A 63,539-nucleotide genomic window follows, 5' to 3' on the forward strand; every position below is an offset into this window, starting at 1 on the left:
CCAGGAGGCTTGGTCGCCTGTTGGTAAAATTGAGACTACAGAGCCCTGTTATGCCGGAGTCTGTGGAGAGGATCTCTATCAAGCCAACTCATCTTCTTGCCTTCATTACAGCCTTATAACCTCCATCTTAGCCGCACTAGCCTACTCACTACCACACTTTATTGCCAGGCAATAAATGTAGTGTTAATACATTTTGTAATTATACCTTGAAATTACATAGTTATTTAAAGAGATGACAATTTTTAACTGGTTTGATTTAATGTAGTTAACGCAGATCACTGATAACCACGGGAAAAATGGCAAAAGAAGAATGTCGAATTATGTCGTTTAACCATGTCACATGCCTACCAAATTTTAGACTATGTTTGCAAATAATAAAATAAACATTATTTCATTTTTGCCTTTTTCACTTCAACCTCTATATTTTCTTGAGATTGTTCATGCTTCGAACAATAATATCTAATTTCACTCCTGTGAATTCAAGGTTTTAATTCACAGTCATTTTAAAAGTATGTGTGTATGTAAGAAAAAATATTATATTTTCGATAAATACGATAAAATATTCATAATATTGTCAAGATTTTATGAAAGTGAGCTGAGTGTTGTATCCATTCCTTTCCACCTTCTGATTTGGAAAAGTTTTCAAATTTCAGTTAATGCGACGAATGACGTCATAGTTTATTTATTCACGATCACTACTTATCATCCTGTTAAATCGTAGTAATTTTAAAAGTATGTTGCACATCTTACTTCAAAGTAAATTTCGCTGACACAGGAAAGATTTTTCTGGATTTTAAATTTAATATTATAAGTCTTATCGGCCCCACTGAATGAAGTATTGATCAAGACAAAGTTTTCAGGCTCACACGCGATGCCCTTCACACTTTGACATTACTGAAAATTAAAATTACGTTCCTGACTTATTAATTTAACTGAATTCTTTACGATAACAAATTAAAAGCATAACCTTGGCTTTCTCTTAATATTGAAGCACTTTTACTACAGTGGGAAAATTTTTGCAATATAACGCGTAAAGTCTACGGTGATTGCAACGAATATTTATTTAGTTCTCAACATTTGGGCTCATTTTAGACGGTATAGCTAAGACATCTGATACTGTTCCTCTTATACCCGTTATGCATAATTTCGTAATTTCGCAATCAATAACAAACGCGATCTCTGTATCTTAGCTGCAAACTGAATTATTTCTCTTGTGAAACAAAAACGTAGAATGTTATCATAAAACCTCCCTTATCTTTCAGCCATTATTTCTCTTGTGAAACAACTACGTAGAATGTTATCATAAAACCCGTGGTTGACCGAAACACAAGATATAGCACGCGACGATGCAGTCATCAGTATATGTTATTAGAATAGCAGGTTATTACAATAGCTGATTATTACAATAGCCGATTATTACAATAGCTGGTTATTACAATAGCTGTTATTGCAATAGCAGGTTATTACATTAGCAGGTTATTACAGTAGCAGGTTATTTCAACAGCCTGGTAATTAGGAAACCTTTAAGATTAAATATTTGCAAAACCTGTCAGGCATGAGAAAAACAAGCATCGCGGCCAAGCTACAAATAAATAAATATTGCAATGTTAAGACCTCGGTTCCTGACTCGGTCCTGCTAAAAGCTACCTGCTTTTTAAACGAGGCGTGCCTTTTTGTATTGCTGGAATGAGGATCGAATGGCCTGCATTTCTAATGTTTTCAAATTATTGAGTTCAAATTCAAATACCAAAATAACGTGAAATGCCTGTTGCTGATTGAGTGAGTGTGTCGGAATGTTTCACTGTCTAAAAGTTAACGTTTCAAGCCACGCACTACCAAATTCTTTGGTTGATACGGTTTACAATATTAAAATGATAGTTCATTTACAATTTACATCCTCGAAATGTATTTTTTTATCAGATATTTGAATTACATGTGGAAACTCGTATTTCTGGACCCATTTCACGGCGCAATCGAAAAGAACATTGATACTTTCTTTGCGACGCTTTTTCGTTAATGAGGCATGCGTTTCATAGATCATGCATCAATGATGGAATAAAATACTATTTGTCTCTCATTTTTATTTATATAAAGTGAACATCAATGAAGTTTCGATTAAATATCGAATTAAATTTGAATGTTATTAATTACTCTACGGCTATAATCAAAATGACGAATTTTCAATCGAATGTTTTGTTAACTTCCACGACACGAACGAAGTTTGATACAAAGATTTTTACACGTGATTGATTGTTCACTAATATTGTATACTATTTTAGTATATATTATACTATTATATTATACATTATGTTGTTACATATTATTATATGTTTTTATTATAGATCATAGCCGCTCACCATTTACAGTATAAAAAAGACTTGAGTAAGAATGGGGCGATCCGGTATGCCTTCTAGTATATTGAATCAAAGACCATGAATGTTTGGCCTGTCGTCGTTATGAACGATAATTCATTATCTAGAGTGTAGTGAAAATTCAGCCGTGACGATTTCGAAGAAACGTTCCCATGGTCGAACTAGTAGTATATATATAGTTCAACCATGAACGTTACATTGTATGTACAAAAATTGTACATTGTTTGTGCAATTTGCTAATGAGAAATTGTTATTGTATGCGATGTGCTGCGCGCACTTCACAAAATAATGTGCACCCGCTACAAATTATGCTTACATGATTTTTAAAATTAATTCATATTGGAAAAAAGCTTGATTAATAAAATTTTAATATTAATAAAATAGTAATGACAAAAAAACCGTGCAATTTGACTGTTGCGCGATCAGTGTTTATAAAAGCTCTTATAGGCTCACCCGGCGTTCAAATTAGCCGCTCTTTGAGATCTCTTCAGCTTCCTTGCACGCCACTATTGCGACCGCATCATGAAAACTGAGATTTAATTGTCAACCTCCTGGAAAAAGCTTTTTGAGTTTACTTGAGCTTCCTTAACGGTTTCGCCCACTCGGATGCAATCATTAACTTACCGTAAACCCTTTTGATTTGAAAAAAATTCTGAATAACAATATGATTTCACTAATAATCTAAAGTATGCTTAAAACATTTACTAAACATTAACATGATCTAGTACATAAACATGCACTAAATAAGTGGCCACGAGCTTTTATGTTGACGAAGGTACGTCCAAGCGAAGCATCTGACGAGGGCACAATTTGGTCGCCTGGCGGGCTAAGATGCCCAGTGCCCATGCCATTCAAAATGTATTCCCCCAAATATCTCTAAGACAATTATACCCGCGGCGACTATAATATGACTAAGATGATAAATTGAAAACAAATATAATAATCATGACAAAATGATAAATTGAATGAGTAGCAATCGTCCTTTGAACCACTTTCTGCATTTTCAGCGTCAATAACGTAACTGCTTTTTTCATTCTCTGCTTTATTATTAATGAATAAAGTCATTGCAATACTCACGTTACTCATTTGTTACAATGGAGAGTATATGAGACTTAAAGACAATATTGACTACAAAAATGTCGACTACTTTTTTACATTACATATTTAATTGACCTGGTAAATAATGGAATTATATTTGATCACTCTTTGACGTGTGCAAATAAAGAATCTAGAGTTTATACGATCATTGAATCAACGTTAAATTTGCCTTACTTGATTTGCTAAATGCTAAATCTGCCAAATTGCCTTCGTGTACAATACAGGCCTCGTGATAACAGTTATTAAAAATTTTACTGGACTTTGAAGAACACTTTGATGCCTTTATAATTTTTTCCAGTCTAATGGAAGTCAGCCAACATTCACACAATGCAGTTCTGACTACATCAATCTTGCTGCTACAAGATCGATGCAAAGTCTCATCGACATTGTTTGATCTTCTTTGTTGCCCTGAGCGTGTAATTAGAGCGCCGTATATATGCCAGTGTGGGCTTCACACGAGAATATTTCTTGTGTTTTTTGTTGCCCTGAGCGTGTGATTAGATCGAGCAGCCGTATAAATACCTGTGAGAGCTTCGCATGAGAACATTTCTCGCGTTCTTTGTTGCCCTGAGAGTTTGTTTAGAACGCCGTATATATTCCAGTGTGGGCTTCCCATTTATAATGGGAAGCCCCAAATTCATTGAATATATTGCAACACTAAATGTATTCCAACACTAATTTTCGGAAAGACTTTGAACTGAGAAATAAAGACGAAACAAGGAGGTGAACAATCTTATATATTACAAACGGAAAGAGCGGTTATCATCTTTCATTATACAAAAATTTGAAAATTCGTAGGTCGGAAGTGAATGAACTGGAAGAAAAACTTTAAATCTTGGATCGGTCTCTGCATGATGGAGCACCGTACATATACTTTAATTTCATTTCTAAGTCATAATACAATATCGCTGATTTTTTTTACGCAATTGCGTGAATGCATGAACTGTGTTTTAACCTCAAATTGCATATAACAATAATTGTACATTTTGTGTAGGGCTGTTACAGGTCATATCTCAAGTATCTTGTATAGGCTGATTTGTACAACTGCCAGCAAATTATATCATTCAGAAGATCCCCTTGAATTACTCATAATGAAGTTAACAATCAAACCGCAACTGTGCCTGTTCTTCGTCACGTGGACTAATGCAACAGACGAGCTATTTAGTTCAGTAACCCCATCAACTTTAAAGCCTATCGCAGAATTTATATTATCTCTGTCGCAAAGCATGGACAAAACTGATGTGTACCTCAACATAAAACTCGGATTGGGTGAGCATTTTTGCAAAAAAAAATAATTTTCATTGATTTCTGAAAATTATTCTTATTTCAACAAAAGTATGTCCGATATTGAATATAATTGGTCATGTTAGGTATCAGCAAAGTAAATTCGGAAAATTTCTTACATAAAATGTGAAAAATGTTTATGAATGTTTATGTAATGTTAAAGAGCGTGTTAAGTTTGTTTGTTCAACTCCGTGCACTTGCTACAATATTAGGAGTTATGTAACAGCAAGCAAGTACTTGTTTCAAGTTTCCTCATTCCAGATGAAGCTGAGCAGCGTAAAATCTTCCAACGGATACGATTGTTTTCACTTCAGTATGGCAAAAGTTTAATTAACTTATACGAAAGCTTTCCGAGCATCAAAGACCCATGTATCAACTCAATCGCATGCGGAACAACTGACTCGAATGGGCAAGTCCGTTACTCAGCTGGCAATGGGTTTGCTAACAACTCGAAACACTTTAACGTATCGGGCCAAGAATTTGAAAACATTTCTCATGAAGTTCCCTTCAACTCGACTTCGGTATCTTGGAGCGCAGAGTTGGTGCGATACCGAACTCTGCGGTGGCAATACGGCGTCAACCGCTGCCACCACAGCCTGCCTGCCACCCCTTCAATGCGAAGTCCAGGCTGCAACACGCAGCGATGGCCCATGCAGGTGTTGATATTTCCAGGGTTTAATAATATAATAAAAAGCTTGTGTTAAATCAGTATTTCTAACGGATTCATCATTGGGAAGCAAGCTTTACCTATATAACTCATATAGGTCATAGACGTCATCTGTTTTTATCCTCTCGTGTCTTTTTAGCCACTTGTAAAGTGGCCTCGAAGTTCGATCTGAACGAGACGCCACGACAATCTCTTCGTGGAATAATAATAATAATAATAATAACTTGATCATCAATATCATCCTGTTCATAAGTTATCGTATTTAGAAATTGAGTTTTGAATCCTAAGGTGTTCCTAAGCAACTCACTATGGTTGGGATGGAGCATGTGGGAGGCAGAGGCGCAGTACCAGGCAGACTGGGGGGCGGTGCCCCAAGTGGTCGTCGCCCTGGACGCTGAAGGCGGCAGAGTGTCGGGATACACCCCCGGCAGCTCCTCCGTTATATTCCTTGCTCACTTCAGAACTGTACGCGGTGCAATATAATATAGCGTGAAACGTATCAATATAATACAGTGTAATGTTTACCCATTATGTTCTTGTTCATAACTTTTCACTGAACCCATGGATATTAGCAGAGATAAATGAATCATTGGATATATCCGTCCACTGAACCCCATTGCGTATTTCATTGCATGAATAGGAATCAGTATATATTTTAGTGTACTGAACCTTATTGCGTAATTCATTCCAGTTAAAGGAATCGGGAGAAATTGAAGTACTTTAAAGCAAAGTAAATATATATAAATAATAATATTAAAATATTTCATGTTAGGAGGAAGACACGGCCGAGCTAACGCAGGTGTACAAGTTCCGGGACTCTGAAGGGCACGTCGAGCAGGCGGTGGGTCGCTGGTCTCAGATTACTGGAGAACGTTGAAGCTTCATATATACTTACAGGCAAACGAATTAACGACCGAAGAAGAGTCCGGTAAGCTTGGCTGCGCTCAGGAATACAGGTAAGGATAAGTAGGTCTTATTTCACTGATTTTCTTAACTCAACTGAATTTGGTTGCACTCTTAACTTCGTTGTCATCTTTATTCACCCGATCTTTGAACGACGACTGGCAGTGATCTCTTCATAGTCAGTCTCCGTTGGAATTATCTTAGTGCTGAAGATTATGACAGCATCTCCTTATATACTCTAAACGCGCAAATTCTAATTTACATACAAGGCCTTACAAATATTTTAAAGCCGTACTCGGTCTCAACTTCTTTCATTGCCAGACAACCACATTTTGCACGAATATCAAGCCTCGGCGTGACCACGAAATCTTGTTCTCACTCTATGTTGTTCCTAGAATTATTGTGGTCCAGTCCATATCTTGCCTTAAATTGATCAACATTTCTATATATGTGACAGCTTCTAACTTCTCAAATAGTTTATGTTCAGTGTATTATAAATAATTGACGGATTTATTATACACGATTTATTAATTTTCGGTCTCTATAAAACTTGACCGTCAAATGCAACAATTGCATTTTTAGAGGAATTTGGGACATGGAAATATTGAATAAAATCATTTTATGAACAAATGCTACAATGAGTTTATCTGCTTTCAGACACCAAACAGGAGATAAACAATATTGCGGCCTTGGGTTGGACATTGTGGAATTGGTGGCAACAGATCTGAATTTTACGTAAGCTTCATAATTTTCAGTCTTAACAACTTGATTCATAATTCTATAACTCTGCTAGTAAGTGATTAAAAAATTCTCAATATATATCCTCAGTCAAATCGTGTGTATGCAATAACTTTGAAACTTGGCCCAAATTCAGGAACTATATAAACCAAAAAGTAAACATTGCGTATGCTGTCGTAAGAAATCCAACAACCTAAAATTTCTGTTCCAGCATCTAGAACAATAAAATTCAGCTTCAGCTCCTAGAGTCTTTAATAATTGAACCCAAAAGCTTAAAATATTGCGTATGACGCAGGTATAGGCTTCACGTGAGTAGTGACGTCACATACGGTGCAGGTTACGATGACAAATGCCAAGGTTTGGTGGGGCAGCTATGTAAACGGGTGAGTATTAAAACTTCAAGTTGAATCGTTGAACATTAGGCGAACTAAATTTATATATTAACTTTAAGTTAAACAAAATCTAGTTAATTACAGAAAATGAGTCACCAAATCATGGGTGTAACAAAATGTTTTTGAATGACCAGCTGGCTAAAACTTCTTCTCCTCTTTAGGTTATACGCAAATTTTAAAAAATTTTTGATCGAAATAAACTTTGCAAATTTCCCACTAGGAGGCTGACGCTGTGCTGAACCCTCTGGTTTACTCTTCGGGCAACCGGAAAGATATTTTAGACGGCACATACCCTCTGTTCCTGCAGCGCATGGCTTTGGTTTACGATGGTTCCAAGGACTGGATAACTTATCGGTAAATTAACTTCATCGAGAAGCATAATCTTCAATAATTACATCATCACATTATATTAACTTTTTGTTTTAAATTAATTTATGCATCATCGCAGACCAATAATTGGAATACTTTATCATTTCGTAGCATTAAGAAAAGACGTTTGAATTCCTCAAAGGTGTCCGACTTTATCATTTCGTAGCATTAAAAAAAATATAACTCAGTACTCACTGCAGTGAGTGACAGAGAGCGCATTTTCACGTCGACGAAAACGTGAAGTCACGGACGGACAGACAGACGGATAGACATGACGAGCACAATAGTGCATTTTTTCCATAAATAAGAAAATGCGCTTAAACGTTTGACTTCCTCAAAGTTGGACGACGTACGTGGACGGGTTCGAGGGGCAGGTGTGGGCGGTTGTGCTCGCTCTAACGGTAGTCTCAGCTGCCATCGGCGTGGCAGCGTCCATGGCACTGTCCGGTGGCCGTGGCCGCGATGGCCACTATGGCACGGCCAGTGACAGCCTCATGCTGCACATTACTGCGCTCCTGCAGCAAGGTTAAAAATCCATCTACGTAATTTAGATGAAAATCTTTTAGGTATAACTATATCACTGAATGTCAGTTCTGAAAAAAATCTACTCAGGCCAGTTTTTAGATGACCTGTGAATTAGTCACGAAAAGTACAAGAATAAGCGACAGGCCAAACCAGGCTCCGATGCAGATATAGTATATTATATTATAAGAACGCTTACGATGATATAAACCAATCATATATACATGCTCCTTTTGATTGAATGTTAAAAAAATGTTTGCAATCGGAGTACTATAAATATTTTCAATTTAAAAAGAATTTTTGCTTATTAATTCTGCAGGATTTTTGACGAGCCCTTCTTCGACCAGCTTGCGAATGGTCTTCCTAAATTGGTATTTGTTTGCGCTGTTAATTGTTACCTGTTATAATGCGGGACTGACTTCATTCCTCACCGCAACCCGAGACATCAAACCTTTTACGAACCTAAAGGAGGCTGTGGTCAACGGCTGGGACATAATTGCTTTCAAAAGCTCAAGTTTCCAAGCAATTTTACTGGTGAGTATTAATTAATTAATTTTACTGTTAAACCATTCGGATTTCATCAGCTTACCTGACAGTGGTTGGCGAGACCTCATTTTTTCGTTTGAAGTTTCCATTCGTGCGTGGAATTTCCTGCAAATTATTTTAGCCAAGTATTTACATTATATGGTCGGTATCACCATTCGTTAATTGTTGAGAAACAGTATTTTCAAGCTCTTCAATTACTTATTCCACTGGGCTATTGCAGTTTTGTGATGATTTTCTCATTATTTATAGGGGATGAATGAGACATGGGCAGCTGACTTCAAGGCCAGAATCAAAAGCAACCCTGACTACATTCTGGCTGCATCCATGGATGATGGATTCAGGGTGAGCATCTCAGGAGTACACGAATATTTAATTGGATTCTATTTCTTCAACTGCACTGAGGAAATATAAGCAAAATTGTCTAAATAGTGACACACTGTTTTTACTGATGCGCCCCTTTTCCGGGTAAAATTACGTATGAATGGCCCTTACCAGGGCGAGAAGTGAATCGGTATCGGGACAAAGTATCACCCATTTCTCTGCGTGTGTCCATTACAAGATGTTAAAATGGCCCCTTAAAGTTTCATAATTTGTTATGCGCCTACAGGTTAAATTCACGTGCACGAATTAATGTTATAAGTTGTATAGGCCTACACGAGGGTATACTTCATCAACATCAACTAGAAGTCTCGAATGGTAGACTCAATAAAGACAGTGAAAATTTTGCAATAGCTGCCGCCTTATACCAATGAATATTTATTAGATCATTTATTTAATAAATATCATTTATTTAAAATAAATTTATGCTGTTTGTACTATAATTTATTATAGTTTATCTTTTCAGAAGGTCGAAACTTCTCAAACCACTTTCTTCGAGTTCTCAGACAACCTGAAATATACGGCATCGTTCAGAGGAACGTGTCGCTATCATTTCATTGATGTCGGGAGGTCGCCCGTCCAGTTATACTTTATGGTCGAGCGGAATCTGCCCTTCAAACGAGCGATCTACAAATCGTAAGTGAAGATCACACACTAATATTAATTAATATGTGTCAATATTGGACAAATGGTGACACACTTTCCTACCCACAGCACAGTCAGAGAACGTACTCTCTCCCAAAGATACGCGATTTATATTGTCACTATTTGAACGAAATCTACTAATTTCTCTAAGTGCAAAATAAGCATTTTAGTAATGAAATCATGTTTTAATGATAGTACTGTATTTATTTGGAATTTTGGTTGTCAACTAATGAAGTGGACTGCAACAGAATACATTTCACTATGTTAACAGAATACATTTCTTTTTATCAACTATTAACTAATTATTCCTTACGAATACGCTACTTTGTTTACCATTAAACTCTCAAACTTATGTTCCTATTCAAGTTTTTATTATAAACTCTTAACAACGAATAACTACATTAATTTTTACGCCAAATCACCTGATAGTCTTTGTTCAATATAGAATTTTCAAGCAGATCTCGTAAATATTGATTTCCCGTTTTTAAAAAAGTTGGAGGCCCATCTTGTATTAAGGTTGCTTCGATATTTCTGTAAGACTCTAAAGAATTTAAATTGCCCAGAATGAATGACAGATTGAACTATATATGCAAAAGAAAAATATTAAATAAATAAAACGTGTAATGTGAAACATGATGTACTTTCAGCTGCAGTTCTTCATTTTGTTCAGGATTATGCATGTCTGCAGCAGGGAATATTTGTTTATCGTTGATTTTAATTAATAGACATGAAATAGACATGAAATAGACATGAGAAATAGACATGAAACCATTCCCTGTTTTTAATTAATAAATTCAATTCTTTTTTTTTTTGTTGGAATGGTGAGTGTGGGAGGCCTTAAAAAAATAAAAAAAAATTAAAAAAAAAAATTTAATAGAATAGGTGTTAGAAAAATAATAATAATTGTTCGACGGCTTCTCTTTGCTTTTCACTAGTAAAAGTTACTACTTATCTATTTCATACCCTTAACAAAACTATTGAGTTAGAATGAACAGAATGAAACCACCCCCTACAGAAGAATAGGGGGTGGTTTGAGAAGTTTCGACCTTCTGAAAATATGAACTATAATGAATTCTAGTATAAATGATGCAAATTTACTTAAAATAACATCGATTCAGTCCCTGAATTTTGAATTTTTATTAACAAACAGATTTTTTCATCGGAAATGTCGATGTGGCACTGTAGGAGATGACCCCCAAGACAGCAATATATAACATAACATAGTGATGTCGGCTCTGAAGTGTAGGCCTGATGTGGCCTGTCGCCGATTCTTTTCCATTTCGTGCCTTGTTCATAGATCTAAACCTGTCTCTTATACACATCTAGATGTGTATAAGAGACAGCACCATCTCACTCAAGGAGTTTACTACATCATTCAACAATTTCGACTCATTGCCGTGCTGTTCCNATGACAGTCAAAATTTCGTGTAATCAACAGCAAGCTTCTATGAGTACGACAAAATCAAATCCACTGAACTACGCCCACCAGCCCCAGAAAAAAGCCTTGAATTTTGTGAATCAATATCGTCCACCCAAACACTGAAATATTTGTTTAACAATCGAACGGAGCACGTAGAGACATTCCACTCCACTCCTTACTATTCCACTCCTACTATATTTTCCACTCCTTAATCCATCACCAACATAATCTAGATCGAATATGCTCGCAATTGAACGATCAATCGTATCAAAATCGATGGAAACTTAACGTAATGATGTTAACTTATTTTAAACGCAAACCATTCAGAAGAAGTGGTGGCGCCAGACACCAACTCTTCGCGAGAGCTATGATGATTGATCGTACGTAATACGCCGAGAGCTTGAGCAAAGTACAATTCTAACGCTGGTAAAGTTAGGATGTGATGCTTCGATTCAACATTCAGTGGTGGACAGTCTTTACACCCTGGCTTGATTTTTTTACAGGGGTGGCCCAGTGGCATGGACAGGGTGGCTCAGTGGTTAAAGTTCGAGTACCTAGATTGGAGCAGAGAGGCGCGGGTTCGATCCCAGCTCTGTGCGCCAGTTTCTGGTCAGAATCGGCAAAGAGGCCGGGCGGTTAAGCATAGCAGCATTGTAGCAGTGAGTTGCGAGTTCGAGACCGCAAAATGCTGTGAATGTTCTGCGATGTTAAGAATCGGCGACAGGCCTACGGCCTAATAACGCTGAAACCGCTATAAACATACCTCTGTCTCTTATACACATCTAGATGTGTATAAGAGACAGGGCCTATACTTTCAAAAAAAGTTAAGAGATCGTAAGTTCATCAGCCAATCATTGACGGCCTTTCAAGCAAAATCCACCAATCATAGACAAGAAAATAGAGCGCAAGTACTTACGTTCACTTTTTTGTGAAAGTATTTTGAAACACAAATTTTGAAAGTATGGCCCCTGGTGCTTCCGATCTGCGCATTTTAGAATCGTTGTATATTTTTAAAGAGAAGCCTAGTTTAAATGCTGCCTACAGTTCTTATCCAGTAGAAATTGTGAATAGATAGGTATTTATTTATTATTCTGCCCTTTGCCTGTAAATTTAGATTTTAACTTCTGTTGTTTTTGTTTTTTTTTTCTTATGACTCCAAACTTTATTGATTTTCTGACTGTATTTGTGTTCTAGATTTATCGAACTGACGATGGAGCTGGGCTCCAAAATGTTTTCAATAGAGAAATGCTGAATTTTTCTGGCGTTTTCTTCGCTTTTAAATTTCTATTCAAACAAAACTCTAAATCAGTGGTTCCCATAGTGGGCGATATCGCCGCCCTAGGGGCAGTGAAAAGATTTTTTTTGGGGCGGTAAGGAAGATGAGGGCGGTGGAGGGGAGGAGCGATAGGGGGATTTTCGTCGACGAGAAAATGCGCTCTCTGTCACTCACTGCAGTGAGTACTGAGTTATATATTTTTTTGTATTTTCGCTATTAGGACGAAATCTGCTCATTTCTTTAATAAATGATACGTACGATAATAATGAAATCATGTTATAACGATAGTACTGTAATCATATGGAATCGTGGAAGTGAACAGCAACAGGATATATAGAGTTTAAAAACTATTAACTGATTATTCCTTACAAATGCGTACGTTGATTACTATTGAACTCTTAAACTTATGCGCCCATGCATGTTTTCATCACATGATCCAGCAGCTGAACTAATAAAAACTACATTAACTACATTAACTTTATTATTTACATTTCATACCACATTTTCATTCAGACCAGATCACCCGACAGTCTTCGTTCAATAGACAATAGTGTTCCGGCAGATCTCGTAAAACTTGATTTACTGTCTGTTATAAAGTTAGAGGCCATCTTGTGTTAAGGTTGCTTCAATATTTCTGAAAGACTCTAAAGAATTTAAATTGCCCAGAATTGCATGACAGATTGAACAGCATAAATAAAAAATTGATAAAAAATAAAAGGGATAGTCTGAAAAATAGGTGAATTTCATAGTAAAATTTAATCAGCTAATTATTATTATGAATAACTAATAAATATTATTAATTAACTAATTTTTCCGACAGATTGTTCAAGTTTCAAACTGCTGGAATAATTGGAAACATCCGAAAGAAATGGAAGCCGCTGAAGCCGGAGACCTGCGACGCTCCAACCTTCAAAGCCTTTGGATTCCTAAACACAGTAAGCGCCTTCGTCGTGCTGGCGCTCGGTGAAGCTTCTGCTGCCGTTATTCTGGCATTGGAAATACTTCACAAAATACAAAATGCATAATAATAATAATAATACTAATAATAATGAAAATAATAATATACGTTACACAGTATATCAATGAGATAAATGACTAAAATGAGTGCTGAAACTTTTAGCACCAAAGAGCACTGCATTGGCCATTTCGACCCAGTTTAGGCTCCCGGCAAAAGGGCGTTTGTCAGTGTTACGTCCACTTTCTACTCGTGCTATCTGTAAGAAAGTATATCAATATTTGTGCAATATTACCCATTAATTTTCTGATTGTAGCAATTAATTTATTCACCAACAGGTTCAATATACCAACAGGCACATTTGTAACGCACTAATGTCATCTTAAAGTCGTCCCAATATTATTTCTACCCTATAGTCCTGAGGTATACTTTAAATTAAAATTATTCAGGCATGATGTACTTTCAGCTGCAGTTCTTCATTTTGATAGAATTTTTTTTGCTGCACCGAGAACAAATCTAGATCCTAATACCTTCAGCAGTAAGTGTCCGGTATTGACCGACATCCTCAGCTGTTCAATGATTGTGTGTGCCACCTTCAGTGACATCACATTTGCGGTTCTCTACCGTGCCTTCAGGCTTCAGCACCGATAGTCAGTCACTCGCCAGCCACTCTAGCAACACGTTTGCTGGCTGAAGCTAAATAAAACCTTGCTAATAGTCACCCCGCTTTGTCACGCGTTCCGTAATATAAATATAGTTCACTTAGAGTCAACTCTTTTTTTGAGTCCCCTTAACTTTCTAAGACCAGACCACTTCCAAGAATCCTGAACCGATGAACTGATAGCATAGTTTGTAGTCAAAACACGAGCTGTGACATAAGCCCTGTTTATCTAAGCGATGTCTGCAAGGCCCAAAGTGTACAGAAGACAGAAGCAAATGAATTATTTCTTTTTTATATTATATTTAGGTGCATGCATGTCAGACAGGCCAGCAATTATAATAATAATAATAGCGGTTTCAGCGTTATTAGGCAGTAGGCCTGTCGCCGATTCTTAACATCGCAGAACATTCACAGAATTCGCACATAGCTGGGACCGAACCTTCTCCTCTCTGCGCCAATCTTGGTACTCTGGAACTTTAACCCCTGGGCCACCCTGCCCATGGATTCTTCTTCACAAAAATTCGTTTGTCTTAGACCATTTGGAAAATAAGTCCATATATTATAACATAGTAGTTTTTTTGTCGATTCAACATATATTTGAGCACGACATAGAGCACTCAAAAAATATTTCATCACGATATCCAACATATATCTTATTTGTTACTCGCATTTGTAGCGAAAAGAAACAGTCTGTAAGTCGTTATGAAGAGACGCAGCTCGACCAGCGCATGCGCAACATTGGCATTTTATGAGTCAACGTCTCTCTTGTTTACGATTAGTTATTCGCTGTCCATGTTATTCCTACGACGTTATCACTAGAGATTCGCTCATTCTCCACATTGTTTGTATACACAGATCCTGCGTGTGAACCCCGTTCATTATCAAGCAAGATGGCAGTGTTGTAGGCAGTGGCTATTTATGTGTTTTGAACCATAGTCTACAGTTAGAAGATGTTCAGAATGTATTGCTGAGATCCAAGTAATATTGTGTTAAATTAACGTTGCTGCGATTACTCGTATCTGTAATACCTCTCCCGCTATTAATGTCTTGAAATTGGCACTTGAACACCGAACGGTTGAAAAAATTCGTGTTTACATCCTTCAACAACTACCCAATTCACCCTATGTACGTTTATTATTATTCATGATTATAAATACCACGTATTGTTTCTTCTAAATCTTCTAATACTGCTGCTGCTGACCTTTTGGAAGCGATTTGGTGAGTTTTTCTCTATGTATTTAATGTTATATGACATAAGCCGAACATTAGCTGATTAGGGGTTCCCGCGCGATATTCTATCGAAAATTTTTCGTTTATTCCGTTGTTGAGTAGGCTAATTGATTGTTTCTAGGTTTGAGAATAGTAAGAAAAAAAGGAAACCTTTTTAAATTTATTTTAAAGAACTTCTTACCTAGTGTGTGAGCCACATCTTTCCTTCATTTCATTCTAAATTTTGTGTTCATCAACTGAGTACGTTTCAACAGCCAAATCTTAGGCCTAGTGCAGCATAAAGAAAATGGAGTTCTGGAACTGAAAATATGATTTTTTCCAATGTACAACGTGATATAGAAACAATANACAACGTGATATAGAACCATTAACCTTATGTGAGTTATATATTGGATAATTGGAGTCATTGCTACCTACTATTTTCGACACGTCTAAATAGACTACTCAATTATTACCTACCTAACCTGACTCCTAGAGCAAAGACCAAAGCAAACCAAAGAGTGTACACTGTACATAGCCTACACCCTATGCCTACAATAATAGGTAATATAAAATCAGAACTCAGAAGTAATTTTATTTATATTGTATATAGATATAGAATAAATTCCTGCCAAAAACACCTAAGTTGCTATGCTGCAGATACAATTAAGGAAGTTTACAAAAATTGTCAGTAAAAATAAGCCATTCCTTTTATTTTTTACCACACTTCTCTTTAACTTCACTTCTTGTTTGTCTGAGGCTCTGAGCACTACTTTCTTATTATTTAACACACTTTACTTATACATGTCCAATTGATTTGAAATTTTGCACACTTGCATCAAGTTGGAGACAATGCATGAATCAATTGAGAAAACAAATAATTTGAAAATAATTTTTCACATTTAAAAGAAATTAAATTTTTTTAAATAATAAAAACTAAAATAAGAGATTCATTGTACATGTGTAAGTTGTAACATTGGAGACACCAGCCTCTTTAGAAATGTGGTCTTTGAAAAGTACTTTCTATAAGCATATTATTGAAACAATTGGAATGAGTGAAATTGGCCTGAGAGGAGGGTCCTATTCAAGGGTGTCTTGACTGTCTTTTGTTTACACTATACTTCTCCACTTAGGCAGCAGGCACTGCATCTGCATGGACTGTCTGACCTTGCCACTAAAATGAAAACCCTATAATACTGGTTGTGGTCAGAACTACAATTTGTAGGGTTTTATAACCACATGACAACTAAAAATATGTTTTGAATGCACTAGGAAAAAGTAGTGGAAAGATTTGGTTTGGTTCTCTCCATATTTGTTACCAAAAATGGCAACATGATAACATCATTGGCATTCATACCCATTCTGTTAAAATTGGGTAGAAGTCAACTGCAAAGGAGATAATGAAGACAATGCCTATTGTTTATTTCACATTTTTTTACTTTCTTTCCCAATTTTTTTCTTGAAGAAAATAACACAAAGCACTCTTTTGCCTGCAATTTATGAATATTGACTGTATAGCAATAGCTTTTAAGCCTGATTTATGGAATATTTTGCCTACTATTACAGATTGGATTGTTGGTATATCAAGTCATCAGCATATTTGGGATATTGAGCTGAATTTTCCTAAAATCATGGGTAAAAAACATGCATTTGACCAGTGATTTACTGAGAAGCATAGGTAAAAATGCAGCATATTTCATTTTTTTACACAAGAAATTGGGAAAGGCCTTTGAAATGTGTGAAATTGGCCAGGTTCATAGCCTGTAATTTTGCCTACAATAAAAAATTACACATGTACTCATTTTTACTGCAACTTATAGAAAATCTGTACACATACCACATTGAGTGCCTATTGTGGTAACCATGGTAACCCTAGTGCCTCTAGTGCTGATTTGTTGTTAATTCAAGAACACTACTATATTAATGAGAAACTGTGGATATTAGGACATCAGGTTATTATTTAGTGGCACCCCTTGGCCATTATTCTAATAAATCACACTCATGAAAACATTTACTATAGTGGTGATTAAGAGTCCATTTTCAAAGGCAATTTAAATTGTATCAGTATTGATAACAGGATAAAAGTTGAAGTGATTTAAAAAAAATGAATATGCTAACTAAATTAAGGAGAGTGTCTGCCCCAAAATTGAAAATTTTGACTTCTTCTGTTTTTATACTTGTCCTAAAGCTTACAATCTGATGCATCCAACGGTACAAAAAACTATCTATATCTTGATTTATGCGTTCACGACAGGTCGCCAAAAGGTTATGGGTGGTGTTCTTTCACATTTAAGATAGGCCAAAATTACTGGCAGTACACTTAAATAGCTAGTCTGAACACGCTGTGCTTCAGTTATCCGCCTGCAGTCTTATGGGATAGTTCTCATGCAGTTGTTTGCACCATCCTTGTCAGAAATTGAGCTCTGCATCAGTTTTAGTTATGGTATTTATGCATCAAATGATATGTGTTTCAATGTTGTAGCTTAAAAATCCTAGGAGGAGATTCTACAGTACCACCTTTTTTGTTTGTTTTCTAAGAATTTCACATTTTCTTTCATTTTTTAAATTCACATGAAGAAAAAGTCTTAGAATTTCATTTTACATCCGTGTACCGAATTTCGAATCGATCCGTCAATAAATAACTAAGATAAAATTTGGGGCTGAAGCTCCCCTTAACTAACATGCTTTTTTCTGATCTGAGAGTTCATAAGGTGGTTTGGCAATAAAAGAGGATGTTTGTTAGGCCGGTTTACACTGTACATGCATTGTTATGTATCATTGATATCTTCTAATTTTTAACTGTTCATAAACTATATGTGTAAATTAATTGTGGCATAGATCACTATAAATTTAACTGTTCAATACCATACTATTATTCTCAATAATTATGCCCTAATTACAATGCTCAATATCTGCAGGCATTAACTTCCGTAATTTCAAATTACTACCTTAATACCTAGCATATGCTTCTTAACACAAATATTGTTGTTTGCCAGTCATGAACGATAGGTACCGGTATATGTTTTGTTCACAATTATCTTAGAATTTTGTGGATATCTGCCTGTGTTCCATTTGTCATCTTAAAGTAATGGTGCGTCTATTCATTTTCTACATTTTATCCAATAATTGTTAATGCAGTTAACATAAAATATTTCTGATATTTTTTTTATAAAATAAGTGTCCATTCACTTTGTCATCAAACTTGTGAGCTGTATAGCTTTTCCAGCATATTGTTTCTTCCTATTGCCGATAAAATTGTTTGATAATGCTGCAATATTTTGCATCTACCCAGACATTTCCTGTTAATTCATGTGTTAATTTTAAAAGTCTCATCTTGTGTTATGTTTGCAGGCATTGTTGGACTCTCACCATGGGAGTACATTTGACATCTGTGCTAGCTTCACTCTCTTCACTGCATCTGTTGGACAAAGCTCAGATTGCACCTCCAACTGGACTGACATTCACAGACACATTTTTTGGAGAACCACTACTTTGCATCAAGCCTTTGTTGCAGAGGTAGCAGTGGAAGATCTGCTTGATTGAGTGACATCATCCAGTTTTTCAGTGTTCAATGGCACTTGGTGTTTGTTAATTTTTGGTTAGTTTTGATCAATTTTGTGCCCTGTGGTTGAACTCAGAAATCCAATTTTAAGTGCTAGGTGTTTGGCTTTTCCTTTTGAATTCTATTTCCCATATTACTGTCTATCTATTTACATGTGAACAAGTGCACACCATATATGCCACAAGAATGTCTCTTGTGGTTCACAAACTGATGCTTGCTCCAGGCTCTTCTAATCCTACAGCATCCTCAAGTGGTGCTAATAGCAGTGCAACTGAGAACAGTAGTACCGTCATCAACAATTCTGATGCTGAGACTGAAGTATTGTCTTCCAGCCATCAGACTAATATTGGTACTGAGAGCTTAAGTGATGAGAGAATCTCCATACCTGGACTTCCACGGAGGTCAGTGCTGTCTCCTCAGTCTACATTTGAGTCGGCAATGGCTAATGTTGCCATGCCGTCCCTCTCATCAACTGTTGTTATTCACCAACAACCATCAAGGATTATTCAAGCAACACACCAGCCTCACTTGGCTGTAGCACAAGCAGGCCCTCACACACACTTGTCACTGGTGAGTCATGTACCTCAACAGTCAGCTGTTGGATTAATCTCACAGCAAAAACGTTCTCCAGAGTCTCAAGCCATACCAGCACAATCCTCAGTTGTGTTGGCGCCGAGACAACAGCAAACTGTGGTCAGGTTTCCACAGCAACACTCGCAGTCGTCAGTGATTCCAGAATCTCAACAGCAACAAACAGTGGTATTAACTCACCCACAGCAGTCACCAGTTGTATTAACTCAACAGCAGTCATCATCTGTTGTGCTCAGTCCTCAGCAACATTCACATCACCAGTCAATAGTTCAAGTCCCTCAACATTCATCAGTAGTTCAAGTACCCCAGCAGCAGTTGGTATTGGCAAGCAGCAATCCCAACATGACTGTCACTGTATCCAGCCAGGCTGGAACTCGTGCTCCTTACCACTACACTAAAATGGTTCATCACATGCCTGGCAATGGCCCAACTCGGCAATACCAGACTGTTGTGCAGCACATCCCTGTCACCTCGTCAGTGCTGATAAGCTCTAGTGGTGCAGGCACGGTGCTTCATCAAGCTAAACCACTTCTCCAGCAACAGCACCTCAAATTACAGCAATCTGCTGTTGTTGCTCATGGCAGGACTAGCAATGCCGGGACTTCATTTGTCAATCAAAGGTAATGTACGGTAGTGAACTGGTTTTCTTTAGCAATGTTAAATGTTTCATCTTGGTTGTAGATGTTTTTAATGACTTGCTTGGAACTTCTTAATATTCTTGATTTCAGATAAGTTTTGATTTACCGGTATATATACATAGTACCGGTATTTAAGATTTGGGATATCATATATATCCAAAGCTTCACTCATAAATTCTTTAATTATAAGCTGAATTTGTAAGATTCTGACGTTCTGTACTTTGATTAGATCTTTTCACTTTAAGTTTGACTTGAAACTGGATCTTGTTGATTATTATAGTAAAAAGTCCCTACCCAGTCCTCTATCCATCTTACATTGTCATCAATTATTTATTATTGTCATCCCATGCCACGAGGCATGGGATGGAATTGAGGCATGGTTTCATTTTATGTTTTTTATTGTTATTTTTCACTACAGAGTACTTGTGGCCAGCAGCTGTGAGGGATCGGACTCAGGCTTCCCGAAGTGTTATGTAGGCACGCATCTCGTCAGTAACAAAGGTGCTGTTGCTCCAATGATGACATCAGTTGTGGTGAACAACAACAGCGGGATCAGTGGCACGAAAATGAACAAACCAAGCACCCAAAGCTCTTCCACAGAAACCCCCGTAAATCTGGGAAGTGAAAACTGCACAGTGAAGTCGCCCTTGGCAGTTGTGCTACAAGATCACAACTACATGGCTCCACTGCCTCCTCCCAACAGCCAAGAGACCAATAAACTTTCGACAAAAGTATGGAGTAGTGGTTCTCAAGGAGGTGTTGTAGTGAGTGGTGTTACATCGACTGTAGTCCACTCGTTCTCTCCGCCGGGAGTGGTGATGAGTGCATCACCTCATTTGCCCTCTGTAGTGCACTCGCCCTCGCGAACCTACTCGTTGCACCGCAGTAAAACGAGCAGTTCTCTCATACCAACTTCAAGTAACCCTCTCAACAGGACAGTGTCAAGCAACACATACAGCAGGGTTATAAGCAACAAGCCTGCATCACCTGCTCGTCCCACTAAAGCAATCGCATACTCACTGTCCCGCCAGCAGCAGCAACAGCAGCAACGCTTTAACACTATCACTCAACAGCAGCAGTTGCATTACGGCTCACCTTTGAAGACAGTGAGCAAAACTGCTGTGCAGCATCGCACAATTGGTGTCTTGCACACTTCTGAGCCGAAAACCGCCAATGGGAGCAGTTACATTGCCAGCATATCATCTCCTGTTGGTGGGCAGCGCTATACATACAGACGTAGTATAAGTACTGTCTCCACCACACCACTGAGCTCGGCTATTGTTGGTGGAAGCCCATTACCAGTTATTGGAACCTCTTCCACCACCAGCCCCAACACGGGTGGAAGTAGCATTCACACCTCCGTCATTTCTTCAGCCCACGGAAGTGTTGTACAGAATCCTTCTACTCCTTATAATAGATCCTGTGTTTATAATTCTGCCCCTGCTTTGTGTAATAATGTTCATAGCTCCTCAAGTGCTGTTATTGGTGCAATCAATAGCGTCAGCACTGCCATTAATAATTCTGTGCTCACAAGCCGCAGTATCAGTAGTACAAATGGTGGGGTTTATTCCAGTAGCAATACTGGCAGTGAAAATAATGTAAATATTCTTGTCAATAACAAAACGAGTGTAATAAATAAAACTGGCAATGTTTCGAGCAATTCCCGCATTGCTTCATCGAGCAGTCCGTCGACATCTCCTACATTGACGTACATTCCTTCTCCTTATATCCCTCCTCCTCCTGGCAGTGCCAGCGTCCCTGACTATCTGAACCCAACTGGAAGTCTTCTGTCACCGACGGGCTTGCTTTCCATTAGCTCACCCTCAAAGAAAGAAACCAAAGGCTCATTTGCAACTCCCACTAACAAATTACAGCTTATGGGAAAAGAGAATCAAATAGATGATATGAGCCACTCGAGCCTGAAATCTTTGAACACAAGTAGTGCGAGCAACTCTTCTGATGATGAGAAAAGTTCTTCCCCTGGACCTTCAGGAGAGGAAACTGAGACTGCCCCCGAAGGTGAAGGCGATGAGATGGAACATGATGATTCCATCACGCGATGCGTGTGTGACTTCACGCATGATGACGGCTACATGATTCAGTGCGATCGTTGTCAGGTGTGGCAGCATGTGGTTTGCATGGGGCTCAGCAAGGATAATATTCCTGAAGTCTATCTTTGTGAAGCTTGCCATCCCCGGCCAGTTGACAGACAAAAAGCTCATGGCATTCAGCTCCGCAAGAGAGACCTCTTAACTAAACTGCCTCATCCCGGATCTTCATCTGACTCGGATGATAATTGCCGACGTGCGAAAAATAAAACTGGGAAGACTTCTGCCAGTAACATGGATGTAATAAGACCTAAGATCGCCAAGAAGAAAAAACCTAAACTTCTTGACAAAATTCGTCATAATTCTGGCAATAAGAATAACAAAACAATTCCCAATCATAAGAATAATATTCTAGCTAAGAACAAAAAGCATAATAAGAAAAACAATGCACCTGGAATCACTTCGACCTTGTCAAGCAATAATAACAACAATAATAATGTTTTGTCACCTAGCAATGATGATAAAGAAAAGAAGATTCCACCTAAGAGAAGACGCAAAAGTAGCAGCTCTGCAACAAATGCTGTCACTGATGCACCGTCAGTGGGACTCTCACCTGTGCTCATTGCTCCTGCCCCTGCAACGTCAAGCTGCCAGAACCAACTGACCTACGCAGACGTGGTCCGTGGTTGGGTCGAGGGATACGAGGCTGCTATCACCAACCACTACAGTCCTGAGCTACGGGCGCGTGTACACGCGGCACGCATCAATGGTATCTCGCCTCACCTCAGAGCTTCCGTGCAAGGTGCCGTGTTGGGCCACCGCTGCAGAGTTGCTGAGAACAGCCAGCCCAACTGCCTCGAATTCGAGAAAAAAGTAAATTCTTAAGTCTTTAGCTAAGCCGCGTGAGACCCAGTTTGTCTTTTGCATTTGTAAATTTTGAAAATTTGAATCGCCCAAAAATGTCAGAATCTAATGAGAGCAATTTTATGCATGTAAACTGAACGAGACACGTTTAAAATTAGCTTTTTTACTGTGCACTGTACATATTGAATGATGAAGACGAGCAGAACATATAAGCTCCAAAAAATAAGAAAATTGTCAGTTAATTTAAAAATAAGAACTCGTGGCTACTTGAGGCTCGTTTAGTAATGCAATTTTTTAGGATTATTTATCTTACTTTGTACAAAATGCTTTACTATGTAAAAATGCGTTTAATTTTACTTCAGATACTTGTTGCTGGATGTGCTGTCACAAGCGGTACTGCGCTTCTCGAGTATCAGGGGAAATATCTTCTCTGGTCACAGTGGTGTTCAAACAACGGCAACAACACAAACTCCAAGTGCCACAGCGGCAACGTTGCTAGCAACACAAATAACAACAACAATAATAATAACAACAACAATAGCGGGGGCGGTGGCATTGATAGATTTTTGCCATTCACTCTGCGCTACACGCTGCTTCAGGAAGGCCTCTCCGTTGCTGTTGACGCACGCACATACGGCAATGAGGCGCGCTTTGCTAGGAGAAGCTGCAAACCTAATGCACAGGTATGATCAAATTTATCTATTCTGAATCACTTCCTTAAAAATGAAAATTTTTAAGTGAATTTTTGCGTACTTCATATTTCGAATCTGTGATTCTACCAATTTTTTTTCTCCCAGGGTGATGGAATGGAATTAAGTGCCAAGGAGAAAAGGAATTAAGTGCCTTACATCCTGATTTAATATTTTCAACCTAATCTGGGTCTACTGATTTTGAGCTTACTTTTGACGTCTATTCATGTTTTCTGGAATCTTACTATATTAAGTTTCATGAACATGTTTGTCTAAAGATTCATAATGTAATTTCAGAAAACCTTTTTCTCATTTTCCGTCATTAATTTTAGGTCCGTCATGTTGTGGAGAGAGGCTCACTCCATCTGTACCTGGTTGCAACGGAAGATATAGAAGAGGGAGATGAGATCCTCTTACCCATGCAAACGTGCAATACAACTCAACTCGATCACTTACCTCCGTGTCCTGCCAGCACCCACCACAATATTTGCCCCTTCCTGAACTCGTCCCCTCCTACACCCATAACGCCTACTGCAGTTAGTGTTCAAGGTATTCTGAAGGACAAGGACATGCCGGAAGGCGATTTGGCTGATGCTGTGAGTGAAATCGCGTCTCCTGACGTTGTTTCTCCATCCCGCCCAAGTACATTATCCCCTATTCGCTCAGCAGCTCTTTCACCTTCAAGAGGTTCCAAGTCGCCAGCAAAGGCAAGTGCAGCGTCTCCTTCGAAATCCCCTAGTGGGGTTAAAGGTGTGTCTTCTCCATCGAAGGTGAGCGTGTCCTTCTGCAAGTCTCCCTCGCCTGTCAAGACAATTTCATCTCCTGATAAAGGAAGTGTTTCACCAACTGCTAGTGGCTCCTCCTTCACTTCATCTGTTCAACAACTAGGCCCTCAACCATCACGAATGAATTGCCCGAACACATCACCATCGCCGCACAGTTCCCCTGAAAGAGATGGCAGGTTAGTAGTTTATGTGATAAATATATGTAATTAAATAATTAATTATACATATAAATGCATTTTTTTAATTCTGGTGTCATTCTTCAGTTAACCAGAGAGTATTTCTTATTGACAATTTTATTGTTTTTATCCATAGGTACTGCATATTAGGCTTTTAATAGGAATTGAAAATTCAAATATCAGGTTTCCAGGGGTCATTTTATTAGTATAATTTATGACGTTTCGAATTCATTCATTGTCAAATAGGGGAAGAGTTTTGTGACACTCGAATTTGAATTAGTGAAATGACGTTAGTACAAACCTTGGGTATTATGGATACTGATTGAAATTAAAGCTTGAATTTGGAGAACTGTATCAACTTCCTTAAAAAAATCCGATAGTTTGTAAATTTATAGCTGCAGACTCTTGATTGATGATGAGAGCCTCAGCTATCGCCAGTCTTGTGGTGTCTAGGCATCTCATAACGATGCTGTTGTAGGTCTCCAACGTCGCGCGAGTGAGGGTCTCACAGTGAGCCTCTCTCACGTGGTTTTTCGGTGCTCCGGTCTGGAGGTGGCATGTTAGGCTCATAGTCGTGCTGGTTAAATCAATGTAACGACGAGTGCGTCGCACTCGTCGCACTCGTCACACTGGAGTCGTGCTGGTTAAATCGATGTAATTTACATTCTGGAGAAGCCTACAACCTTTGTGGCATGAATATTTGTAAATAACATTTGTTGGTCCCTATTTTATAACACATTTAACATTTGTCTTGTAATGGTCCCGATTTGTTACATGTATTATTTTTCATCTCTAGATTCATGTTTTTACAGTAAATCAGAAGTTTGGGCACGTATACATCAATATATGTATATGTGCCCAAAATCTTGTATGGACATTGATATTTGACCTCTTTTTACTTGAAACACTCGCCTTCATTTGTGTGTCGAAGATCAGTTGAATTTTATTTACATAAAATCTTAGTAACAGAACTGAATTTCCATAGCACAGATTTAACTGATGTTAGAATTTACTGAAGTTAAATTTAACTGAAGTTTGAATTCCGATAAATTTTCCAGAAGATTAATACTGTGTGGGACAATTCTATATTTGGGAGCAATTTTTAGCGCATTTTCTCATTTATGGAAAAAATGCATTATTGTGCTCGCCATGTCTTCCGTCGGTTATTTTTTCCTCTGTCTGCCCGTCCGTCCGTGACTTCACGTTTTCGTCGACGAGAAAATGCGCTCTCTGACACTCACTGCAGTGAGTACCGAGTGATATTTTTTTATATACAGGAAATGTGGCTCGTTCAACAAGCGCGGGTGGCCGTTTCAGCGCAGCAGCCGGCGGACTATGTCAGAATCTTCAAGCTGCAACCGCCGCAAATTACGCAACGCAATGAGTTGCACTTCAGACGATGGCGAAGAAGGAGACGAATCCCAGGACGAGGGAAGCTTGTGTTTGGACGACAACAACAGCAGCCTGGAGCGTCGCACTCGTCGCAGTAGTGATGGACTTGATTGTTCTTCTCGGCCAGCTTCGTCTCCTCGTAAACGCACACCTTCTACTGAAACCCAGGCTAAGAGAAATAGTGAAAACATTCCCGGAGATGCCGGTCCGTCAGCACGCCTGCGCAATAACAGTGGAAGCAGTGGAACTGGAAAATCACCCCACCTGGGCAAGTCCAGCAGCAGCTGTGCAGGGAAATCTCAGAAGAACCGGAGTGCCAGTGAGAGCGAGGGTCCTAACGACTCAGTCTTGTCTGCTATCAATGCAGAAAAAGATGGCAAAAAGCTCACGCGGGAGGAAAAGAAAATACTTGCCTACATGAAGGCCTTTGAGATGCTTGAGAAGCAAAAGCAAAGAAAACAGGAAATAGACAAAAAACGTGAAGAAGAGAGGGCTCGACATCACAGCAGCAAGAGTGGTGATGGCGGGGATGAAGATGATGGTGATAACAGCAGTGGAGATGAAACTTTCAGACTGCACGAAAAGCATCGTAAAAAGAAGTGAGTTAAATTTTTAATTTTGGTTACTATTGTTCTATTTGCCCAGTTGTGAGGTGGAGGAACTCGTAAATTCATTCAGAATTTATTTGAATTTTTCGGTAATTTTTATTAACAATCGTAAAAGAAATGACTTATTTATAACGGCAAGCAATTTCTAATTCTTTAGCGTGTGGAAGTGGTAGTATCTGGCCTGCAAGTTTAATGCGATATTTAAGTGATTCGAATGAAAATAATTATTTAATTTTGAGCAGCAAGAAGAACAGTCGTATTGGAAACAACCGAGGTAGCTCATCAGTCCAAAGGGCATCCATGCACCGTAGAAGACGAGCCATCAGTGGACCTATCGACCAATGCAAGTCGGACGATCGCTCCTCTGTTTATGAACCAGATGCTGGAGCCCTCACGCCTCCCGTGGCCAGGTAAGGATTGTGCGACGTCTGTTCAAAAATTTTATTGTTAGACTTTCTTTCACACTTCAACATCGTCAAAAGAGTATTAATGTGTGGTTTCGAGTTGGAGGCATTTTTCATCATAGTTGTTGATATATGCAATCAACTGTAATATATCCCATTAAATTTCGTTGAATTCTTTATTATTATTGCATGTGAAAATTTTTGAATCGCCTTACCCAATATCTAGCATGATGATCTCGTGAATTTCGTAAGTATCTTGCAGAATAATTTGCTGACCCAGGGGCAATTATAATCTGAGCTATTTTTTAAGTTATTCACTCATACACTCCAATATAATGCTCTTGTTTCCCCTAGGTTTCCTAAGACAAAAAAGTCTATGATGAACGAGTGGCTGAATGAGTGTATCGAAGATTCTCCGTTTGAAGGCAGCAATAGTGGCAGTGGCATGAATATGATGGGACCTTTGGGTGGAGCCTTTGGAGTCCCTTCTCATTACATGAGAGCTGCACCTCCCTCGCGACGGTCATCTACCTCCAGCGCCGCCCTAAGCCTGGCAAACAACGCGCCAGGGGTATCGGCCAAGAAGAGGTGGCTGCGCCAGGCCATTAGTGAAGAACCTTCTGCTCCTGAAGGTTGCAGTCCCTGCCACACGCCTGGTAAGAAGGCAACCCTTACTGCTGATTTGATTTTCCATGCTACTTAATTTCAGTCTATTAAATCCTATTAATTTATAATATCACTGCATGCCTTGTAAATACTTGGGATCGCACAACCTAATATATTTGGCTCGTGTACATTGTTAATTATTTTAATTTTAATTTAATTACTCAAGGAAGTTTTGTTATTGGTATTGAACAATGTTCTTATTGCTGATTATGCCATTTTTCATCTAGTTAGTTCTAGTTCTAAGTCTAGTTGAAGTGAGAGCAGAAAATGTAAAAGGAATTTTTCTACAATTGATTAAGAAATGATTGCATTGTTCGAACTAATTCTCCTGTTGTTACATTCTATATTTTTCGAAATTGTCTTCCGAGTTGGCATATTATGGATATATTTTTTTAAATTATGAATGAAGAATTGAAAGAAAAGAAAATGTGCTACCAACAATACCCATGTGCGAGAATAAAGGAATGCTTAAAAAATTTCTCTTTGATATTTTTCAGACTCGCCGCCCTGCGGACAAGGAGCAATAGATTACAACACGCCGCTGAAGAAACGCCGCTTTGCTAGAGAATCCATTTCAGAATCGCAACTTGTACAACCCTCCTCACCTTCAGACTTTCCAACTAAGGTAAAATATATCAAAAGACAAGTAGGATAAATTATGTGAATACGTTCGAATACAACACTTCACTTTCTTGCATGCTTGATAGTTATCATGATAAATATTCTAAGCTCAGAGTGCTGACGTTACTTCAGATGCTGAGCTCAGAGTCTTGTTTGCACGTTTAATTTTTATTCTTGGACAGATTTTGCTATGATAAAGTTTAGCGTAATGAATTGAAGCGTAATTGAAGATGTTGTTCGTCTAAAGGCACATTGTTCGTCACTAGCATATTACTCAAATTTTTTTCGTGCTTATTGTATCTAATTCTTGATTTATTTATGCAGAATGAAGCAGATTCTTCGGAATCAGTTGAAGTGAAGATGGAAAAAGTTGAATCGTCGTACAAAAAAGATGACTCCATGGATACGGATTCAAATGATTTTGCTACTTTCACTGATAAAAAGATTAAGGAAGAATTATCCCCGGATTCAAAAATTGACATAAATAATATAAAAACTGAGGGTGAGAAACAACCAGATTGCAGAGCGTCTGAAGATGAGATTGATCAAAGAAACGAGCCTCGAATTACTCGCAAACGTAAGCGATCTGTTGATGTGCGACATGAGGATTCTGTGGATGCAGTCGTTGCCAATGTTGACACCATGTCAACTGAGCCGTTGAGTGGTTCGACTGGTAACCTCTCAAATGCTCTTGTTGGTAAATGCCCTCTCTTTTCGGATAGTGAAGAAGATTGCAGAGCGTCTGAAGATGAGATTGATCAAAGAAACGAGCCTCGAATTACTCGCAAACGTAAGCGATCTGTTGATGTGCGACATGAGGATTCTGTGGATGCAGTCGTTGCCAATGTTGACACCATGTCAACTGAGCCGTTAAGTGGTTCAACTGGTAACCTCTCAAATGCTCTTGTTGGTAAATGCCCTCTCTTTTCGGATAGTGAAGAAGAAGAGCAGCGACGAGTTCGCAAAGATAGACTAAAAAAAAACGCCGATGGTAAACGTAAGTGGAGACGTGGTCGTAGACCAGGGAAGAAGAGTGGCCCTGGTAATGATGCTGATAAGACGGATTTAAACGCAGACCAGACCGTGTACAGTTCCGACGACGGCTCTGAAGATAATGACCTCGTTGCAGATGATGACGAGGGTATTGATGATAGCCCTGAGAGTGGCTTTGAAGGCTTCTCGGACATAGGAAATTCTGCTGTTGCAGACTCGCCTGACCGCGATAAACCAAACAAAACCACCAATCTAGCTGGCAGGTCATCGTCAGATGTGAAGAGTCCTCCAGAACCTGAGCCTTTCTCTCCGGTAGGTGGTGGAGATCCATTAAATAATGATAATAATGAACTTGACTGGAGAGGACCACGCACTCCAGAAGGCCCCGCTCCATTTTCCCCAGAAGTTAAAGCCTGTCATCGAACTCCCTTCAGCACTCCTCCACCTTCTCCTGTTAGGCCCGTGACTCCCACTCGACTCCCATCCCCACCGGCCTTGCCCTGTGATCCACCACCTCCTCTCTCTCGCTCCCCTCCCCTACCATCCATTTTAAAGGTTGAGCCAAACCTCAATGCGCCTTCAATCACTACGCTCGGTTCCACGAGTCACCTTCTGGTTCCAGATTCATCCACTTCATGTATTGACTTGAATTCTTCTGAACCAGACCTTACTCCCCGGCCACCCCTCACTACCTTGGGAGCCTTGGATCACACTCCTATATCTTACAGAAACTGCTCGGCCCTATCCAGTGGACTGCCTCTTACCACTCTTGGAGATCTCAACGAAGAGGACAGACCACACGGCACTATGAGCAAGAAATTTGAACCCGGCACTCCCAGTGAAAGCTGTTCATCGCCTTCACTTAAAACTTCCGCACCTGTCAAAAGAAAGCTTTCTATCCTAGAATACCGGAAGCGAAAAAGCGTTCATGGTGATGATTCTTCAAGCGCTGGTTCTTGCAGCACTTCTGCAAATCCATTCACTTTTTCTACAAGCTCGGAAAGCCCCGTGGCATCGCCTTATGTTAATTGTGAATTATCGAGTTTGGCTACGATTTCTGATATTTCTGCTGACCCAAACAAAAGAGGCTCCAAAGAACCCATCAATGAAAAGACCTACCCTAGTGAACGCGGTGCAAATATTATTAACATTGATAACACTGAGAAGAAAACCCCCTACAAAATAGCCCCACCAGATGTTACGCCAAGAGGCGATGAAATTACCACTGTTTTGGAGCCAATCAGCCGCATTTCGTCGTGTACTGCTGCATTCCTAGGCTCATCAGCTGCTTCCTTGTTGCAGTGCACTACTGGCTTATCTTTGCATGACGATAACAGTGATCATGATGAAGATAACGATGTACGACGTCGAAGAGAAAACGATGGTCTTGAATGGTTTACAAGTAAAAACGACAAACATTCTCATGATATGGATGAACCTGTCAGAAATGAAATTATGTCGAATAATGTTGGTGGAAAAGTAGACAATGCCGAGAGTGATCTCGGCGAACCTGAGATCAGTGAATGCGGTGCAGAAGAAGAATATGATGATGAAAACGATGAGACGGAAGTTGTGAGCGGTGATATTAGTGATATGTCGCCTAGCGGCTCCCCGCCAAGCCCTCCTTCTCCGGGAACTCCGCCCCCTCCACCGCCTCCCGTATCTCCCCCTCCACCGCTCCCTCCCGTATCTCCCCCTCCGCCACCTCCCGTTTCTCCACCTCCGCCACCTCCTCAAGTATCTCCTCCTCTCCCACCGTCCTTAACACCTCCAAGGGTGAATTTGTTCATGGACGGTTGTGAATCAGCACCCTCCCCAATGTCTTCCCCGTCTTTTATGTCGCCACTAACCAACGACGAGGATGGCGACGAATCTCCTGTCAAACGCGGCACCCTTGCTGATCGTCTCAAGCGAGAATTTGGTCTCTGTGTCGGCGAAGAAGACCAAACGAAATACGCAATCCATTCCTCAGCCTCGCCACTCCCCAATACAAAGTTGAGCAGCGATGTTCCTCCCTCCACTCCTGAAGGCTCGTCCGTCCTGCCTCATGCGTCTTCTGACTCGTGTATTCCCGAATCGAGTTTTTCTCAGAAGCAACTTTTACCGCTTCCTAATCGGTAGGCTCGCCTACCCCACATGAATAGCCTAGACTATCTACATGTATGTGAATATATAAATCTCTAATATTCATTCACTCGAAATTCAGTGAATGCACTAATGTTTTTCTTCTATCACGTTGAAATTCCTGAATCTTCGTACAAAAGTGTGACATATTTTACTGGAAAATGACTGTCTTCTATGCATAAGTTGTAAAAATATTTTATATAGCTGACTGATTGTGTCAACTGCGGCTGTCATCGCTCATGCGTATCTTCTCATGATGAGATCTGAAACTGACAAGCTCTCTTATGCGCGCTACGAGCCGCATCTGTAAAGAGTTGATTCACTCTTGTTTTTATGGTACATGGTAGTATAGTAACTTCGAGTTCGGCTCGCAAGTGGGATGCTGTGACACTTCAAGAGTCGTCGTTACCTCGGCATGTGCACTGAAACATGCGGTAGAATCTTTCTTGAGCGCGCACTTGTGTTCAAGACTCTGAAACAGAGTACAAATTATGCTTAATCGTTTAAATAAAAGCCCATTTCCTTGCTGAACCCCTGATGTTTAGCTTTCTGTCGTTTTAAGTTATTTCTTGTCTAAAGTGTACTAGGAAATTTGTCTGGATGGAAGCATGAATATGTGAAGTAGTCTTTCTATACTTGCTTCTTCAGCAGAGTCTTGGCTTTTCATTTGGTCAGTAATTTTGGAATACTTGGGGCTTTAATATGTCTTTTTTTTTGTATATTGTATCTTCGTTACACTATGTGTATTTCCTGTGAATGCTAAAGATTAGTCCTAAAAAGTGGAGTTACAATGGATTTAGTTCAATCCTTGCAATTATTGTATTTGGAAGTGCAATCGACAAAATTTAGTAGATAGTTTCTTTTTATTTGATGAAGTATTGCTCTGTTTTGAACAGATTATACGAAAGTTATTCCACCCTATTGGTTTACTGTTTTCGGTTGGACTGGCCAAAGATACATCACTTTTGTGTATGTATAATCTTTATTTTGTGCTTCTATACCGTTCTCCTCTGATTTTGACGTCATTGGGCTTGCGAATCTTCGATTTCTGTGTCAACAGTTCATTCTAAATCGTTATTATATATGTTAATGAGTTGTTATATCTTCATCGAAGAAGTGGCTTAGAAATCAGGTTTCGACATTAGTAGCAATTTTGAAAGTGGTAAAATTGTCTGCAGTAAAATTTTCGTCCTTTACCACCCTTGAGTGTGCGAAAGCGTCTACCATGAAAGTTGAGTTGGAGGTTTGAGCCGCCAGTTAACTCGATATAATTTCTGTTGTCTCTCTGAACTACATGAAGGCATTATCTACACTTTCTTTCGTAGCTTTACACTTCAGAAAAGATTTTGAAGCATGACTAGTTATTATATTGTTGCTAGGAGCTGTTGGAGGATAGTTTTGGCACTTGAAACTGGATTAGGTACTACAATACAGGTTTCTAATTTTATTTAATTTCAAAATTACGGTGTTGTAGCAGATTAGTTGACTTTTCTAAGAGCACTATTTTTCTCGCTCGTATCTTTTAGGCTTTGAAGTCCTTATAACTTCGCAGTATTTTACCGGCTTCATTTCTTATGAGGCATCCTACCATGACGCTCTTGCCGCCGCTCTGTTCTTAACGTTTATGACGAACGTGATTTCTTCAGCCATTTTGCTGCCGCTGCTCATTCCATGCAGAAAATAAATTTGGGGATTCTAACCTCTTGAGAGGTCTTTGGGCGTGCTTACTTGGCTAGATGTATTTTCTTATGTCTTTCTAATGGGCAATTTTCTCTCACTTTGTATCATCTTTCTCAAGCTTTATTTAGTTTAATTATATTGGTAGACAATTTTCCGGAAGTCGTAAAACTAGTGTCTCTTTGTCAAAACTTGCAATCTTAGAGTGGATCCGGCCGGTGATTCTGTCCTCGACCCCTACTTTTTCAAGCAAATGCCCTGGGCCTTTCCATTCGTTGCCATTCCGAATTTTTGTTTTTAGGCGAAGAATGTTTATTCAACAAACGTGTCTTTTATTTTCGCTCGACTTTGCGTTGAAATCGGTTTTATCCGACTATCACAAGAAGGCTCTATTTTTAATTTTTTTTTTTTCGAAGGATCTTTTGTTGGAGTTCTCAGAGTAGCTTTGTAACGAATCTTATACTATCTTGATGACTAAGAGTCACTTTGTTTTTGGCTTATTCAAATTTACTGCTCATTTATTTGACATGTTAACCTAAGATTGCTCTCGGCACCTTTCTTGACTCTAATGTACAAATGAAGCTCTTAGATGATAACGATATTAATACTGCTTGGAGAGGTTGTTCAGTTCGAAACAGCGTTGACTGGACCAAGATCTTAGGGCACGCCAAGTACGAGATCGTCCAGGTTCTCAACCGTCAACATGACTTAGCCCGACGGTTGGTTTGTTGGTAAGTTGGTCATCTCATGAATATAAAGCAGCTGGATAACGTTCAGCGCGATTCACTACGAATCGAACTTGCTGCGGATTGTTTTTCCCTTAGTGTGTTGATCCCAACGACTAAGTTTCTGTGCGTGTGAAAATGGTCAAAAGAAATTGTGCGTATGCAGTGACCTGTAAATTCATCACTCGTGTACATAGACTGTTCCTTTAAGTTAAGGATGTTGTTAATGTATAAGAACGTCATACGATTGTTTAATTGTCTTAGACTTAAGATAAATGCAAGCAGTAATAGTTAGGATAAGAATGCTGGAAATGTCCAAACATCCAACTACAATTGATGTCAATGAAAAGAGAAGAGGACCCTCAACGAAGATTATCTTTATTAAAATCCCTGACACTGTACTGTATACCTTATTGCTGTATATTAGAGCTTGGATCGACGTATATCATTCAATTAAAAGTCTTGAAGGTTTCGTGTTTAATTTAAGTACCTTTCTACAGAAAGCAGTCTTGGAGGTCTCCGTGATTATGAACTAGATGTTTGCATCGTTTCCGGAGCATTGTTCATCGAATTTACCAAGGAACAGAACGAAGAATAACTTGTCAATTTCTATCGTAATCCCAGAAGAAATTTACAGCTCCTTGTTTTGAAGTCTCTAATAGTCATAAATATCAAAGTCTTGAGAAAGAGTGTAAGTTAGATTATTCCTTGGGTAATTTTTCCAAAAAGCCGCCACAAATAATCATTTTTATTATTTAATTTTATTTTATACTCAGCTTTCTCCTATTCTCGAACGACGTTCCAGTAGTCCCTTCAACTATCGTGGAAGTTTGAAATTCTAGGTTTTTGTTTCGCAGGTAAATATATTTTCAAGCAACGTTACTGCCAAGTTACGCGAATGAATTTTATTTGCATTGTGAACTTTTCTATAAGTCCCTTGAAGAACGAAGTCCCTCAAAGTCTGATTATTTCCATTATTCCTTGGTATATGTTTCGGACCTAGGGCCACGATGGATCGCCGCCTTCGGCTATCGGGCACCTGTCCTCATATGGGACAGCTGATACTTGCTCCTCGCCGCTGGTAGTGTTGCAGGAGCGGACGATCTGGGATATTGCTCAGGAACACGTCCAGTCGTCTTTTGAAGTTCTCCAGAGTGAACCCACCCTCTCCAAGATCCTATAATATGACATTAAATCGCTCTAACCTGCTTTAATTAGACGACGCAAGTAGAATTCTTAGAGGGCGTCCAGCGACAAGTCGTCCGAACTTCCCTCATTCAAAAGATTACATGCTGGGTATGTCTTGATAGCCATACCCCACTGAGACTAGCCCAGTGTCCCATAGAGTATAGGAAGCACCCTTTATTAATCACTATCGGACCATTTCTTGACCGAGGAAATTTTCGTACAAGTAATTTAGTGATGAGCGACATTTGTCTATTAATTCTCAAAATTTGGGATTATTACGAGTTTTTCCACAAAATTTTAGGTAAATAATAATTTTTAATCGCTGTTTGAGATTTTTTTTGGATGATAAAAAAAGATACTTAGATAGATACAGGAATGATCGATGCTGTTTCTTTTGAAGGGTAACACAAGTAATATCGCTTCGAGAGCGACGGGGAAATTTGAGACAAATCTTCTAATTGGGGTGGGATAGAGGTACTTACAACACATTGGAACAACAATAAAAGCACAATCGACGTGTTATGATTACTTAATATTTTCATATGTTCATGGCATGATCGTGGCAGCATGGCTGAAAGACCAAGTCTGTTCTGTTACAGTTACAGCCTACAGGCAGTTGCAATAATCTTCTTTCGTTTTCCCAGAAATGGAGGGAAAGTATGAAATTGAAAAAATTATTCTCCCACTATTAGTTCAGACATTTCCATAATTAAATTAGTGGCAGATTTTCTAATAGGAATTTAAAAGCAAAGAAAACACCAAGCAAATTCACCATATCGATATTGAAAACGTGTGTTCCCAAGCGCCTATAAATTCCTTGTGAACTTGCGATATAAGCAGACTGATAATATAAGTATTTTCAAATAGGGTTTACTACCAATTTTAAGCTGTGCAAAATGATATTCATGATAATTATTAAAATTTGGTAAAGTAGATAAGTAGCCGATAAAATTTACTGTCTATTTTCTTTAAACTAAAGAAAATCAGTCGTGTCATTAGTAGGAAATACTGTGTGTTCCCAAGCGAGTAATAATTGGTTGTTTATGCATATGGGAATTATTATAGAGTAGTTGGAAAATAACTAAACATCGATAGTGAACATATTATTTTCTTGTAAAATTTATTTAATCGTTGTAACTTAAAACATATTAAATGGTATTTACAAGGTTGCTAGCGTCTTTTAATTGCAACTTTTTTTATTTCTACGAGATGGGTGTGCTCCTAAGTCCTAGGTTCTGAACTTAAGCTTTCAGTCGTTCTTGGGCCAAAGGACTATTCATATGGGACCTGATAGATGAAATGTCTTCGAAGGGAGATTTGAGTTCAAAGTCTCATAAATTCAATAATATTTACATCATTGTGATAGACGCACATGAAAATGTATTTTTGTAAACAATTCAGTATTAACGTTTTGAGAAATAGTATATTCGAATTTATCATTGAAGCCAAATTCAACACATAATAACAGCGGATGCCTTGATTCAGCGGGAAATTATAGGAGTAATAACATTAACACGACAGGGTGAGAATGAGAAACGTTTCCAGGCATAGGGAAGACACAAAATCAACGTTCATGACATCGATCATTTATGAACATTGGAGACATCGATCATTTATGAACATTCGAGTGTTACAAAGAATTCACGACCAGTGAAGTTATCAGGCCGAATTGCAAACGAGTACATTATCGACAATTATTGTTTTGGCCGACAATTTATCACAAACATCGTACTAGTTTAAAAGTTTATTTTTTGGCCTTGACTACATCGGAAGCCATAGTGGGAAGTTTCTGTTGCGGCCGTGGCTTTATTTGTTGTTGATCAAAGCCATACTGTTGCCGCCGCTGCACCGGCTCATAGTGCTGCCGCTCGAACTGCGGGAACGGCGTCTGCCGGCCGCCATATCCTTCAGAGCTGGACTCGTCTGTCTTGCACGGAGGATTGACATCGCCATCGTAGCTCTCGGGGTCCTCCATGTGCACCCAAAGCTCCCCATCTGTGGGTTCGCGCTGCTTGGAATCGGCAGGAGGTCGCCGGAGGCTCCTTTTGTCAGGATTTCTCTCTGTTTTAAAGCTGACGTCTGTAGGTAAAGAAAAGATTTGTGCCTTCTGTAGGAGTGTTGCTTTGGTTGTTTTAAACACAGTATCCCACTACCAACTCACAATATTTGAGGTTTCTAAAAGTGTTAACGAAGTTAACGTTGTTAACGTTGTTAACGAATGACAACGAAGATTGTTGTCATTATTAAAGATAACGAAGATTGTTTTTGATATTAATGACAACGAAGATTGTTGTCATTATTAACATGATAAGAAGATACTAATCATAAATAAGGGCATCTATGAACTGCGCGAATTACCAGTCTCGTCCCAGGTCCGCGCCGCCGCCATACACTCGCGCGTGCCTGAGATCTGTGAGTGCACGCTCAGCCCGTACTGCAGCGTCGCTTGGTCCTCCTGACTGCAAGACGATCGGGCTTAGGAATCTACTTGTTGAAGGCTAATTACAACTTAGGGTTGTAAATAATACAAATTTATTTTAAAAGCGGTTTATCCTCATTCGCCGATGAAATTGAATCTTGAATACAGTTAATTTTTATTTATTTGTATACTGAAATTGTATATTCGGATTAATCCTCTTAGGAATAATTCGCCTAGCAATACATTTATTTTAATCATAGAAGCAGAAATTAGACCAATAATTACGGAAATACGTTTAATTTAGCAATCATGCAATTGATGAATTTGATTTTTACAAAACTATTATAAATTTACTATCCTATTTCTGTTTTCATGGTCATACAAACTCCTCACCCGTAAGTGGCATAGGGACAAATTTCATAGGAATCATTTCCGTAGGAGTCCTGGGAGCCAAGTGAAGCGATGCTTTTGCTCTTGCCACTTTTAACAGGCGTCGACACAGAAGATTTTCTTCCTTTGGTGGACCTCAAAGACGCATAAATCTTACTACTGCTGAGCTCTTCCTTGCTGCTGGTGCTCAGAGGGCGCTGTCTCCTGAAGAAGACGTGACGTCGCAAGCATGCAAGGCTGACGCAGATCACGCAGGCGGCTGTGAGCAGAACCGCGCTGATAGCGCCAGCGATGAAGTGAACGTCGAAGATCGAACCATCGGAACCGGGCTCAGCTATCGAAACTTCATGGATTGAACTTGTCCTCCGTGAACTGTCTGCGATCCGGAAGAAAAAAATAATTTCTCAGAGAAGGATTAATATGCTCTGTTATCGATAACAGTAAAAATTTCAATGTAATCATAAATTGAGACCCAATTTTAAGTTGGCATGCGTTCATGCATCCAACGGATATTAGAACGATTGACTTAAAAAAAAATCTAAAACATGATAGGCAACTTGATAAATAAATAAAAATGATGAAAATATTATTCGAATGCGTTCCCCAATTTTACGTGTTACGTGTCCACAAAGTCATTGTATATAATTCGAAGACATATATTTATTTACGGCCGAGTATACTTTTCTTTTGTAATTTAATTCGGATTTAAGTAACGATTCTCCTTACCAAAAGGATCGACTGGGTCTAAGATGACCCGGTATATGGCAGTAGTAGGTCCCGGTTCAGACATGGCCGCAATGCGGTACCGGTACCGAGAGCCGTCCCTGATCCCACACAGACCGATATCTTGTGTGTCCCGAGTGATGGGAGACCCGATGATCTGCCAGTCCCGGAACTGTCCGTCCTCATGTTGCTGCTCCACCTGCCCAGATGCGTCATGATTATATGCATCATGTATGCGCGATGCATTATGATTATATGCATTACACATTTGCGATACAGTATAATTATATGAATTACATACGTGCGATGCATTATGGTTATATGCAATTTATATGCACGATGCATTATAATCATATGCAATTTATATGCACGATGCATTATAATCATATGCATCATGTATGTTCGATGGATTGCAATTCTATGGAATGTATATGCACGATGCATTATGATTATATGCATCATGTAGGCGCGATGCATTGTGATTATATGCATCATGTATGCGTGATGCATTTTGATTATATGCAGTAAATATGCGTGATGTATAATGATTATATGCATTGGACATATGCGCGCTGCATTTGATTGTATGCATTATACATGGACAATGCAGTATGATTATATGCGCGCGATGCTATACGCTTATGTGCAACATGCGTGAGCGATGCACTACGATTATATGCATTGGATATGCGCGAAACAATGCATAAGAGTTATGAACTATGATTATTTTGCATGGATTTCAAACACGTGTTTTTTTATGATATGAACAATTAAACATTGAAGTATTGTTTTCTTTTGTTTAATTTCACCTAGTAGACATACGTGCCAAATTTATTGTTTTAATTATTACGAGTTGTTATTTTTAGAGATGTTGAGATTCCTTAATAAAATTTTATCAGCCGTCTATCAAAGCCATATGATACATGCATAGATTATGAGTATCAATCTCATAACCTATATATGTATCATATATGCCTTTGATAGACAGCTGATCAAATTTGATTAGGCGATTTCAACACCTCTAAAGAAACATCTTTTAATAATTAAAACAATAAATTCAATATAGATTATAAGTATCAATTTAAATTCCTTTTTCGTGTCTACTACATTACCCCCAAGCAAGAGCATCATACCTTCCATGATGTGTTCATTTTTCGTGTCTACTACATAACCCATCAAGGTATGATGCAAGAGCATCACATACCTTCCATGATGTGATGGGACATCCTCGCTCAGGCCAGGTGTAAAGCCTCAACGTGATACACGTCTCATTTACTTCAATGAGTTCATTGACAGCAGGTCTTCCAGGAGTCTTGCCAGCCGTGGTTGTGACCAGCACGGCACTGGCTGGTGAGGTACCGTGTGTGTTGACACTCGTACCGTAGATGTGGAACTGAGTACCGCACGGTAGGTAGTTGAGAACCGCGCTGCTGTGGCCAGACTCCGGACCTGGGACTACGGACAACTCCTCCCACGATCCTGATGGTTGCCGGTAGTAGATTGTGTGGCCTGTAAAGCAGAATGGTAGTAGGTGTGGCCTGTAAAGTAGTAGGTCAACCTACTTTACAGATGGTCTGTAAAGTAGGTTGATGGTAGTAGATTGTGTGGCCTGAAAATTGAAATTTTAGTTCATAGTGATAGTTGATATTTCAAAATGTTTGTTCCAGAGTCTAAAAATACAAATTTGTTGAGCTTTTCCAAATTAAACTGCGATTTTTTGTAACGCAAAATACACTATAGTATAGGAGAAATTGAACTATTTAAACATTTTCGAATTAATTATAGATGAGTTAAAACTCTTGATGTTATTCATGGAGGTGACTGCGCTACCAATAATAATTCAATGGTGAAGCAATATTAGGCCTAAATATTGTATAGGTATATGAGTATTACTATCTAACTACAGAAATTGCTACAGATATCTTGAAATGTTTATCTAATAGTTCTAGTTGTAATAGAAGTGACGTTTTTCTTCAAGTATGAAGTATTTACTGTACTATGAAGAAGGTGAATTATAAAATATTCTGATATTAGTAATATGCCTGCCAGAAAATCTTCATTTTTTACTCATTTTTACTCAAATTTCATACCCAGAACAGGAGCGCCTCCGTCCTCCTGGGTGACGATGGAGATGTTGAGGGACGAGTGTGACGTGTGGACCACCCTGAGCAGCGGCGCTGACGGGGACGTGACGACCAGGACGGCGTGGGTGACGTGGTCAGACCCCGCCGAGTTGTGGACGTGACAAGAGTAGTTACTTGACTCCTGGATGTCTGCACACATGGAAATTAGTGATGCTTTGTACAAATGTCAATGCACTTTTTGTTCTTGTGTGAGTCATACTTCCAGTTTAGACTGGCAAAATGGCGTATTAGAGATACGTGCAGAAAATGTGTTAGTTTTTGAACAGTATGACACATGCATTTTTCTAAGTGTACTTGGTGTATCGATGGATAGTGAATTTATAATATAATTGCATTTGTCATTTTCGACTATTATAGGCCGGCCAGGATCGTTGAATCAATGAATGGATGAAAATAATTTATGATCGTCATTGTGATTGTGGACTAAATGAGGTTTTTACGAGGTTTTCCTTATTGTTTGGTATAAGTAATGCATTTTGGCTATTGTGATTGATTTGATAAGGGATTCAGCGTGGTTCGGATACAAATATATTGAATTAGCAATTCAACTATGTTCCATAAAATAAATGCTCAATTTATGATGCACGCAATTCTTGTACATTTATATAAATTGACGAATACTTGTAGATAAATGGCTCCGAACTGATCAAAGAAGCAAAGAAGCTATGAATATATAATACATTATATATATCACTATACATGAATATATAGAGAAGCTATATATTCTCACCTGATATGTGCAGGTCTCCTCCAAGTAATATTTTCTCATTTTCAGACCCTCCTACTTGTACACTTCCCCCAACCCCGGTGCTGCCCCTGACGTTGGGGTTGGTTTTCATCCAACGTAGGTTGGGGTGTGGGGTTCCCAGAACCCTACACCCCAGGGTTACTGAGCCCCCCTTGAGCACCCCCCACACCTCCTCCCCCGTCAGAATAAGGAGAGGCTGTTCCCCCAGAAGCTGGGGAGTCACTTGTACGACTGGGGAAGAAGGGCCTTCCCCTGCAGATGATGTCGCGGTCACAAAAATAAACATTATTAACTATTTGTGAGTACGTTTCAAATCTAAGAAAAAAGTATACACATTTTTATTACATGAGCTGATCAATTCTAATGTTTTACCGTTTCTGAGTCGCGTGTGTCATACAAGAGGTAATAGCAATCTTAACGGTCTAATGTTATCCAGGGTTGAAAGTAAAGTTGTTGTTGTTAGATGAAGTTAGTTTTTATGGGATGAAGTTAGTTTGCTTGCATATGTAAGCTGTAAAGTTTATTCTGTAAAGTTTAAAGTTATAGCCAATATCGGGAAATGTGTTTTAACTGTTTGGGGCTTCAATGTGCTTTCATAACGAGAAACAAATGGAATCATTACATTCTGAAGCCTTCAATGATGTAAGCAAATTCTAATTATCTAAGAAGACTCCGATTTTCGAAGAATTAGCAATTGACTTATTAAATTATGGTTAACGGCATATTGCTTTTTAGCGTATTTTCTCATTAATGGAAAAAAGGCGCTTTGTGCTCGCCATGTCCGTCCGTCTGTCCGTCTGTCTGTCCGTCCGTGACCTCAAGTTTTCGTCGACGAGAAAATGCGCTCTCTGTCACTCACTGAAGGGAGTACTGAGTTAGTTATTTTAATATTTGCACCTGAAGTGGCGTGCCAGTGAAGAGAGCCGGCACCTCCCGCCACGTGGGCTGACCCAGCCCGCCCCCCACCACCTCGCGTTGACGACCCTGGAATATCAGAAAATATAATTATGTTCATCTCTTATATAAATTTATATGAATTGGGTATAACGAAGGCATAATTTTATTATGAATTACATTTTCAGAGAAAGGTCGTGCTAGGATAAATCGAAATGTACGTTTCCGGGATATTATGTGGTTTGAAAATAGGTTCTAAAATTGTTAAATTTACGCACGGGTGAATAAAATAGATTTACTGATTTCTTTACACAAATATCTTAGATATGATAAGGCAACCTGACAATATATGGCCGAAGTTGCGGTAGAACGCTATTGGTATAAATTGGATATTGATTTTCATATGTCCTGTAATTACTGAATTACTATAATAATACTAATAATAATACAAATGATAATAATTATAATATTAATGATAATAATAATAGTAATAATAGTATTAAAGATAAGAATAATAATATAACAAAAATACCAATAATATTATTAATAATGACAAGATTAATTATGATAATAATAATGATGATACCTGTGCTGGTGAGTGCGTGTGGATGGTGTAGTGCAGGATGGTTCCTGTACTCGGTGCAGGGGGCGACCAGCTCACCACCACAGACGTGGGGCTGGTGGCCACCGCCTTCACTCTTGCTGGGGGACCTGGCACTGGATTCGTGGGAATATAATCGTTGCAAGTGTTAATCAGGATTTCCAGCTATTAGTTTTTTTAATATAAATTCATACTGTCATATCTGCTGTACAATGCGCATGACTCACTCTCCCCTCCATCCTTTCATTTCACAACTATCATGTCACCAATCGAATAATAGTTTAGTTTAATCAGCAAAGTCTAGTGTATAACTTAAACAAACTCACATCACCTCAACATTTTCACCACGACAACAACTCGGCCCATGGACAAGGCCTCAGCATCATCACCACACCTCAGCACCACCACAACACCACCACAACACCACCACAACACCACCACCACACCACCACACCACCACACCACGACACCACCACACCACGACAGCACACCACACCACGACAGCACCCCGTCTCACCATCACCACCACACCACCACACCACGACAGCACCCCGCCTCACCACCATCAGCAGTGGTGCAGTGTACGGCAGCAGAAGGGGCGCTAGTGCCGCGTTCATTAACAGCTCGCACGCGCACGCTCACGTTGCTGGCGGGCGGTAAGCCTGAGACGCTCTTCTCCAGGTTCGTCGTCGTGGCCTCGATACTTCCTGCATGTGACAAATGTTTGCCTTATTAATTGCACTCGTTATTTAAGTATTAAACTAAATACATAGCATTATACACTTGAACAACAACATTTATATGATCAATATTTTAGTTATGTATTAGGTCACATGCTTCCTGCATGTGACCAATGCTTGCCTTCTTAATTGCACTCTTTATTCAAGTATTAAACAAATACATAGCATTATAAATTTGAACAACATAATTTACATGTATCAATATTTTAGTTATCTGTTAGGTCACATGCTTTCCGCATGTGGCCAATGTTTGCCTTATCAAGTGAACTCTTTATTCAAGTATTAAGCTATATAGATAGCATTATAAATTTGAACAACATAATTTACATGTATCAATATTTTAGTTATCTATTAGGTTACATGCGTCTTGCATGTGACAATGTTTGCCTTCTTAATTACACTCTTTATTCACGTATTAAACTATATAGATAGAATTATAAATTTGAACAACATAATTTACATGTATCAATATTTTGGTTATCTATTAGGTTACATGCGTCTTGCATGTGGCCAATGTTGGCCTTATTAATTGAGCTCTTTATTCAAGTATTAAGCTATATACATAGCATTATACACTTGAACAAGAACAATTACATGTATCAATATTTTAGTTATGTATTAGGTCACATGCTTCCTGCATATGACCAATGCTTGCCTTAGCAGGTGAACTCTTTATTCAAGTATTAAGCTATATACACAGCATTATACAAATAGAATATGATCATTTGTATGTATTAATATTTTAGTTATCTATTAGGTCACATGCTTCCTGCATGTGACCAATGTCTGTCTTATTAATCGCGCTAGTTATTCAATTATTAAGCTTTATTAATAGCATTATACACTTATAAAAGAACATCATTTCTATGTATCAATTTTTTAGTTATCTATTGCACTCGTTACTACTGAACCAGCCGTAGCAAGACAACTTACTAGAACACCGTGTGTACATATCAATATATTGTCAAATTCAGTTCAATCGCGTTTCAACAATTTAAGCATGTGTTGAGTTTATTAATTAAGAGTTAATGTTATATAAATGGTTTAACTTCAAAAATATAACTGCAAGTACCAATGCAATCACGTTTTCAAAATATAAACTCCGTTCAAATTCGTACGCGATATAAATTCCACCTGTTACTACTAACCCATTCATAAAATAATATACTTAAAAGAACACCATTCATATCATAGCATGATTCACTCAATTTAAGACTATTTGTACGTGTCAACCTTTGATATATAGCAAGACAATGTAACCGTGCAATATATCGCGCATTAAGATACTGCATTATTATTGTCGCATTATTGTATATGTATTTGTATTATCCTCTCGTGTCTTTTTTAGCCACTTGTAACGTGCCCTCGAAGTTCGATCTGAACGAGAGGCCACGACAATCTCTTCGTGGAATAATAATAATAATAATAATATTGTAATTACTAATAATGCATTAAAGTCTGCCAATTATTACAATGCAAGATGTATGAGCTGACCATAGTTGCGATGGAACGATGGTGAGTTCGGGCTGGGGGTGAGGGTGAGGCTGTACCCCATCTCGAGGGGAGACGAGCATGAGGCCGAGGGAGGGTCCCACGTGACTCTCACCAACGAGGGACCTGAACCCCGACACGTCACTCCAGTGGGGGGGCAGCGGGGGGCTGAGCAGGTCATGATTACATTAAGTTTTAATTTCCGATTGTCTGTTCACTAAATAAATATTAAAGTCTTGTCCGCAATTACTCATTTAAATGGAAATCATCAAAATTGTTCGAAGATTAGACGAAGCTATGCAGGAGCATATGTTCAGTCTTAAAATGCCTAGCAAATTACGGACCAGGCAATAAGTCCAGCAGCTATCTCAATCAATCGTCAGCTATGGAAAGATCGGGTTCCAAAGGCCGGATCCCTTGTGAATCAAGTCACGAAAAGTTCAAGAATCGGCAACAGGCCATGGGCCTATTTCTTCAACGCCGACACTTCTATTCTATTCTATTGTATTCTATTCTATTCTATTCTATTCTATTCTATTCAATTCTATTTTATTCTATTCTATTCTATAAGAACTATACGCACGAGCAGGCAGTGTAGCCCGTATGATCCTGGGTGATGAGAGCGGACCGCTGCCCGCGCGGTTGAAGGCCCGGACCGCGACTTCGTAGAGCGCTCCGGGCTCGAGTCCCCGCACGGTGTACTGCTCCCCACCCAGCGAACCTGTCAATTAGTATCAATTATTATCAAATTCTCATTGAATGTCGAATTGAAGGGATAAAAGTGCGCACTTCGCATTGTGAGCCTGCCGAGTTAGAAAGGGAATGACATCATAAGGAACGTTAATAATCAAAAACTTGTGACGTTATTGAATATTCGAACGCATTAGGACCCATATAAGAAGGCCATGTTACTAACCAGTGGCAGACCGTATTATTAACCAGTAGCAAGCCGTACTGTAAGCGGGTTACTTATTGGTTTATGTCACAAAATAAACCCGCTCATTCATATTTTATTCACAATTACTGCGTATCAATCTTTTTGTAATTTTAGGGTAATACCGTAGTTATCTTTTACCATTTTAGGGTAATGGAAACTGACTTCTAGGATCCGTAAGAAACATTCGGTCTTGTCATGTTCGGCGTCGCTGGCTAAAGTGAGTTGTATGACCGATTGTTTATAATAAGATTTGGCTAGTCGGGTTTCATGAATTATTATTGTTTATTTTTCTGTTACCTATATTAATTAACTATTTTGCTCAATTCAAGTTTGTTTATGATGTGCCAATGTCCAGTTGTTGTGTTTATAGTTCAGTCATTTTACTTTAGTATTTATACTATTTCTTTATTTTTTACAGTATTTTCTGCCTATGCTCCTTTATTCCCTGATTTTATTAAATCTGTAATTTGATCGCCAATATACATATATCTTTCCGTGTTATTTATTCATGGCCTCTGCGCTAATAGTTTACTAAAGTTAGTTGCCTGAGAGACATAAGTAGGTCATTTAGGGTTGACCTAATATTTATTTATATTTTATTTCATTTTATTACGATGTTGTCACGATAATTAGATGTAGTCTCAGAAACACGGTAAGCAAAGCTATGTTAAACACATGCTATTATGAACTCTCACCGTTATCTTGAACTTGACTAAACTGCGCCTCGATTTTTGTAAATCATTTATTTTCTACCATTCATACCTGCTTCAAGAGTTTCAAAGGTATTCGTTAAGAAGTTTCATTGGCACGTTGCATTTATGTCTTTTTGCAGCTTCATACTCACCTTCTTCCCATGTCACAAAAGTGACGATGTCAGATGGAGCAGAAGTGCCCAATTGATTTCGAGCCAAAACCTGCAGCTGGTATCGAGAAGCTGGCTGTAGGTCTCGTAGCTGGAATGTTTGTGAACCACCTTGGGTGTCACCAGCTTCAGGTTTTTCGATGCTCACATTCGTCCATAAGCCGTTGTCGATACCGTCATTAGTGAGAACTGAATCGGGAACATTGCATATTAAATGCTCATTGTTATATTTTTTATGTTATTCGATATGCAAGTTGATAACTTGAGTGCGAACTTAATGTTTTGCGGCTAATAATCTCAAGCTCTTTTATTCCTAGCCACATACTGAAAAATTTTCATAAATAATTCTAAATACAAAACATATTTGTTAGATATAAAGACGGAAATTTAGGTGCAATTGCTGTAGGTGATCAATGAGAATTCGTTAGTCGCTTGTGACAGTCAATAATGAAACTATAAATAAAAAATATAATGTGAAATAATCAGTTGAATGTATATTGAATGATTCTTACAACGATTAATTCTTATCTATTGACATTTAAGAAAAAAAAATATTTTTTACTTAGATATTTTATCATAACTCCCTAGATTCCAAATCATATCCATGCATGAATGTATAAGTAATAGTTACCCCTGTACTGAAGCGTTACAGGCGTCCCCGTGTGTTCAGTGAACCACCGCACCAGCACTGCCCTGCTGCCCCTGGGGCTCACCGTCACCCCAGACGGCGGGTGTGGAAGTTCTTATTCAAATGAAGAGGTATGGTGAATTTTTAAAATGCAAGGAGATAAGCATTTATTATTTGGTATATATTGAAGCAATATTCCTGTTGAAGAATATTTAGCGATAATTATGTTTTACTTCTCATTTGTACTCATAGAAAAATGTTAAATGGCGTGTGATTTTACTGCGCGAGATCATTTATCTTTACAACCAGAAATGTATTTGTTTTCAGATTGTAATAGCTAAATGATTTTTAATCGTTATCACGAGCGCTAAGCTAGTTTTGCTGTACATGTGCACTGTAAACTCTATGCTGTGCTATGCTATTCTATACTATGCTATGCTATGCTGTGCTATGCTATTCTATAATATGCTATGCTATATCATACTATCCAAGGCTATGATATGCTATGCCATACTATGCTATGCTATTCTATACTATGCTATGCTGTACTATGCTATCCTGTGCTATTCTATACTATGCAATACTATGCTATGCTATACTGATGAAGGATTACCTAATACCAGGAGTCGGTAGGTAGCGCTGTCAGCAGCATGGTTGTTCACAGCAGTGCAGGTGTAGTGGCCGGCGTCAGCAGCCATCACATGACGTATTGTCAGCTCCGACACTACAGTGTTCGCAGCGCTGTTGCTCTCTTCGATGGATACTCTGAACAGGTCAAATTTTTAAAGATTAACAAGCTATGATTACTCTGAACAGGTAAAATTTTGAAAATTTTATTAGATTAGCTATTATTATAAAAGCCTAACTCAGAGTTCATAAACTTTGAACTAAATGTCATGGAAGGAAAATAATAAAAAAATTTCCATCGGTGCAAATTAATTCACGTGTTGCGCGCCAGTGTATGTGCAATTGCATGCGTATTGCATGCATAGTAATTGAAATTTCTGTTACCAAAAAATGAGATAATAGATAAAAACTTCATAGATTGAAATTCTAAGCAAGCTAATTGACCGGGTGAAGATCTCGGTGAAAAAGTTTGTTAGATTATGTTATAGATTAGCTGATTTGGATTGAATACCCATATTAAGAAATAAATCTTGCCGCACATATACAAAAATTAGCGGCACTGGGGAACTTTCAGTTTAATATTGCGTTTACATTGACTTGCATAGGGAATCTTTATTTTTTATTTTAACATTAGAAAGTTTACGCGGTATGTAGGAACTTCCCGGCAAATAAAAGCGGCAGCTAACAGCACAATAAAACAACCCAAAAATTACATTAGAAAACTTAACTGATGGAACCATTTTCCAAACCTCACAAAATTCTTAAATTTAGGTTAATGATGGGTTTCAATAATATTATCATGATTCATGATTATAGAAACCCCAACGGATTGAACAACTTTCAGAATTTCACAAGACTTTGAAATCTCTGTAACCAGCTGTTTCCAACAATATCATCATTATAATCGATAATATTACCTATTACAATAATATTATTATTATCCTACAATATTATCATTATAATTACTTATTAGAGAATAATGTTATTATTATCACTTTTATAACCTCTGACCTGTCAGACGTGATGACTGGTCGTCCAGCTGTGGTCCAGCTGATGGTCACAGGCGGATCGCCCTGAGCCTCACACCTCAGCTGTGTCGTCTGCCCAGCAGGCGCAGTCAACTGCCCACCCACTGACACCACCTGGGCACCAGCTGTAAAATCATTATTATTAAGAAAAAATAACACATTTTAAAGTAATAGAATATTCTCTACTGACTTATTGTAAAAAAATTACTTGCCTGCCACATTTGTTTTAAATCGTTATTATCAAGAAATATGCATCATATTATGTCATTAAAAAAACGTATTAATTTCTCGTTGAAAAATTGTTTGTCTGCCAGATCTCTTTCAAATTATTATTATTAAGTAAAATTTCATATTTTAAGTCATTGAAATTTTTTTTGCTGATTTCTTGTATAAATATTACTTGATTGCCACATCTGTTTCCATTTGTAATCTAAGCCATACAAATATCTACTAAAGTACGTACATTTATTACTAATGTTCTAGTATTTACATTTCACGATGTTAGTATCTTTGATACGAGTAGGCAGAGCTGGCAATATATCGTGGCTTGAATGTAGTTTCTAGGAGCCACGATATCCAACATCCAAATTGAACGCGTAAATTTGAAAGTCTGTCAACTGTTTGGCAATTTTGTACCATAGCGGATTAAAAATTTCGACTTAAACTTTCTTTAACTGTCACGACAGTCCACTAAATCTGTCTTCAGACATAGTAAATCAAATATCTATCATGCCCGTCCACTCACCCAGTACAGTCAGCTGGACGTTTATTCACCCAGTAAAGTCAACTGAACGTCCATTCACCCAGTACAGTCAGCTGGACGTGCACTCACCCAGTACAGTCAGCTGGACGTGCACTCACCCAGTATAGTCAGCTGGACGTGCACTCACCCAGTACAGTCAGCTGGACGTGCACTCACCCAGTACAGTCAGCTGGACGTGCAATCACCCAGTACAGTCAGCTGGACGTGCACTCACCCAGTACAGTCAGCTGGACGTGCACTTACCCAGTACAGTCAGCTGGACGTTCACTCACCCATTACAGGCAGCTGGACGTCCACTCATCCAGTACAGTCAGCTGGACGTCCACTCACCCAGTACAGTCAGCTGGATGTGCTGGGATAGCACCTGTCCCACTCCGTTGCTGGCTTGGCACAAGTACCAGCCTTCGTGGCGCTTCTCCAGCCGCCCCAAGTACAGCGTGCCTGACAGTAGACAATTGAAGAATAAGACATATTATAGTGATAATATATGGTGATATATAGGATACAGTATAGCATTGTATAATATTGTATTGTACTATATTGTATATAGTATAATATTGTATGGTATCATATTGTGTAGAAAAATCACCGTTAAACGGTATTACCGGCGTTTCAGTAACCGACCGGCACGTGAAAATAAACACCATGTTGCCGTTTTTATTCCAATTTTACACTAGAAACCCGAGTATCCTCTAAAAAAAATGGCGAAACGGTTCATTTTCACGGGGCGGCGGGCATATATACTCGAACGCCGGTAAGACCGTTTTTTCACTATTTTTTTCGTTCAGTGTATAACCTTTTTTCGAAGGTAAGCGCTGTCGTTACATTGCAGCTGGAAGCTGATTGTGAAACTACGTAAAATTCGCGAGGCAGTTAAAATGTCGGTGTTAGCTCCAAAATTTAGTCATTGAATGGATGAAAAATTCTAATTTATTCGCAACATAGATGTATAATTTGAGTCAAATTCGCGAAATTGTTGTTCTGACTCTACCGTTGCTGCCCACAACAGGGGGATGGGCTGATGAGATCCCCAGCACGCTGGAGTATGGGTCCGCGGTGACAACACCCATTGGAAGGGGTTGGAAATTTTGAGGTTCCGTTCCTAAGACAAGAAAAAAAATTAGCTTGGACATCCAATTCTGTAAGTTTATGAATTTCATTTGATTCATTTTATCTTAATATTTTTACTATTGGATTTAATTATGCAACTTAAAAGTTATATAAATGAATTTTTATCGAAATTACTGGACAATTATTAACCACATTACAGAGATTAATCACTAAGTTCCGAATATTTGAAATTAGTCACCAACAGCCGCATGTTTTATATTCATCGGACAAAGTTGTTCATAAACTTCCGTTTATCTTGGCATTCTCAGTTTACTGTTATTATTCGTGTTTATATTCGTAATGTCCGAGGCCTTAGCATTTAGTGATTATCAGATTATGAGAATTACCGGCAGCTTTCATCCACGTAATGGTGGGGGGCGGCACCCCTCTAGCCTGGCAGTGAAGGGGGACTATCGCCCCCACCTGTCCCCTCACATTGACTGGCTCTACCACCCAGCGAGGGGAAACCTGCACCCCAATGTAAAGGGGAAATCTTAAACAAGTAATGTAATGTAAGGTATAATGGGATGCATGTTATTATTTTCTTATTTTCAATGTAAAACTTATCACGATTATTCTCTCGCAAAAAAAAAAAACAAATCAAATATGAGTTGTTGTATTTGATGACTTATTATTCCATGGTATTTGCAACTCGTTTGCACAGCAACACGCTAAACAATAATCAATATTATTGTTAGAAGAACGTACGTTATTCAAACACGAATGGTTGATTCACGGTAACTCATTTATATTTTTCTAAGATAAGATTTTCAATCTTCAACGGATATAATGAACTTTGCATTTGCAGTGACTGAAGAAATTTAATGACTAATGAAATTGAATGACTAATGAAATTTAATGTCTAATGAAATTTAATGACTAATGAAATTTAATTACTAATGAAATTTAATGATTAATGAAATTTAATGACAAATGAAATTCAATGACTAATGAAATTTAATGACTAATAAAATTTAACGACTAATGAAATTTAATGACTAATAAAATTTAATGACTGATAAAATTTAATGACTAATGAAATTTAATGACTAATAAAATTCAATGACTGATAAAATTTAATGACTTATAAAATTTAATGACCAATGATAATTAATGACTAATGAAATTTATTAATGATATGAATTTGCAATTGTTTGAATGGACAGTGTAGGAGGTTTTCACCTTAACTTTGAGAGTGGCGGTTTGGTTGGCAGTTCCTGCAATGTTGGTCACGACGCAGGAGTATGTCCCGGAGTGACGCTCCGCCAGCTCCCGGAACACCAAAACCTGCAATGGAATGACAAAAATCTCCGTTATTTGATTACAATTAAGCATTTATTAAAAAAACAATCATCGTTACCTTCAGCAGTGAGACACTAAAGTGGATTTTCAATTAGAATACACGGTTCTCGCTGAACAACAATTCAGCGAGCAATTCAGCGAACAATTCAACAATTCACCCAAAGCATTGAGACTTCATAATGGAGTTTAAATTATAATGCACGGTTCAGCGAACAACAACTCTGTTCATGGGTTATTCACTAAATTCCTGGCTATAAATTCTCATTATTATGATGATTTTCCTACTAGCAGTTATTCCTCTATCTCGGAAGATCTTTATATTAACAATAATCCATTCAAGAAGAAAAACTGTCGGAAAAACTTCTTGGGCGCTCAGGAACCCGAAGTGTCCGATCTTTGGCGGCCCTGAGTGCATATTGTCACATGATATTAATGTATCGCGAGACGATAATAATATATCGAGAGAAGATATAACATATTACGTGATGGTATTAATATCACGACACGATATTAATATATCGCTGGACGACATTAATGTATCGTGAGACGATAATAATATATTGGGAGAAGATATAACATATTGCGGGACGATATTAATATATCGCGAGACGTTATTAATATATCGCTGGATGACATTAATGTATCGTGAGACGATAATAATATATTGGGAGAAGATATAACATATTGCGGGACGATATTAATATCGCGAGACGATATAAATGTATCGGGAGACGATATCACATATTGCGGGACGATGTTTACGAAAACACCTCCTTGTTCTCACAATCACCCAAACTACAGCTCAAATTTCTCAAGTACAGGCCTTCATCCGCGGCCTCCACGCGCCGGATGATGAGACTGCCGTTGCCCAGCATCGCGTATCTAGTTCATTACATAATTATTATTTAAAACATATCATATGCTATATTTTATATATTTAATATATTTAGTAGTATTATTATCAGTAATATATTATTATTTTCATTTCATTATTGTTAATATTATTTATTATTTTTTAAAATTTGTTTTACCTGATCTCATCTCATTCAACCATGAAACATTTGCGCACATTATTTCACAAGTTCTAATTATAATAAGTAGTGATAATAATATCGAATGGGTGATGAAAGTAAATGACTAGTTAAGTATTCGATTACTAGAAAATTTTTACACAAAAGAAAATACGTGTTGTAACGAATGAGGAAAACTGGATCACTATACATGCATGCAGATAAATGATTATGATTGCAGATAAATAATCAATGACTTCCACATAGTTGGAAATTATATTGCCGATAATTAAAAAATGTAAATACATATATGCATATTAATAGCAATCATTTCAAATGCCACACCTCACACCATGCGACAGCCTGATGTTATCCCTTGCCCATGAAATGGAAGGGGGAGGGTAGCCCCCGAGGGGACACACCAACATACCCTCCATTCCCTCCACCACCGTCACCTTCCCTCCACTGCGCTTCTGACGACTTCGCTGGCCTGTTGTGTACAGCGGTATATACGGTATTGTTACGGTATATATGGTATTATTACGGTATAAACGATATTATTACGCTATATAAGGTAATACGTTATATACGGTAATGCGGTGAATACGGCATTATTGCGGTATATACGGTAAATGCGTTAAATACTGTATATACGGTATATAATAGTCAAACGATTGGAAAAATTATGAAAAATCATTGTAATGGATAGTGAACGACTAATATTATACCGATGTTTGTATTCATATATTTTATTGAAACTTTGAAAAATTAATGCGAACAACTGATGGCTGAGTTCTTCACCAAATTACTCAGAATTGATCAGAAAAAAAAACACCTGTCAAGGAAGAAAACAAATAATTTTAAATATACCGCATCCGTCCACAAGCTGAGTATCACTTCTTCATAACGAAAAAAAGTCATAAATTTATATCAGAGACATTCCTCTTGTTGTCTTGTTGTAATTTTGAATGCGCTCAGATGATAAAAATTTTGTTACTGATAAACTACGACCAATTTCCGTAGAGTTAACAATAGATTCAATTATTCGGGAATGTGAAAGTAGGACTCGAAAACACAAATTGCGGTCATGTTATACCGTGCCAATGTATTTAAAATATTTCGATTTGACCACTTGGTATTCTGAAAATAAACTGTAGAAGTATAAATTATTTAATAACAATATTAATTAAATAATTAATAAAGTTAATTCGATGACAAAATATTTAAATTAAAAAAAATTAATAAATAATTAGATTAAAGAATTATTAAGTTAATATCTCCAGCAACATTGTAAAAAATCGATTAACTAATAAATTGATCAATATACTAAAGGAAAATTATTTTATTTACTTCTATAGCCTAGAGTTTTGATGAACAACAAATTCATTTGCTACTTCAATAGTGTGAATAAAATTGCGATTTATTCTGAATCCCATCCTGTATACCGACTCAAATTATTCGAATACCGTTTACAAATCACTCCAACAAAATGTATTTCGATTTCAAATCGGTTGGATATAGATGATATTGGTTAATTTTAGATTATATTCGCCCACCAAATTATTATATATGCCGGGCTTCTTACATTCTGGAGCAATTCAAATTTCTTCCGGGTTTGAAATTATTGGGATAATGAAAATAATAGTTATTTTAAGGCTATTTATACTCACTAATTGCGTATAATCGGCTTTTTACACGCTGTATGAGAGGTGAACAGCAACGGTGCTGCCAGAGTCCAGATGCCTCCCGTGGCACTCTGTCCCAGACTGGTACAGGAGCGTTGCGACGACTTCGATGATGAATGTTGAATTTCATGTTCCTTGATGAATATCGAGTCATCGGCAGCCTATGAGGAAATTGATGATAATTGAATCAGAAATTTAAATTTTCTCGTCATGAGTATAATGGTAGGAATAGTGTAAAAAATTGGAACGGTGTTCATTATGTTGGTGAAATTTGTAATCTTATGTATCGATGTCTTATGAATAATTTAATTAAATAATCAATACTACCATGCATATTCGATAGATTATTTGTTATGCAAAAGATCTGATTTCATTTTTGCTCACAAAGTAAAAATCTACACTGCTCAAACCAAATGAAGAGTGAAAATTTTCTCAAAAAATGTCCCCCTTGCTGCTATTGAAAAAAAATATTTCAAAATATTTAATATTTAATGGCTTTTTATGACATCTGCAACGGACAGCAGCTTTATGCTGCCAGAGGCTCGATATCCTGTCCGGTGGCCATCAGAAATTCATGGAAAAGTGTTTTAAAAATTCATCGTATCCTTTAGTCCTGCACTGCATGCAGCCCGGGAATTTATTATAAATTCAAGAGTTTCGCATGTTTGCCACTTGGGGATGAATGCACACTGGGAAAATTTACAGTGAGCAGTGATTATTTAACCCGTTCATTTTAGGTGGGCTATAAAAAGTCAGGAATAAATAAAATTTTATATGACGTATTAAGTAATAAATTTTTACCTGCTGAACAGATTGGCTTTCTTACTGCCCATATTATATACATTATTTCATTAGGTAATTCCTCAAATTTATTGTGCAAAATTTTATTACATGGGCAAGCTTATTGGTATTTTTCTTTTTTATTATTCATCATTATTAATCGAAATTAAATTACTACGGGCGATTCACCAAATGATGACATAACTGATCTAAAACTTAAATACTAATTAAAATTTCAAACATTGATTAAGATTATAATACAATTACCTTTTTTTTGAACCTTTGCCGTGATGCGAACTGCCATCACGCCTGTCACGCGGAGCATTTAAACCTGGGTAGGAGATGGGTTTAGTTTAGACTATTAGTTATTAATTTAGTTTTACTTTTTAATTTAATTTAAAACTTTGATGTATGAAATTAGGACGTTGATTTCTTCAAAATTTATTCACAGATATTCATGAATCTGTAACCTTTGCAATAATAAGATTTAATATTATATCACGTGCAAGCTGGAAGGTTAGCCAGGAGTTGATTTCTATTATTTGAAATTTGATAATCCCTTCTTTGCAAATCTTGTCGCAAACATCCACTGTAAAATTTTGATACTTAAGATCCAAAATTGAAAAATTACAAAACCTACATTTAGCCTGGAACCCACATTGAAGCCCTGTTTGGATTTGTAGAAAAAAATTAAAATTTCTTATTTGAACAACTTTATCCTTTACAAAGTTAATTTTAATTTTTCAAGCAAAATTCTTTTTCATTCCTCAATGTCACAAAATTAAACCATTGAAACGCCGGGCTAATCTACGAGTAAATCACCCTGCAATCCAGCTACGAAATCAAAAGGGAACTCTAGGACAAACAAAATAATAACTATAATTTTAACTATATCATTCATGTTATCATGATTTTAAATTTTTGCAAAATAAAGTAGCGGTAAAACCTTTCAAATAAAATGTTGAAAACATCTGTTTTTTGGAACTATGCAATCATTTATTTTGTATTATTTGACTTGTCAATCGTGTTTCGATGATTATTTTTAAATAATAATTCATGAGCGTGAATAGCAAATATTTATTTTAAATTCTTTGCATTCTGAAATCTTTTATAACATTCCATTGCGTCAGAATTATTTTCATTTTCCGTGCGAGCGCAGGCGAATGCAGCTGCCGGCCTAGAATTTGGGTATAACTGTATAATATTTTTCAACTTTTATTACCGGGAAAGAGATGCACTTGACGCAAAGAAATATGTCCAGCTGACCGTATGCACTTTCGTGGAGCTTGTTACAATTTACGACTGTGAAGTTAAAGTCGTAAACTCTACCGTAAAACTTATCGCTGGATCCTCTCAGCTTTATTACGCCCGTATGGCGGCAGACCTCACGCTCTGCTGTGCTCAATTGCGCAGTCACTCAAATTTTAGCGTGCATACGAATTCAAATTTCTCGGCCTGACGAGAATGTTGATTGCGCTTGAATAAAGTGAGTAGGTTAATGGAATGCAGAAAGTTTAACGCATGCATCGTTATGAAACAAATTCGAGGGTGCATAGAGCGGTACATTTCCCAATAGATCAGATTTAATTTCACACATGCAATCGAGTAAATTGAATGTTTGTTATCTATCGCTTATACGCTTAAATTCATGATTTTTATTTGATATTAAATTCGTGGTATTATTTAATTTGCTGTCCCTTTATTATATTGAACTGTACATTTTAACAGACATTCATTAAGATTTCTTTGAGATTTTAATGATTTATGCCGGCTAAAATGTAAATGAGCATTTAATGAAGCAACAATTCCGTTGTTACTTCAGAGCCCTCGATGCTCCTCAAGGCCTCCGCTGGCTGCGTTTAGTGTCTGAGTTTGTCTTAACGAGCGAAAATAGAAGCGATATTAAAGCAAGAGGTGTTAAGATGTAGGCCAATAGAAGCGATATTAAAGCAAGAGGTGTTAAGATCTAGGCCAATAGAAGCGTTATTAAAGCAAGAGGTGTTAAGATGTAGGCCAATAGAAGCGATATTAAAGCGAGAGGTGTTAAGATCTAGGGCGTTCTAGGCTAAAAGAAGCGATATTGAAGCGAAAGGTGTTAAGATGTTGGCCAACAAAAGCTGTATTAAAAAGCCAGTGGTGTTAACCTTCTACCGCCTGACATAGTAACCGGAGATATATTGTCACAAGTCTTCTTCCCAAAAAGAATACGTTCTAGTGAGCGCAAAATGACTTGCACTGATGGTTGCCGCCACGTACGACAACTTTGAAGTGTTCTCTGTTGCGTACAAACGTTCTCAGGTTGTTACATTCAATAGTTTACGTCTAATTTAGGTTGAAAGTTATGTTCCCGGAGAGTGACATACGGCGGTAGAGGGTTAAGATCCCAGGCTGCAAATGCAAGGAGTCCTATAGACATTTTTCGTGCACCAGTAAAGACAAAGAAGATCCTATTTTATATAGTGATTGGTCTCCAGGTTATACAATAGCACTAGCACCATTCAACGAGAGCTTGCTTGATGGGAACGAAGAATGTAAATTTCTACCATCGAATATAAAGAAAGTCATTTCCTAAATTAAATAATAAAAATAATTTGACGATTCGACCGCACAAATATCAGTGGATACTCATGTCAGTCGAATATATTGGAAACAAATGCACATAATTTAATAAAAGAATTTTATTAAATTCAAATAACTTCATATTCCATCAAGATGACTTTGAATACGGAGTGGAACTCTACCAAGACCGAGGGGGTGAATTTGAAGAGGGCGAGGGAGAGGGGTTACGGCTCCCCTCGCGATAAGGAAGCTGTCAGTTGGAAGCCTCGCTTGCGAGTTCGAGTGAGGGAAGCTCGAGAGAGTTTGAAAGTGAGGGGAAATTGGCATGAAAGAGAAGGGGATTGGGAAGGGGAGTCATAAAAGATGCGAAATTAAATGTAGGAAAATGAACGTTGGAAGTGAATGCAATAAGCCATTAACTGTTTTGATGAACGAGAACCTCTCAAATAAATGTCGCTTGGAATAAAATCACGGATGTCGCTTAAAAAAATGTATGATTTTATTTCAAATTGTGATAAGTTTGAGAGCGTTACCAATATATTTTTTAGTGGTAACCGATATTTACTAAATTATTGGGATACGATGCAGAATATACCTTTAAGATATATACAATATCATCATGATATAGATTATATCATTGAGATATAGACCAAATCATTAAGATATAGATTATATCATTGAGATATAGACTTTGTCATTAAGAAATAGACTATATCATCAAGATAATGACCTTATCACTAAGATATTGACCGTATTATTAAGATATAGATTAAATCATTAAGATATATGCTATATCATTAAGGCATAGACTCCATCATCAACAAATAGACTATATTATTTACACATAGACTATATCATTAAGATATAGTCTTAATTGGTGTCCAAAACTGACGCAGTAAAGTAAAGTGTTGCCGGCGAAACGCCGAAATAATAATAAATATTTTGTTATTTATTTCAAGCCATTCAAAATGAAATGATTTGTTTCAAATTACGGCCTATTTTATATTTTACAGCTGAGGCTTTCGTCGAGGATAACCGCTCGTAAATTAGCAAAACTCGAGAAGAAATTAATTTTTCACTGGAATAATCTAGTCAGTAAAAAGGCAAAATGATACTGCAATGATCTAGAGACAACTAAATTTAATTAAGATGCACGAGTGTAATGAATTCATAATAAAAATGAATGCAACTTGAACAATATTTCGACCTGGATAATTATTGACGCTATCCATGTCATCCTTAAATCTAAAATAATAAATGAAGCAAAATAATAAATAAATATAAATATGAATGAAATGAAGCAAAAATAGAAAACGTTATATTATCATTAAGCGCCGCAAGGAACTCAGTGTGATTCCTCGACATTAGTGAGACCGCCTCCCGTTAGATCCTTCGTGGTGAATTATCAGTGTTTTTGTTGCCTGGTCCTTATTAGGGGGATTTATTAGAAGCTTGAGAGTTGTTATAATAAATTAGGCGGTTGTTGTGGCCGCAGAAGCATCTGTGGACGATGAATGTCATGGCTTATAGGACAATGAAGACAAAAAGGGCTATTATTTTCTGTGAGAGAAAGCATGGCGCACAACGAGCCATTTAGGAGAAATTTATTAAAACGATCGCATGTGGAATGGTTGGCGTGACTCCGCGAAGAGGTTTAAGATCCTTTGAAGTTTCCACTGTTGCTTATAAAATATTAAAAATACAGAAATTGTTATTATTCTTTCAACTACACAATGTTTAGCAAAAACTCTTGTTATACATAAAGTTTTTGGAATGAGAGTTATCATCGAGGATTGATGCCTCGATGATCGATATTATACTGTCTAAACTGAGTTTTTTCCGTGCACGCGAATGTTTACGTTCAGGATTAACCACATTTCCTGCGTGATGCTTAGATGGAATGATTTTTACTCATAATTTCCGAGGACTTGACTTGGGTGATCTTTCTTCAAAACTAAATGACTTTGAGGCATTTCAAAAAATCTCTCAATGATAAAATTTTTCACAGAATTTGCACTCCAACTTTAATATTGTTAATTTATCTTTGCCTGCCTGAAAACTATCATAAGCTACAATTCACGATCAACTTTCTCATCCATAATATTTTATATAGTGATTAGGTAAACCTGTCTCCAAAAATGAAGCTTTTTAATTCAAATAAATTTAATGTAGATGATTAAAAAAACAAGATTCAGAATTTTCAAAATTTTCACCGTCATCTGGTGGTTAGCAACACAACATCAGCTAATTGTCGGATTTTCTTTTCGAATTCAAGCAATATTTTTTTTACCGAAAAATGTCCATTCAACATTTCTTCTTAATTCAAATTAATAAGATAATTTTATAGGTATTGGTTAAACTTGAATATGATAGAAATAATAGCGGAGAGTCAGAGACGAATAAATATGAGAATGTATTTAGTATTGACCTCTTGATGAATTTGTTACTTTTGATTTTAACATAGAAGTAAATAGGCTAAAGAGAACAGCACAATTATCAAAGTATAATATCATAAATAATAAGAAGTATGATTTTATCAGCGTTCTAAAAGAAAGAAGCAGAAGCGCAGTAAATGTGGTGCCTGCTACCAAAAAGTTTAAAATTTCAAAAAAATTCTAATAGCGAAGAAAATGCAAAACAAAACATCCGTATTGCAAAACAGAATCCCTGCTCATTTTTAAACAGAAACCTGGTTTAAATGCAGCCTTCAGCTCCTATCCCCTTGAAATAGTAAATAGGTAGGCCAGTCTCCTTATGTGTATTTGTTTTTATTTTGTCAATTGATGTTTTTATCTTCGATGTGAATTTAGTTTTCTAATTGATTCTGATTTTTATAGGTTTTGAACTTTTGAACTGACGATGGAGCTGGACTCCGAAACGTTTTCATTCTTAAGAAATGGTTAATATTCTGGCTGTTTTCTTTGCTTTTAAATCCGTATTGGAATATTATTTCTCCATACTTTCAAAGCAATCGTTTCCACCTCCGGTTCCGTTGCCCATAGAATTTCAGAATGTCTCTATAGTTTTGAACCGGAACTTCGTTTCAGTAACTTATTTATTTTATCAGAATTGTTATTATAAATATGTTTTATTCCTTTATGACACTTATTCAAGTTAGATTTCTATTTATTAAATTGAATATTAGGTTTCATTTCGACCTCAAGAAATTTGTCGTCCAAATCGATTTCACTTGCATATTTGAATGTGCACGATTATGAAGATAATTAAATAAACCCTTTCTCTTAAAATACGATACCTATTTTGCATTTTATTTGCAATAAAATTCGTTCTTAATCTAAAAAATGAATGAGAGCGTAAAATATTCAATTTAATTTGACTAGTTATTTACCAAAATTACGAATATGGACAGAATCCAAATAGGGGAAAAAACGCACAGGCAAAAAAAAAATACAAATCAGTACTCACTGCAGTGAGTGACAGAGAGCGCATTTTCTCGTCGACGAAAACTTGAGGTCACGGACGGACGGACAGACGGACGGACGGACAGACATACAGACGGACATGGCGAGCACAATATTGCATTTTTTCCATAAATGAGAAAATGCGCTAAAAAGAAAAAAAATTGTTTTCTTTTTTGAATTCTTAAAACATTTTTTTTCTATTGGCAAAGCACAAGAAAAATTCTTTCCTATGCACAAGAAAGAAACAAGAATTAAAAAATAGCAGGAAGTCAGTAAACATGAAATACTTGCAACTCGAGGAAAAGTTTGAATGATCTTTGGAAAAACTTTTAATAATATATGGGCAAATATACGGAGTGTATAAAACTTCGCTGAACTCTGAAATAAATTAACTACCACTAGCGATGATGGCAATCGGGGATTCAAACTTTTGAAAGCCAAATGGTCAATTTGAGTCCATTCGATCAGGATGGAACTGAGGCGAAGATTAACAACGAAGATCTGTGATCTTTTAAATGCGTTACCACTTTTAATGTTGAGATTAAAACAAACATTAATTTAAATTTTAAAGTGAAAGTCATGAAAGAAGTTCTAAAACGTGAATTTTTCTACTCCTTGCACAAATATACATAAGAAGATGAATGAGATTTTATTATATACTTGATTACGATACTATTTGAAACAGTTTATATACATTTAAAGTTTACATACATATAAAGTTTATTGACATATATGAAGTCGAATTAAGATAATTCAACATACATAATGAAAATTAAATAATTCAGCTTCCGTTTTTTTCTCGATCCTGTATTCAGTTTCTCGATCCTGTTTTCAGTTTCTCGATCCTGTATTCAGTTTGTTTAAATATATACCCCGATAGACCAATATTGTGGGGTTGGCGACAATAAATAAAAAATTAATAAATGGCAAATTAAGTTTAAACCAGTAGTAATGATGTCGCATGTAAGTAAGAAGAACAATCATACACAACAACGAACAAGAAATAATTTTTGTGCGAAATGATAGAACTTGTCACAATGTTCACTTTCCTCTAGATAAAGCTTCAAGCGCTCTGACTGCCATCTTCGACCTAAATTCACTTAAAAAAAATCATTTACTCAAAGTGAAATGATAGAAATACAAAATGTTTCGTAGTAACTCCCTCTATCTGGATCTGGTGATCGGGAACATGGCGTGCTCCTTGTAAGCTGGGGGCGCGCTGTAGACATCAATAATTCATGGTACGGACTCAATTCAAGATATTTATGGCACAGCATCAAGGAGTTATGTCGAAAAAGCCTTGCTGGTGCATCACCGATGTCTTCCTACTCCGTCCTGCCGGCCAACGAATTGCGCGCTCGCGGCACCGAGAGGCCAAGAGAAGCTAACAAGTATCAAGAAGTTACTGTCTGATTTTTACTGACTTACTGATTTTTTAAATTTTTACTGAGTTACTGATTTTTTAAATTTTTACTGAGTTACTGATTTTT

The 63,539-nt window shown here is 37.6% G+C and overlaps 3 protein-coding genes, 1 long non-coding RNA gene and 1 other non-coding gene across 5 annotated transcripts in view; 2 read left to right on the top strand and 3 right to left on the bottom strand.

The window, feature by feature from the left end:
- LOC108668023 (dehydrogenase mpl7) overlaps positions 1-395 on the top strand; it is a 9,150-nt gene extending 8,755 nt beyond the window's left edge. Inside the window, exon 14 of the mRNA XM_018155147.2 lies at positions 5-395. Within this exon, the coding sequence (XP_018010636.1) occupies positions 5-175 (171 nt within the window). The 3' untranslated portion in view covers positions 176-395. The remainder of the gene's footprint in view (positions 1-4) is intronic.
- Positions 396-15,123: 14,728 nt separating this feature from the next.
- Positions 15,124-34,470, top strand: LOC108668025. Its single transcript, XM_018155150.1, has 11 exons — positions 15,124-15,444; positions 18,787-20,208; positions 20,645-23,147; positions 23,501-23,821; positions 24,160-24,788; positions 26,066-26,779; positions 27,031-27,198; positions 27,547-27,848; positions 28,356-28,483; positions 28,804-28,996; positions 29,210-34,470. Exons 2-11 carry the CDS (start codon positions 19,184-19,186, stop codon positions 31,591-31,593), a joined length of 8,367 nt encoding a protein of 2,788 aa, XP_018010639.1. The 5' UTR covers positions 15,124-15,444; positions 18,787-19,183; the 3' UTR covers positions 31,594-34,470.
- Positions 34,471-35,237: 767 nt separating this feature from the next.
- LOC125179528 lies at positions 35,238-35,364 on the bottom strand. The gene has a single exon (XR_007157295.1). It is a non-coding gene; the product is annotated as a U11 spliceosomal RNA (small nuclear RNA).
- A 737-nt stretch (positions 35,365-36,101) lies between these two features.
- Positions 36,102-53,468, bottom strand: LOC108668022 (Down syndrome cell adhesion molecule-like protein Dscam2). The gene is made up of 21 exons (XM_018155146.2): positions 53,364-53,468; positions 52,474-52,578; positions 51,639-51,759; positions 51,173-51,283; positions 50,512-50,622; positions 49,402-49,543; positions 48,377-48,528; positions 47,767-47,877; positions 47,118-47,324; positions 45,920-46,057; positions 45,340-45,504; positions 43,666-43,812; positions 43,091-43,221; positions 42,508-42,594; positions 41,593-41,902; positions 40,809-40,991; positions 39,923-40,227; positions 38,722-38,917; positions 37,999-38,371; positions 37,545-37,645; positions 36,102-37,265 (listed from the first exon to the last, which is right to left on the bottom strand). The coding sequence occupies exons 1-21, from the start codon at positions 53,466-53,468 to the stop codon at positions 36,931-36,933; spliced, it is 3,636 nt and encodes a 1,211-aa protein (XP_018010635.2). The 3' UTR covers positions 36,102-36,930.
- Positions 53,469-53,954: 486 nt separating this feature from the next.
- LOC125179526 lies at positions 53,955-56,399 on the bottom strand. Its single transcript, XR_007157293.1, has 3 exons — positions 56,336-56,399; positions 55,274-55,449; positions 53,955-54,093 (listed from the first exon to the last, which is right to left on the bottom strand). It is a non-coding gene; the product is annotated as an uncharacterized LOC125179526 (long non-coding RNA).
- Positions 56,400-63,539: the final 7,140 nt, after the last annotated feature.

This window comes from Hyalella azteca, unplaced genomic scaffold, assembly GCF_000764305.2.
Source record: "Hyalella azteca isolate HAZT.00-mixed unplaced genomic scaffold, Hazt_2.0.2 contig2426, whole genome shotgun sequence".
Taxonomy (NCBI): domain Eukaryota; kingdom Metazoa; phylum Arthropoda; class Malacostraca; order Amphipoda; family Hyalellidae; genus Hyalella; species Hyalella azteca.

Bases quoted from the DNA above. Each gene is read 5' to 3' on its own strand.
- LOC108668025 (XM_018155150.1), top strand. From the start codon at position 19,184: ATGTCTCTTGTGGTTCACAAACTGATGCTTGCTCCAGGCTCTTCTAAT. The intron at 23,148-23,500 runs GTAAATTCTTAA...ATTTTACTTCAG, and splicing joins GCCTCGAATTCGAGAAAAAA to ATACTTGTTGCTGGATGTGC. The intron at 28,997-29,209 runs ATTGCAGAGCGT...ATAGTGAAGAAG, and splicing joins TGAGGGTGAGAAACAACCAG to ATTGCAGAGCGTCTGAAGAT.
- LOC108668022 (XM_018155146.2), bottom strand. From the start codon at position 53,468: ATGCTGGGCAACGGCAGTCTCATCATCCGGCGCGTGGAGGCCGCGGAT. The intron at 50,623-51,172 runs GTAGAGTCAGAA...GTCTACTGTCAG, and splicing joins CCCTGTTGTGGGCAGCAACG to GCACGCTGTACTTGGGGCGG. The intron at 47,878-48,376 runs GTAATCCTTCAT...CATTTGAATAAG, and splicing joins CTACCGACTCCTGGTATTAG to AACTTCCACACCCGCCGTCT.